Source organism: Bos mutus, chromosome 4 (genome assembly GCF_027580195.1).
Source record: "Bos mutus isolate GX-2022 chromosome 4, NWIPB_WYAK_1.1, whole genome shotgun sequence".
Classification (NCBI taxonomy): domain Eukaryota; kingdom Metazoa; phylum Chordata; class Mammalia; order Artiodactyla; family Bovidae; genus Bos; species Bos mutus.
The window spans coordinates 93,226,546-93,287,493 of record NC_091620.1 but is presented as its reverse complement, the minus strand read 5'-3'; the positions used below and the strand labels follow the sequence as shown (position 1 = coordinate 93,287,493).

The 60,948-nt window shown below is 40.3% G+C and overlaps 2 protein-coding genes across 4 annotated transcripts in view; one reads left to right on the top strand and one right to left on the bottom strand.

The window, feature by feature from the left end:
* The first annotated feature begins 14,187 nt into the window (after positions 1-14,187).
* On the top strand, positions 14,188-51,522 carry TSPAN13 (tetraspanin 13). Its single transcript, XM_005897373.3, has 6 exons — positions 14,188-14,449; positions 39,652-39,819; positions 40,790-40,870; positions 41,664-41,777; positions 43,358-43,471; positions 50,473-51,522. Exons 1-6 carry the CDS (start codon positions 14,387-14,389, stop codon positions 50,545-50,547), a joined length of 615 nt encoding a protein of 204 aa, XP_005897435.1. The 5' UTR covers positions 14,188-14,386; the 3' UTR covers positions 50,548-51,522.
* A 7,571-nt stretch (positions 51,523-59,093) lies between these two features.
* Positions 59,094-60,948, bottom strand: part of AGR2 (anterior gradient 2, protein disulphide isomerase family member) — a 13,486-nt gene continuing 11,631 nt past the window's right edge. For 2 of the 3 annotated variants that reach the window (XM_005897374.3, XM_005897375.3), the window contains exon 8: positions 59,095-59,441. In XM_005897374.3, coding sequence (XP_005897436.2) covers positions 59,392-59,441 — 50 coding nt within the window. In that variant the 3' untranslated portion in view covers positions 59,095-59,391. Of the gene's footprint in view, positions 59,442-60,948 lie in introns of all 3 variants that reach the window. The other variant, XM_014478694.2, reaches the window with a different exon arrangement.

The following is a 60,948-nucleotide window of genomic DNA, read 5'->3' as shown; positions in this document are numbered from 1 at the left end:
ATTCAAGCAGTTTGATTTATTCTGGCCCAGGGACTGTGAGCAGAAGGTGTCTGGACCCTTTATGACTGACAGAAGGTGTCTGGACCCCTTATGATGTTTTAAAATCAGGTGTTTACTCTGCTTTTAAATAGCGCAAATAGCTGTGAAAATAGAAGTGAAAAGCAAAGGGGAAAAGGAAAGATATTCCCATCTGAATGCAGAGTTCCAAAGAATAGCAAGGAGAGATAAAAACAGCCTTCCTCAGCAATCAATGCAAAGAAATAGAGGAAAATAACAGAATGGGAAAGACTAGAGATCGCTTCAAGAAAATTAGAGATACCAAGGGAACATTTCATGCAAAGATGGGCTCGATAAAGGATAGAAATGGTATAGACCTAACAAAGCAGAAGATATTAAGAAGAGGTGGTAAGAATACACAGAAGAACTGTACAAAAAAGATCTTCATGACCCAGATAATCACGATGGTGTGATCACTCACCTAGAGCCAGACATCCTGGAATGTGAAGTCAAGTGGGCCTTAGAAAGCATCACTGTGAACAAAGCTAGTGAAGGTGATAGAATTCCAGTTGAGCTATTTTAAATCCTGAAAGATGATGCTGTAAAAGTGCTGCACTCAACATGCCAGCAAATTTGGAAAACTCAGCAGTGGCCACAGGACTGGAAAAGGTCAGTTTTCATTCCAATCCCAAAGAAAGGCAATACCAAAGAATGCTCAAACTACTGTACAATTACACTTATCTCACACGCTAATAAAGTAATGCTCAAAATTCTCCAAGCCAGGCTTCAGCAATATGTGAACTGTGAACTTCCTGATGTTCAAGCTGGTTTTAGAAAAGGCAGAGGAACCAGAAATCAAATTGCCAACATCTGCTGGATCATCGAAAAAGAAAGAGAGTTCCAGAAAAACATCTATTTTTGCTTTATTGACTATGCCAAAGCCTTTGACTGTGTGGATCACAATAAACTGTGGAAAATTCTTCAAGAGATGGGAATACCAGACCACCTGACCTGCCTCTTGAGAAACCTATATGCAGGTCAGGAAGCAACAGTTAGAACTGGACATGGAACAACAGACTGGTTCCAAATAGGAAAAGGAGTACGTCAAGGCTGTATATTGTCACCCTGCTTATTTAACTTCTATACAGAGTACCTCATGAGAAACACAGGGCTGGAAGAAGCACAAGCTGAAATCAAGATTGCTGGGAGAAATATCAATAACCTCAGATATGCAGATGACACCACCCTTATGGCAGAAAGTGAAGAACTAAAGAGCCTCTTGATGAAAGTGAAGGAGGAGAGTGAAAAAGTTGGCTTAAAGCTCAACATTCAGAAAACGAAGATCATGGCATCTGGTCCCATTACTTCATGGCAAATAGATGGGGAAACAGTGGAAACAACGTCAGACTTTCTTTTTTTGGGCTCCAAAATCACTGCAGATGGTGACTGCAGCCATGAAATTAAAAGACGCTTACTCCTTGGAAGGAAAGTTATGACTAACCTAGATAGCGTATTCAAAAGCAGAGACATTACTTTGCCAACAAAGGTCCGTCTAGTCAAGGCTATGGTTTTTCCTGTGGTCATGTATGGATGTGAGAGTTGGACTGTGAAGAAAGCTGAGCGCTGAAGAATTGATGCTTTTGAACTGTGGTGTTGGAGAAGACTCTTGAGAGTCCCTTGGACTGCAAGAAGATCCAACCAGTCCATCCTAAAGGAGACCAGTCCTGGGTGTTCATTGGAAGTACTGATGTTGAAGCTGAAATTCCAATACTTTGGCCACCTCATGCGAAGAGTTGACTCATTGGAAAAGACCCTGATGCTGGGAGGATTGAGGCAGGAGGAAAAGGGGACGACAGAGGATGAGATGGTTGGATGGCATCACCAACACGATGGGCATGGGTTTGGGTAGACTCCGGGAGTTGGTGATGGACAGGGAGGCCTGGCGTGCTGCGATTCACAGGGTCGCAAAGAGTCGGAAACGACTGAGCGACTGAACTGAACTGAACTGTACCCTGCAGGTGGTCACCCTGAGGTGATTTGATAGAAGCTGCTTGTGTTACTGGGTCACCACATGAAAGATAGGTGTTTTGACTTTCAATTTTGCATATATGAGGCATACACTTTTGTTAGAATTATGAAATTTCAGGGTCAAATTTTCATCTACCATATCTAATACAGTACCTAACCCTAGGAATTAGGAAGGCCCAGAGTGAAAAGAATACCAGGAAATAAAAATAGTTCAGCGTGACTGGATTAAAGAATTTTGGAAAGGCCAATGAGAAGAATTAGGATGAAAGGTAGAGGTACAGTCCGGTCTTTGAAAAGCCTTGTAAACCTTATTAAGGAATCTGAAAAATGGTAAAGAGACAGTAAATCAGGCTTCCCTGGTGGCTCAGTGGTAAAGAATTGGCCTACAATGCAGGAGATGGCAGGTTCGATCCCTGAGTCGGAAGATCCCCTGGCAAGGAAATGGCAACTTGGAAATCCCATGGACAGAGGAACCTGGTGGGCTACAGTACAGGGCATTGCAAATGAGTTGGACATGAATCAGTGTCCACTAAACCACCACCACCAAAGAGTCACTGAGGATTTTAAGCTAGAATTACAAGCAGGTCGAATTTATGTTTCAGAGTGATGACTCTTGTTGCCGCATAGGCGGTAGATTGAAGCAGGCCAAAATCTGAGCAAAGGCGGCGTGTGACAGCTGCTATAACAGCAGATCCGAGGAAGGTGGCCCTCAGGTGATGAGGAGGCTGGAGGTAAAGGGCAGGAGGGCAAAGTAAGGTTATCAGGAAGCCTTTCAAAGGCTTAGTGGAGGGGTTCTAGCAATGTACTCAAGTAGTCCAATGTTTCTGTAAAATATGTAAACATAAGATGTTTTAACCCTGATCAGCTGACTCTCTATTCTAACTTTTCCTCTGTCATATTCTCCCTCATGTCAGGTGGCTTTGTGGAGGCCATCCACATAACTGAATTCAGTTAGGGACACATTTAGTTTGGGTTTATACAGTTATGTACCCTGCAGTCACTTCCCTATATAGCTATTTCATATGTATTACATATATGGTTTAGCTAGTCATGGGACTAGGAATGACTTCCAGGAAAACTCATTGCCACTGTGCTAATCTACCCCATGAAACAGAGAGATGCAGTGCCAGAAGCAAAAAGGGTTATGAATTTATCCTGTGGAACCCAGCGCAAGAGGAATGTTGGGGGAAAATGTTGTGATTTACAGAGACAGAAGGAAGTCTGTGAAAAAATTCTTTCAAGCATTGGATATGTAAAATTGTAAATGGAAGATTCTGTCTCAACCATATCTCATCAAAATGGAAGTTTTCTCTTATCAATAGAATTGCATAAAACTTGTAAAATATTTCACTATATATGGCTATCAATGCAAATTTTTTTGAGTTGTCGATTCAAAAGCATTTAAGGTTATGAAATGCCTTGAAATGAAGAGCATATATATGTAAGAAATTTGTTAGGGTGTGGCTGCTAATGTGAAAGCTACCCTCAATGCCTGCTGGTATTCATGGCCTTTATAGTCTCCTCCCTTAAGTCTGGGTTGGCTGTATTGCTTGGTTTTGACCAACGTGGTAAAAGTGATGTAGGTGAGTTCTGAGGATAAGTCCTAAGAAATCTTGCAGCTTCTGCCTGGATGTCTTGAAACATACTCTAGGAATACAATACATTGCATAAAAAGTCCAATTACCGTGATATTGCCATGCTGTGAGGAAGCTCAAGCTGGTCATGTGAGAGGCCTGGATCCCCCACAGATTTTAGCCATGCCAACTGAGGCCCCAGGCATTTGGCGAGGTCCCATGTTTTATATCCATGGCACCCCACTCCAGTACTCTTGCCTGGAAAATCCCATGGATGGAGGAGCCTGGTAGGCTGCAGTCCATGGGGTCGTGAAGAGTCGGACACGACTAAGCGACTTCACTTTCACTTTTCACTTTCATGCATTGGAGAAAGAAATGGGAACCCACTCCAGTGTTCTTGCCTGGAGAATCCCAGGGACGGCGGAGCCTGGTGGGCTGCCATCTATGGGGTCGCACAGAGTCGGACACGACTGAAGCGACTTAGCAGCAGTAGCAGCATGTTTTATATCCAGTCAATTTGAGCCTCCATCTGATTGCAACAGAATGAGAAACCTCAAGTGAGAAAGGCCAAACTGAGTTCAGAAAACCATGAGAGATAACAATAAGTTACTGTTTTAAGTCTCTATTTTGGGGGAGGCAGCTTGTTAGACAGCAAGAGACAACTGAAATAGAACCACTGTGGTATAATAAAGACCACCCCACAAAATCTTTTCTAGACTCATATCAAGAGATTGGGTCTGTTTCCTCTCCCCTTGAATCTGGCCTGGCAAGTTACTGCTCTGCCCAGTGTATAAGAAGTGTTACTGTGCCAGCTCTGAGGCCTGTCTTTAAGAGGATTGATTGTAAGCTTCCACTCCATCTCTTAGAGCACAAAGTCGTCATGTAGTAAATGCACACAGAGCCTACATGAATAGTCCCTCAGACTACATGGGGAGAGAGCATCTCACCTGAAGTCCAGCATGTGAAAATAGACTGTCCAGACTAGCCTGCTATCACCAAATAACCCTGTCAACATTACGTGGAGCAGAAGAATTAGCCAACCAAGTCCTGCTCAACTTCTTGACCTAGGAAATTATGAGGTATACTAAACTGATTATTTTTTTAAGCTACTAAATGTAGGGGGTAATGGAATGTGTCATGCAAAAATAGATAATATGTATCAGATTCTTCAAATTTAAATAGTATTCTCACTAATGAATTGTGACTATAAGTTGCAGAGTAGAAAAAAGTTAATCTAAATTACTGATAATAAAAATTAAAATTTCAGTTAACTGTGTTAGAGAAAGCCTGCATAACTTTTCTATTTTCTCTGTGGAATATATTACAAAACATTTACCATTAAAAAAAGAGATCAAAAGTGGGCAACCAATGGGAGGGGGTTCAAGAGGGAGGGGACATACGTATACCTATGGTTGATTCATGCTTATATATGGCAGAAACTAACACAATATTGTAATTATCTACCAATTAAAAATAAATTTAAAAAAATAGCCAAAGCATAGAAAATATATAGTTACATAAGACAGTAGATTAATAAAAGCTCTATTTTTTTTTTAGGATTTTGTGAGGTTTTAGAACTGATCATTTATTTTTAAAATGTATAATTTATTGTGTTTTCTTTATCCATTTTAGACAATTTAATTTTGTGCCAAATTTTTTTTGTACTTTGATAATCTTTTTCTCAAAGTGTTCCTCCAATTTCAGAACACTGAGGTCAAAGAGAAGGTCTACAAACTTTCAAAGAGAGGAACAAAAAAATGCAAAGGGTCATAAATGAAGTATCAGGAATCAGAATGGCTTTGGACTTTTTAACAGCACTGCAAGATAAAATTTAATAATAATAATTTAATAAGAAAAAACTTCAAACTTCTAAGAAGAAATAATATCCAAACTAGAATTCAACACACTGGACAATTTCAATAAAATGAGAGAGAAGAATAGAAATATTTTCTGAGGAATTCCCTGGCAGTCTAGTGGTTAGGACTCAGAGATTTTAGTGCTGTGGCCCAGGTTCGATCCCTAGTCAAGGAACTAAGATCCCTGCAAGATGCATGGCCCAAAAAGTAGAAACACTTTTTTCTGAATGATGTTTAAAGTCCCCAAAAATTTACCATGTTCCTTTATTTTAGGAAAGTGCTTAACAATGTGTTCCAGTGTACTCGAACTTATAAACAGGATATGACTTAACTGAGACATGCTTTTAGTTCTAAAAATTGTCTCTTTGCCCTAAATTGTACCTGGTGGATTGCCCAAAATATCATGAAGAAAAAGAAAGAAAAAAAATATATATTATGAAGATACCAACAGCTAATATACAAAACCCCCTGAATTGAAATGATGAAAGTTACCTTATGAACTACACTCTCTAATATACAGTTACTGTTTTAAAGAAAAATTTGTGCAAGGAAATAAGTTTGAAAAATACACAGATCAGGTAGTCACGCATTTGGGAGGGTGTGTATTTTTTCCCAGAATAACATTGTTTACATAATATAAAATATGAGATTACTGCTACTTTAGGTTATTAATATTTCTCTCCTCTCTCTCAACTCTCATAGTTAATTACGAAGTGATCATTCAGGAACACTGTCAGCATCTCAGGAGTTCCCTGTCACCTTTTTGCAATCACTATTTCCACACTGCTGCTGCTGCTGCTAAGTCACATCAGTCGGTCCGACTCTGTGTGACCCCATAGATGGCAGCCCACCAGGCTCCCCCGTCCCTGGGATTCTCCAGGCAAGAACATTGGAGTGGGTTGCCATTTCCTTCTCCAATGCATGAAAGTGAAAAGTGAAAGTGAAGTCGCTCAGTCATGTCCGACTCTCAGCGACCCCATGGACTGCAGCCCACCAGGCTCCTCCATCCATGGGAGTTTCCAGGCAAGAGTACTGGAGTGGGTCACCAGTGCCTTCTCCGCTATTTCCACACACACCCTTCCAAATACGTGACTACCTGATCTTTATGGTCATCAATCCCTCAATTTTATTTGTAATTTTTATCAGTCATCTCTAAATGCAATCATCTCTAAATACTGTCATTGAATTTATGTTTTTGGATTTTATATAAATGAAATGATAAAATCTGCCTTCTTGCATTTGGGTTTCTCTTACTCAAGTCCATGTTGGGTAGGACACATCCATATGGTCGAGGTAGCTGGATATTTTTCATTTCTGGTTTGGGATTGGGTTCCACTAATGGGCATACCATGACTTAGTCATCCATTTCTAGTATGGATGGATGCCTGAGTTATTTCCAGCTTGGATGATTTCCAGTGTACCAGAAGCTGCATTAAACTGTATTGATCTCACTTTTAGAAGTCAGAAAGATGTATTTTTTTACAAGTCAAAAATAGTTACTCCTATAAATGCTGGGTTTCCTTGTTTTTCTCAAAGACAATGATAGCTTATTTAAATAAATATTTATTTATTTAAATAAAATGGTTGACCACTTTAATTGCACCTTTTCCTATTCATTCTGATGTATTTGTATTAATTAAGGCAGTATTATTAGCTTTCAAATGAAAAATAATACATTTACTTAATTAGCCATTGGACTAAATAAATATTAATGGAACACATAATGATCTATACTACTCAAAATGAAACATGTTCAGGCCTCAGAATTGAAATAGGGTAGATTTCCAGAAAGTTTTGTCTTAGATGTGATGGAACATTGTAAATGTCATCAATTCCTTCTAAATTGTTATCTTCCTGGCACATTCTTAGCATAGTGAGTAAAGAAAAATTGGAAGGGAGGATGTGGAGACGAAAGAGGCAAAGGTTAAGTGGATTACCCCATCCCTGAAGCTGACTGTCCCGCCTCTTTTAAGTCAGCTGATCGGAAGTCAAGCTGGATTTGTCTGACCATTAAGCTGGATTTGCCCATTAATGGCTGAATATGCCACCCAAAATAATCCCAGAAATTTAGAATTGAGATTTTGGGGTGCTGTATATGACAAGATAATCATACATAGCCAAATGTTTTCATCCTCTTAGCATCACATGGACAGGAAAATGAAACAAGTAAAAGCAAAAAAAAAAAAAAAAAACTTCAAATTTAATTTGTAGTTAGAAGAAAAACATTTTCTGAAAATGAAATATGATTTAAGGTCCTTTAGCATGAATTGTGAAACATTCTGCGAAGCAGAAGGGAGTCTGAATATTATTGTAGGCAGGATGAATGTGCTGCATTTAATTGCTAAATTTTGGCAAAACATCAAAAAGGATAATAGAGAAAACAGAGCAAGAGATAGACTTGGAAAGAGACAGGCAGCTATTGATCAGCTCCTTTGTCTCATTCTTAGCCAAGAAACTCCCATCTTGAGCTTCATTCAATCCAAAAAGCTGCAAATCATTCCAGAAGAAAGTTTCTACAGTTCTTTCCTTTATTTCCCCTGGAGATACAAGAATGTCAAAGAAAGAGTGAACAAAAAAATTTGTAATAAAAAAGCTGTCATTGTAAATAATTTAACTAGATCAATTCTAGTAAAATCACTGACAGATATTTTAAAAATTGGCACTTAATTTATATAATAATATTTTATTGACTAAGGAAAATAACCTGGGGTTGAGATATAGTATAGCAAAGTGTACTGTAGTTTAGGGCTTCCCTGACAGCTCAGCTGGTAAAAAATCCGCCGGCAATGCAGAAGACCTCAGTTCGATTCTTGGCTTGGGAAGATCCCCTGGGGAAGGGATAGGCTACCCACTCTGGTATTCTGGCCTGGAGAATGCTATGGACTGTATAGTCCATGGGGTCACAAAGAGTCAGACACGACTGAGTGATTTTCACTTTCAGTGCAGTTAAAGCAGTTTAACACTTGCTGTATTACTGATGTTTTACGTGACTATAAGTTGTGCATGAGCAATTTTATGTTCATATTTCTGAGAAGTTTAGGAAGACTTTTGTTAAGAGAGTTAAACATTCTGTGCAACAGCTTATAAATAATTTCGCTTAGGATTTGTTGAACAAAATCAAGTCTTGGTGTTGAATTATTAAAAAAAGAAATGTTGACTGAACTGATAGGAAAAAAAATCGAAAATTTAAAAAATAAAGGTGGTGTCAAGCTAAACCCAAGTCCCAGTGGCTCATTGGAGTAAAGAATCTATCTGCCTGTAATGCAGGTGACACAGAAGACACGCGCTCGATCCCTAGATTGGGAAGATCCCCTGGAGGAGGAAATGGCAACCCACTCCAGTATTCTTGCCTCAGAAATCATGCTACAGTCCATGGCATTGCAAAGAGTCAGATAGGACTTAACAACCGAACAACAACAAAAAAAACCTAAGCCACAAAGAAAGAATTTTAAAATATGGATTGTTAAAACCTAAAAAGGATTACCCAGATGAAGTTAGAGAATTCCTTCATGGTAAAATGATGAAGACTGAAAAATTGCAAGATGTGACCAGAAAAATATTTTTAAGACAGAAGGGGGAAATATAGTCAGAATTATTACAAGAAAACACCCTTCCTCTTGTGGGCAGCATAGTTAAGCCAGCCCCCAGGCTATCCTCTGAAATCCATCAGAGCGTTTGTGACTGGCAGTACTTAAGGCAGGCTCATTGCTGGAGGGTGTGCTGGATGTCTCTGACGTTTGGCTTTGGCTTGAAGACTCCTTTCCTTGCTGGCCTGGCCAAAGCTTTTAAAAACTGCACTGCAGTCCAAGACCTTCCTTCTTTCCTTTCTTCCTTTCTTCTTCCCTCCTCCCTTCCTTTCATCCATCCTTCTTCCCTCTTCCTTCCTCCCTCTCCTTTATCCTTTCTTCCATCTCTCCTCCATAGAGGTGAGACCTATATTGCATTCCCTTAACTATCCTTTGTTGTTGTTCTTCAGCTGCTCAGTCATGTCTGAGTCTTTGCGACCCCATGGACTGCAGCATGCCAGGCTTCCCTGCCCCTCACTATCTCACCAAGTTTGCTCAAACTCATGTCCACTGAGTCAGTGATGCCATCCAGCCATCTCGTCCTCTGTTGCCCACTTCTCCTCTTGCTGTCAATCTTTCCCAGGATCAAGGTCTTTTCCAAAAAGTTGCCTCTTTGCATCAGGTGGCCAAAGTATTGGAGCTTCAGCCTCAGCAACACTCCTTCCAGTAAATATTCAGGGTTGATTTTCTTTAGGATTGACTGGTTTGATTTCCTTGCTGTCCAAGGGGCTCTCAGGAGTCTTCTCCAGCACCACAGTTCGAAAGCATCAATTCTTCAGCGCTCAGCCTTCTTTATGGTCTAACTGTCACATCTGTACATGACCACTGGAAAAACCATAGCTTTGACTATATGGTCATCTGTCAGCAAAGTGATGTCTCTTAACTCTGCTAGTCTCCTATAGTCATGTTCCCATTTATCCTAACAGATGTTTCTCCCAATAAACCTTTTGCACATCTAATCCAGTCCTGGTTGAGTTTTGAGGACCTGTCTGATAACTGTAACATCTGGATCTTCTTTGGTTTTGCTTCCATTTCTTCTTTTGACCATAGTCAAATTTTTTTTTATTATCCAATCTTTCATGATTTTGATTTTGTGTCAGGTAGTGTATATAAAAGAACACTGAGAGTGAAGCAAGTTGTATTTCCCAACAGAAAACAGTACATCCTTTATTCTGCCAGGGTACTACTATGGATACCTAAGTAGTGCACACTGTCATTGAGATGGGTCAGGACTTGTTACAGGCTTAGTTGGATTCTTCAGCACTGGCTTCAATTATTTTTGAGGTTACAATCAAGGTTTTCCTTCTATATGAAGGAGCCCTCATACAGATCTCTTTGTACTTTACAGCCCAGCGACCAGCACTCTAAGCCTCAGGAGACATGCTTACAACCTGGCTGTTATTTATTTATTTTTTTGCCGTGGAGCATTCTTCATTCTTCAGTCATGTCCTTGGATTTCACTCACATCCTTGTGAGTTCTTTCCCTTTCTTGCTGTTCTATCCCAGTCCTGGAGGGCTCTTGCAGCCCACGGGAAAGAGATTTTCCTCTTCGGCTAATTCCTTAGCCTTTGGCAGCCACTGCTTTGGATTGGGTAAAGACCCAGATTGCTCTGTCTTTCCTGTCCTATTCTCAGCTTTTAGCCACCGTCACATTCGAGGATGTTTGTGCATCCTGAGATATTGTGGAGGGAGCACTTTTGTCTGACAACAGACTACGAACAGGGAAGGGAGTCAGCCACACATGTACATGAATCCATTCTCCCTCAAACTCTCTTCCCATCCAGGCTGTGTGGAAGTCTTCTTTCCATGGTGGTTTAGTAGCTAAGTTGTGTCCAACTCTTGGAATCCCATGGACTGTAGCCTGCCAGGCTCCTCTGTCCATGGGATTCTCCAGGCAAGAATACTGGAGTGGGATGCCACTTCCTTCTCCAGGGGATCTTACTGATGCAGGAATGGAACCCGTGTTTCCTGCATTGCAGGCAGTCTCCTGATTGCAGGGAGATTCTTTACAGACTGAGCCACCAGGGAAGCCCCTAATAGCTAATCCCTAAGAGTGAAAGCTTGGGCTTCCATGGTGGCTCAGATGGTAAAGCGTCTGCCTGCAATGCGGGAGACCCAGGTTTGATCCCTGGGTTGGGAAGGTCCCCTGGAGAAGGAAATGGCAACCCACTCCAGTACTCTTGCCTGAAAAATTCCATGGACAGAGGAGCCTGGTGGGCTATATAGTCCATGGGTCACAAAGAGTCGGACATGACTGAGTGACTTTACACTCAAGAGTGAAAGCACTGTGGGATTTTTCCTTCCTAAGAATGTCATTACTTCTTGGGTTTAGTTCCCTTTAGATATCTTTATTTCTTCAGTTCTATGAGAATTTTTTTTAATCGAGGTAAAATTGGTATTTAACTTTATGTATGTTTCTGGTGTATAGCATTATAATTCTACAACCATATACACTACAAAGTGATCATCACTGAAATTCTAATTACCATCCATCATCATACAATTAATACTGGTCACCCTCTTTGCCCACCTTCCCACTCCGTTCCTCTCTGGTAATCACCAATTGTCCTCTGTGAGTTTTTGTTGTTTTTGTCTATTCATTTGCTTTGTTTCCTGGTAGGTTTTTTCTTTTAAAAAACAAACTATTTTGTAGCTTTTCTAGCTCATTCTTGTTAGGGTGGGATCATCTGAAATTTCTACACCCAAATTCTAAGAAATCCCACCACAGTCATTTGTTTTCTTTTCCAATTTGCAGTATTTTCTTTGTTTTCTCTCTTAAAGGCCACAGCTCTATCAGCCCTCCTACTCTTGCAGCTCCTCCCTGGTTTCTGTAACTGTTCCCTTAGATTGCCCCTCAGACTTAAGGGGAATTGTGACTGCTTGCTCTTTCTAGCTCTGAGCTGTTTCACCATCCTGTTTTGGCTTCCTTTAACTTTGTCCATATTTTTCAAAACAGTCTCTTTATTAAACTCTTCTCAGTCATTGAAATGAGCCATCTCCTTCCTATTGGACTCCTGATTGAAAGGGGACATTCCTAAAAAAAAAGATTGAACCCACAGGGAGACAATAAAGAGTAATATGGAGAAGGAAATGGCAATCCGCTCCAGTACTATTGCCTGGAAAATCCCATGGACAGAGGAGCCTGGTAGGCTACAGTCCATGGGGTCGCAAAGAGTCGGACACGACTGAGCGACTTCACGTTCACGTTGACGTATGAAGAAAGCATAGAGCTGTCAAAGTTGGTTGAGTGATGTTCAAATGGTAGCAATCTTGTCACTAATGAGAAGAGGAAGAATAGATATCCCCACTAATTCTTTTTCTTAAATAAGCGTCTAAAATGGAAAGTTGAGCTACCAAGTTTTACTTGGGTTTGAGAGTCATTTTCCAGATTAAAATTTTTAAAAAGCTGGAACTCTTTTGGGGCATGTACAAAAGGTTAATATGGAATAATACCAGGGCTAAAGAATTAATGTGGCTTTCTTGGTGAAGTGAGGTCTGGGGAGGTTAAGAGAGGTTAGAAGAGGAAGCAGATAATTCCAAGAAGACAAATTATCTTTTTATCAGCTGCTAAGTCGCTTCAGTCGTGTCCAACTCTGTGCGATCCCATAGACGGCGGCCCACCAGGCTCCCCCGTCCCTGGGATTCTCCAGGCAAGAACACTGGAGTGGGTTGCCATTTCCTTCTCCAATGCAGGAAAGTGAAAAGTGAAAGTGAAGTCGCTCAGTCGTGTCTGACTCTTTGCGATCCCATGGACTGCAGCCTACCAGGCTCCTCCGTCCACGGGATTTTCCAGGCAAGAGTACTGGAGTGGGGTGCCATTGCCTTCTCTGATATAAACAGTATTATTTGCTATCACATCATTTACTCAGCATGAACTCTTAGGTTTAGATATTTTATAAATATCTGATTATTTCTCTGTAAGATCATTTTTTGGTAGAACACACCATGAAATATGGGCTTCCCTGGTAGCTCAGACGGTAAAGGCGGCTGCCTACAATGCGGGAGACCTGGGTTCAATCCCTGGGTCAGGAAGATTCTCTGGAGAAGGAAATGGCAACCCGCTCCAGTATTCATGCCTGGAAAGTCCCATGGACCAAGAAGCCTGGTGGGCTACAGTCCATGGGGTCGCAAAGAGCAGGACACGACTGACCAACTTCACTTCACCATGAAATAACCAAACCTTTCCTAGTGCCTGAAATGCAGTAGGTATTCAAAAACTGTTAGATATACTAATACTAGCTGGCATTTATTGAGTCCTTACTTACAGTGCCAGAAACTGTGCAAAAAGTGTTTGACATACTGTTAATATCCCAATTTACATGCGAGGCATTTGAAGATCCATTATGCATTTCTATAGCAGAGGATCAAAGTGATAATGAATTGACAGAAGTGGAGACTGTCATTTAAAATTTTTCAATTTTTTGTGGAGGAAACCCCGCCCCCCCACACCCCAGCTTATTGAAAGGCAGGATTGGAAGACAAAAACAAACAAACAAACAAACCAAAAAACAAAAAACAACCCACCTCTTGATTTTCTGTTTTTTATACATGTATTCATAAAGTTCATTAGCATTTTTGCAAATCCCTGTAGGATACATCTAAACCTGACAAGAGTCACAATTATGGGTCATATATCTAACCTATTTTCTAAGAAAAGCAGATATTTCATTTTTCCTTTTATTCTTTTATTTCCTTCCTTTCATTTTCCCCACTTCATTTTTCTCGTTTAAGTCGTTTACATTTATTCATTTATTGCTTCATTCCTTCCTTTCTTTCTTCATTCAAACAAGGCCAGGTGCTTAATTTTAAAATCTCATTTATAATGGCGCCACGTCACCCGCTGGGGCCAAGAACCGGGAGGTGCTGTCATCTTCCTCCCTGCCAGCGTGGATCTCCGCGGAGCCCCGCCCTCTCCTCCTCACCTGCTCCCCAGGAACCGAGGCGAGGTCGTTGTCACACTCTGGCCTCCGGCACCCTCCCCCACGGCCTCCGCCCCTTGCCCAACTCTCCCAGGGGCCGCCTCGCCCCTCCCCTTCTGGATCCCAGCTAGCTGAGCGCATTTATTTGCATATTTCTACCTTTGTTCCCCGCCGGCGGCCAATCAGGGCGTAGGGCGAGGCGGTGGACGGGGGTGCTGGGCGGGGCTCGGGCTCAGGCTCCCAGTGCTGCGGCCGCAGGTTCCAGAGCGGGTTGGAGCCGCCGCGGGCGCGCCGCGCACTGCAGCCCCAGCCCAAGCCTTGGGCTCCACACTCGCAGCCCGGCTGCGGCCTCGCCTTGGCTAGGCCCTGAAGGCAAGGACAAAGAGGCTGTCTGGAGGCTCCGCCGGAGCCAGATTTTACCTGCAGTTGGAACCACAGGCTTCAAGATGGTTTGCGGGGGCTTCGCGTGTTCCAAGAACTGCCTGTGCGCGCTCAACCTACTCTACACAGTGAGTATCCCGAGCCCGTTTCTCTTCGCCTGGGGGCTTTGCACCTGCTCGGGTGCTCCGTGGCCGCTTCCTCCGGCCCCCTCTTCCCGTCTTCCCACGCTCTGCTGTGCGCCCGTGGCCTCGCCATCGGTATCCGCCGGGGACCAGGAGCCGGCGACTGTCGCAGTCTCTTCCTTTCATTGTGAAGCCGCCGTCTTTCTGGCTCGGTGGCCACGCGTCCCTGCCCCACTGCTCTACCCCACCCCCTCATCCACCGCCCTGTTTTTCAGTCATTTGACCAGATATCTCCACTTTGCCATCCTCATTATCCGTTCCGCCACTCGCTCTTGGCTCCCAGCCGCCTCTGGAGCGAATTTGGAGGCGAGAGAGCAGCCTCGGATTTGAGGACAGTTTTGCAAAAATAGCGTGATCAGAAACTGACAAGGCGGCTTATGGATGGTGTACGTCGTGTTCAGCTCTACGTGTGCCTGTGATTTTCACTGAGGCCACCGAGTAGGTTCACAGGATATCCGCAGCTTCCGAAGTTTGTTTCGTGCTTACTTAAAGGAATGTCTTTGGGGGAGGTGTGGGGCGGGGAGGGGGTAGTTCTGCTTATACCTGATGCTTTTTCCATGTGTCCCCCTGTTAGCAATATCCTAACTCCATTTTAAACGAAAGCCTCCGGTAAATAAGCGAGCCTCCACCCAAATTGTTCTTTCCCTGCCAACCAGCTTTTTAGTTTTAACCCCGCCGTCCGTATCTTTGTAATTTTTGAGGGCAATTCTGGGTGAACAGGAGGATGGGAGAGGAGGAGGTTGCCATTTATCGAGTGACTCCCACGTCCCAGATGTTACATACCCGATTTCGTTCCTTTTTCTGACAATCATCCGAGGCAAGGGGCCTTGTGTAAATTTTGTACATAAGGTGATAGACCAGAAAGGGCTTTAATTAAGTTTACAGAGATGGTAGTTGGAAAGTCAGGAGTGGAAACCGGGCTATGGGATCCAGATCTTTCTGCAGGCTTCTTTACCAGGTGAGAGAAACAGACTTCTGTCGTCATGCCTCTATCATAGTCTTGCTCCTTTCTATAAATACACCTGGCGTTTTTTGCAGCACCCACCCTGAAAACAAACCCAGCTCCTCTTAGTTAGTTGAGAGCTAGGCCATCTGTGTAAGCTTAGGTTACATCCTCAGAGTGGGGAGACTGCCTTGTGGTCACCAACAGGAGAGAGAGCTGGGTCATTTGACTATTACTGTTCCTGTGTATGTGAATGTAATTGCAAAGCTTTGAAAACAAGACATAAAGAAGCATATGTTAAAGAAACATAAATGGTGTAAAGTATGTTTTTCTGGCTAGTTTGTGTGTGTCTTAGTAGGAATTTAATCAACATGTCACTAATGATACACTTGGGAAAATTCTGAACACCTGGCGATTCAGCTCCTTGTAATTGGAGGTCCATGTCAAATTTCAGATCAGAATTCACCTTTGTGTTCCCTGAAGCATGCCTATCACTTTGATTGTTTATTAAGTAAATAAATTCTGACCAGTTCTCCAGGTATTTTCTTTTATTAGCCTGAATGGCCTGCTTAGAACTTCATATTCCCCACTTTATGCTCGGACTTCTACCCCTCCCCCTCATGATTTAGTCACCTGTTTACCAGACATTTAACCTTATAGTATCTGCTTACTTACAGTAGAATAGCTACATACTTAATTGATTGAGGGGTCTATATAGATTAATGTGCCATATATATATGCTTCTCCAAAGGCAAATTATTATTAAATCTAGTTCTCTTGCTTTCCAGATACGTCATTTCTAGCTGTATCTACTGTGGTATCAGGAGAGCAAGGAGAAAGGTGATTCTGAAGGAACATGCTAAGACTTTTATGTGTATGTGTGCTTAGTCTCTCAGTCACGTCTGACTCTTTGCGACCCCATGGGCTGCAGCCTGCCAGTCTCCATGGGGACTCTCTAGGCAAGAATACTGGAGTGGGTTTCCATGCCCTCCTCCAGGGGATCTTCCCAACCCAGGGATCGAACCCAAGTCTCCCACATTGCAGGTGGATTCTTCACCGACTGAGCCACGAGGGAAGCTGTAAGACTTTTGTTATCTGTCCAACCTTCAAAGTGGATTGACCTTCAAAGGGCATTCTACTGTTTTTTAATAGCTATATGGTAAAACATAATTAATTGGGAATTCACAGGACTGTACAAATGGTTAGCTTTTTAAATCTAAGGCTTTTTAGAGAAAGGATATTTCTTGAATTAATGTCTACTGCTTATAAACTGTGAACAAGTTTAGATGAGTTCAGCAATTTAAATTGGAAACAAATGAAAGGTTAACCTTGAACAAAGTCTTAAATAGATGCTGAAAATGTACCGCTGCTATTATTTAGGTTCTGTATCTTTCTTGGTCTCTCCTCATCATTTTAAGATGGGGCATGTGAAGTGGTTGGGGACAGGGTAAAGGCTGAAGACTTGGGAGACATTTCTTTTTAAGACATAAAGAGGAGGACCCTTTATAGGTTTCAGTTCCACCTGGATTACTGCTTCTGGAATAAACTCAAAGTTGTGGGATTAGATCTGAGATCATTTCTAAAAGTGTTGTTGAAGCCTACATTGAATGTGGAAGTGGCAAGTGTAAAGGCCACAGCCTGCTTTGAGAGTTATCACTCTATTTCTTGAAGTATTTTCTTCAGGAACTTAGGACTCAATCAGCCTATTTACGAAGAAGGCAATGGCGACCCACTCCAGTACTCTTGCATGGAGAATCCCATGGATGGAGGAGCCTGGTAGGCTGCAGTCCATGGAGTCGCTAAGAGTTGGGCATGACTGAGCGACTTCAGTTTCACTTTTCACTTTCCTGCATTGGAGAAGGAAATGGCAACCCACTCCAGTGTTCTTGCCTAGAGAATCCCAGGGATGCGGGAGCCAGGTGGGCCGCCGTCTATGGGATCGCACAGAGTTGGACACGACTGAAGCGACTTAGCAGCAGCAGCCTGTTTACTTTCCCAGTGCAGTTTACATGTGCAGGTGGCCTGCTAATGGCTTTGAGACTAGAGCAGAACTGGTGATCAGTCTGAAAAGCCTGTCATTAAATTGGTTGGATGGAACATCCTCCTAACTTGTCATGGACTTTTGATCACTAGCCAAAGGTGTGGTTGATTTTTGTTGTTGTTTATGGTTTGGTTGTTTCAATTAATAGAATCCCTTGTACTGCACTTCCCAGGTGGCTCCAGTGGTAAAGAATCTGCCTGCCAACGCAGGAGACACAAGAGACTCAGGATCGACCCCTGGGTCGGGAAGATCCCCTGGAGAAGGGAATGGCAATCCACTCCAGTATTCTTGCCTGGGAAATCCCTTGGATAGAGGAGCCTGGCTGGCTACAGTCCATGCGGTGGCAAAAGTTATGACTACTACTTACGACTAAGTGCATCTACACACATGCTTGTACTGAACAATTTTATATTAGTACAGTGAATAAAAGTGTCAGACTATTTTTTGGGCTCCAAAATCACTGCAGCTGGTGATTGCAGCCATGAAATTAAAAGACGCTTACTCCTTGGAAGGAAAGTTATGACCAACCTAGACAGCATATTAAAAAGCAGAGACATTACTTTGCCAACAAAGGTCTGTCTAGTCAAGGCTATGGTTTTTCCAGTAGTCATGTATGGATGTGAGAATTGGACTGTGAAGAAAGCTGAGCACCGAAGAATTGATGCTTTTGAACTGTGGTGTTGGAGAAGACTCTTGCGAGTCCCTTGGACTGCAAGGATATCCAACCAGTCCATCTTAAAGGAGATCAGTCCTGGGTGTTCATTGGAAGGACTGATGCTGAAGCTGAAACTCCAATACTTTGGCCACCTGATGCGAAGAGCTGACTCACTGGAAAAAACCCTGATGCTGGGAGGGATTGGGGGCAGGAGGAGAAGGGGACGACAGAGGATGAGATGGCTGGATGGCGTCACCGACTCGATGGATGTGAGTTTGAGTGAACTCCGGGAGTTGGTGATGGACAGGGAGGCCTGGTGTGCTGTAGTTCATGGGGTTGCAAAGAGTCGGACACAACTGAGCGGCTGAACTGAACTGAACTGAGTGTATATCAAGTTTATAGATACAGGAGGAAAGGCAGAAGCTATGGTTTCTTCATGTGCCTTCATGATGTCATATGAGTGACTTGCTCTAGAACTTTCTCCATTTGAAGAAGCAATGTTTCTTCACTCACCAGATACTTATTGAGTGTCTACTGTGTGCAGGGCATTGTTCTCAATCTGGGAATACAGCAGTGAGCTGAATGGCTTTGAAATAAGCATGCCTTATAAAGCCTCTTTTTCATTCACTATCTTCTCTACGTATGATCTCAAGAGTTTTCTTCAGTCAGTAAACGTTTTCCCATTGTGTGTATTCTGCTGAGAACTGTAGGAAATAATAAACACACACAAAGGCAAATACCTACTCAGTGAAGACAAGATCTAGTTAGGATTTATGAGGTGGGAAAATGAATGCTATGTAAAGGAAGGACTGACTTTAGGAGCCATAAAATTTAGGACTAAGGGAGATCCTTGTTGGGTAGAGAAAGTATGATGAATTGGGGAAGTGTGGAGATAGCTCAGGTCTTTTTAATACTGTTCAGGATATAGATAAAGTGAAAACTGCTTCAGGAAAATGGTCTATTTTATTTTTAATAGTTTATTTTAAAATAATTTTGATTGAAAATATTTTGATAAAAAAGTGAAAAACAGCTTTTAAAAATTATTCCTAGTTTTTTGATGGGGAATTTTAGGAAGTGTGAGGTAAGCGTTATCTTAAAATATGTAACATTTTGAAGATTTATATCTCCTGCTTCTCAAGCAAAAAAGAAAAAACTTCTAGGAACTGGACTGCTGGTTATAATGTGTGTATGTGTGTGTGAATAGTTTTAATTAAGAATGTAAGAACAGAAAATAACTTGTAGTCTTTAAACGAGAAGGGTCATTTCAGAAGTTTCAGTTTTGTTTCTTATTCTAAATTTGTTCTCCTAAAATCTTTCTAAGTTTGTTTCTACTGATATTTTTTGCAGTATTTTTTTTTTTTCCCCTAATACCTTGGGTTGCTTTGGGGAAAAAAAACCTCTGTGCAGTCAAAAATTATACCTGTTTACATCCATCCCAAGATATATGTTTATTTGCATTTTAAGTGTCTCTGAAATTGAAATTGTCTTGAAACAGATAAAACATAGCAGATAAAATACATATATTTGGACAGTCTATGGAGAGAAGAACTAGATTCAGGAAGAGAACCTAAGTTTGAATTTCACCTTTACAGCTTGCTTGGAATTTAACTTCAGGCAAATGTCTCCATGAGTTTTTCATTTATAGACTGGTGGATGATATTTTTCGTTTTTCCTTCAAGGAGTTTTTAGGATAAAAGGAGAGATGTGGAGAAATGCTTTGGATGCACTATAGGAAAAAAAAAAGTTGTTACAGCTTCATGTAAAAAGTTGAATTATTTTAAATTTCAGAATTTCAAATCTATATGTTATAATGAAAAGGTTTTCAAGCTTTTGGGGTTTCTAACACTTACAGGCTGATATTAACTCAAGCAGGCCTACAGAGACAAGAGTTCCTACCCTCAAAATAGTAATACTAATCCTTCAGTTGTAAGAAAAAAAATGGCTGAGGTATGGTGAGTATAAACATGGAATGACTTACCTGGACATTATTTTGAGTCCTATTCTGGTCAATGGAGGGCTGGAAAAGTATAATTTTTTTCAGTCTGTGCTCTAAAATAAATGAAAACAGACTAGTACTTCATCCAAAGAAAAAAAATCTACTTACTGTAATTGCCTTCAAATTACTGTATTTGCTATTTTTCAAAATTCTCATTATTTTTCAAATTATTCTTATTTAATATTTTAACATGTAGTTAGATTTATGTTATTTCCCGGCACTTGTTCAAACTACTGAGTGAATTTAAAATATGTAAGTGGTTGCTGAATATTTACTTGGATTTTGAATTTAAAATGATTAATTGTTTACAGAACCTGAAATTTTCACATGATGCTGTTGAGCTGGCATTTATAATTGGCCTTTGTGCCAAATATGTCTATGAAATTTCCCAACTTTTGATTTTAAAATAGAGTGACCAGAAGGTGCCATGTATGTCCTTTCTCACTTGAAATGAGGTTATTTTCTTTCACCAAGTTTAACAAGGTAATTAAGAGGCTTTTACAAACAAAGAAAATTTATTTAGGGAATAGTTGTATTTCAGCCTACTTTTGAAAAGTGAGTTTTCAACATCTCAGTGGTTTAATTTTCATACAGTTTTAGGTAGTTTAAAAGTGGGCCATCAACACCTCAAACACATTTGAATTACTGGTGAAGACAGGCTAGGGCTAGTTCACCTTCCTTCATATCCCATTTCATCTGAATTGATCCTCCATATTCTCTTGTCACTGAACAATGAATAATCCAAACCTACTTGTAATAATGGATGAAAACTCTTAGATAATAAACCCACATTCCTTAGCATGTTGTTCAGCATCTTTCACCATGTGCGTCTCTTCATGTGTTTCAGCCACAGAGGTTTTCCCAGACGTTTCGTGCTTTGTTGCCTGTCATAGCTGATCCTCTGCTCTTGGCCGAGCATACCTTGCTCTGTCTTTGTAAAGTTCCCCAAAGCCTCCTGTTTCTTTAGTCTGAAGGAACTGTTTCCTTAAATTTTCACTTGGGAGTTGTAACACTTGAGTACTACCCCAGACTGATTCAATCAGGATTTAGAGCGAGGGAGGAGGCATGTCATTTTTTTGGTTAGAAAACCCTGTTTTAAAGCTTTCTAGCTAATTCTAAATTACAGTGAGGGCTGAGAGTTAGTGTTGTAAGGTTTTATTTTACTTTGTCCTTTCTGCTGAACCATACTAATGCTCCATATTGTAGACAATTTGTGTTTGTTTTTTCCCACCTGTAGTTGGCGGAGATCACAGCGTTCTCTATATTGCATCCTGCAGTTCCTGACATTGTTTTCTTGTAACAGAGAGCTTATACTCTAAATAACTTCTTGAATTGAATTTGCAGAACTGGCTGCTCCCTATTCACCAGAGGTAAAACATACCTAATGAAAACTTGCATAAACATGGCAATTTGATCAAAATCAAATCTAGAAGACAAGCAAATATTTTAAGACATGAAAATTAGCATTAAAATATAGTTAAAAATAATAAATATGAATATTTCTCGTGTATGCAAGGGACAGAGAAGAGTCTACTAGGGCTGGGACAGAGCGAGCAAGGGGCGGGTAGAGTGGTTAAAGTTGAGTCAGAGAGTTTGAAGGATTTGAGCTTTTACACCAAGGGAAATGGGGAGCCATTGGTGGCTTCAGGCCTGGTTTTCATTTAAAAGTTTGTCTGGCTCCTGAATCGAGAACAGATTATAGATGATAAATGTGGAAGCTGTGAGACCACATGTGAGGCTATTGCAGTAATTTAAGCAAAGATGACGGAGGTTTGGACCAATAAGACAGCAATGGAAGTAAGAGAGAGAGTCAGATTTTGAAGGCGGTGCCAATATAATTTCCTGATGGATGAGCTTGAGGTGAGAGAGAGGCCAGTCAAGCAACTGGCTGGCTGAATCTGCTATTAACAGGAATGGGGAGACTGCGGTTGGATGGGCTTTGGAAGGCAAGTAAGGGGTTCAGTATTGGATGTGATGCCAATTAGATACCCAGGTAGAGATATCAGATAGCAGGTAGACTAATAATGATGGAGTTCAGGGGAGAGGAATAGCTGGAGGTTTATATTCAGCAAGTCATCATTGTAGAGAGTAGTATTTAGCATTGCTTCTAGATGAAATCAACCAGTTAGGGAGGAGAGGTAAAGAAGGGTAGTGATTCATGAATTGAACCAAGGACTCTGTTATGGTAACAGTTTTGGGAGATGAGCAGCCAGCAAAGGAGCCTAAGAAGGAATGGTTGGTCAGGTAGGAAGAAAACCTTGTTGAGGCAGGTGTCTTAGAAGCCAAGTGCATGCTGTTTTAAAGAGGCAGAGTTGAGCATCTGTGTCAGATGCTGCTCAGACATGATTCTTAAGTTGATCAATGAAGAAGTCATTGAAAAAAGCAATTGCCCTTTTATTTTGTCTTTTTAGACTGTATGCCCCTCAACAATAAGGACCATGTCCCAATCACTTCTGCCTTCCTGAATGCACAGCACCACCTTGGCATATGGTTGGTATCTAGTATATTGAATGGAGGAGTCAGTACAGGGCTGTTTCGCCCAAAACTCTGCTTCTTGTCTCCCAGAACCATTCTGAAGAAGGAGGATATAAGTTGTGGTGGAAATTTGTTGGTGGCTGTGAGAGCTACTTTAAACTAGTTATCCTTGGAAGATGGCAAGTCAGGATCCCGTACTTTAGAATTCTTTATGTAATTTCTCCCCAGCAGATAACATATATGCTATCCGTTTTGTGCCCTGTAAGTATAAAGCAGTGTGCTCAGCACCAAGGAGAACATAGAGAAGAAAAACGTTACAAAAAGCACGTCAGCCTTCGTTGTGTCATTTGAGGAATGAAAATGAAACAAAGAATTGAGGTCTTGGCTTCAGCACTAAGTGTCTGGATATTGCAAAATACTTAACATTTAGCTAAGCGTTTTGCAATATGCAGACTTTTTATAGAATTTTCAAATCTGTGTCCAGATGTTTGGCATCAGAGAAATACATGCTCAGTCATCACAAAATTGTTCTTCAGTTGTCCACGTTAGGCAGAAGTTCAGAGGGAGAGTTCAGTGTCAAGTGTAATTCCTCATTCTGACTGTTGGAGCATGGAGAGGGAGGGTTCTGGGGCCTTAGTTTCCATGTATCTGTGGATGCCATGTTGCATTTTGGTGGTATAGTCCCTTTAAATCTTATTAGCACTTTAAGTTTCTTACCCTCCACTATCATCACAGCCTCTCTCTTGCTCTAGTGCTGACAGGACATTTTTGAATAATTTAACTACAGAGTTACATCCAGTTTTTTCAAAGGTCCTACATTGCTCCTTCATCCTCAGAGCAGTTCGCTTACCCTGATAGAATTTGGAAGCTCAAAAAGATGTAGGGGCTCTAGAAATGATTCAGGTCTCTCTTTGCATCTTGTTTCTACAATGTGGTGGATATTTGATGAAAGAATGAAACTCTTTTATAGATTGTATAGAGATAGAATAATCTGGAAGACCACTAAGCTGGATTTCTTCCTCTCAACTGTTGATTAGATTTGGCAATAAGCATCTCTAATGTATAATAAGTGAGATCATGAGCTCTTTAGGACCGCAGGATATTTTGAGTACCTCTTCTGTACCAGGCGCTTAGCCAGGTGCTAGGAGTATCAGGGCACCATGCGCTATGCCTGTGTGGCACTCAAAGTGGAGAGGACTCATTAGAAGAATGCAAAGTATGGCTGGAGGTGGGGAGTGGTTGCTAATGCATTACCTCTAGACATCCAGACCCTTCACACCCTTGTATTTGTCAGTCTGGGTGTGTGTGCTCAGTTGCTTCAGTCGTGTCTGACTCTTTGTGACCCCATGGACTGTAGCCTGCCAGGCTTCTTTGTCCATGGGATTCTCCAGGCAAGAATACTGGAGTGGGTTGCCATGTCTGACTCCAGGGGTTCTTCTCAACCCAGGAATTGAACCCCCGTCTCCTGTGTCTCCTGCATTGCAGGCAGATTCTCTATCTCTGAGCCCCTGAGGAAGCCCCCAGGTAGCTGGGATTTGGACTTTATTTTGAAATTAGAAACAAAAAATAGTTAGCATGAGAATGACCTGATCTTATTGGCTTTAAAGACCACCATATTAGGAGTAGAGTTCAGAGGCAGCTAACAGAAACCCAGCTGCTCTGCTTCATATAATAATTAAGCTTTATTGTCTTCACGGAGCAAGATCTCTAGGAGGAGGTAGTCTGGAGCCAGTGTACAGTGTGAGCATGTTATCAACATCCCAGTCTTCCTCTGTCATCCTGCTCTACCATCCTTGGTGTGTGGCTTTCTTCCTTGTCACCCAATTACATTTGCAGCTTTCGGTATAAGGTTTTGTTCCATGCTGGAAAAAGGATGATGCTGTAAAATGCTTTTCCTTATAAAGCTGTGTGTGTGAGAGAGAGAACAGTTCTATTGCGGTATTAATGGAATACAATAAGCTGCATGTATTTAAAGTACAAATGAGATAAAGTTGTGACACACACGTGACCTGTCAACCCTTCATCATATTCAAAACTTTGCACATAGCCCCTCAGATTTCTTTATCCTCCTTTGTGATCCCTCTTTTCTGTCACATAGCCTTTGGTCCCAGTTTATAGGCAACCACTGACCTGCTCAGCAGTAAAGTTGAGGCTGGAGTTCAGGCCTGGGGAGGGTGTGAGCAGGAGGATGATGGCCTAGGACATTTCTCTGGCTCACTGATTCCCTTCTTGTTTGGTCCCAAGAGGACCAGTTTCAGAGAGGTCTTTTAGGCTTAAAGGGAGTACTTTTTTTTTTTTTAAAGCCTATTGACAAAGTGAAGGATTTAGAGTTAGTTTAGGTGGGGAAGGTGGTCATAGTAGGGAAGGTAGACAGTCATTGCAAGTTTGCAAGTATTAAAAAGTTATGATAAACACTTGCAAGATGAAGCTTGTATTAGGCTGAATTCTCTATAAGTTATAAATGAACTTAATGTGTTTCTGACTCTTGAGAGTCCCTTGGACTGCAAGGAGATCCAACCAGTCCATTCTAAAGGAGATCAGCCCTGGGTGTTCTTTGGAAGGAATGATGCTAAAGCTAAAACTCCAGTACTTTGGCCACCTCATGCAAAGAGTTGACCCATTGGAAAAGACTCTGATACTGGGAAGGATTGGGAGCAGGAGGAGAAGGGGACGACAGAGGATGAGATGGCTGGATGGCATCACTGACTCGATGGACGTGAGTCTGAGTGAACTCCGGGAGTTGGTGATGGACAGGGAGGCCTGACATGCTGCGATTCATGGGGTCGCAAAGAGTCGAACACGACTGAGCAACTGAACTGAACTGAACTGAAGATAGCACAAACTCCTAAAAGATATAATTGGGAGATTCAGTGATTATATCATCAAGTATGGCTGGATCAAGGGGCTCAAAAAAGGTCAGAACTCTTGCTCCTTCTGTCCACTTCTCAGCCCAGCTTGCCTCTGCATAGGTTCTTTTTAAGGCTGGAACTTTCCATGTATAAGACAAGCCATTGGCAGAATCAATTTTAATTGTCCTTATTTTGCTCTTTCAATATCCCTGTATCATCATATGGGACATACTAGTTAACCATGTGGGTTTATGGGCCCAATCCATGGACCAACTACTGTGAGCAGGAGGCTGAGTAACCATGACTACTACTAGAATTGGCTGGAGAGGGCCAGTGAGACGCCAGGATTAAGAGTTTCATAAGAAATATATGTGCTGGTTGTAAAAACCCCATATGTCCCCTACCGAGATCCTTTGTCCTCTGAGCAGAAATTTGCCTGAATCTTCTTAATTCTAGAATGTTCTAGCAACTTCTTCGTCATTTGAAAAGCTTACTCTAGAAGGAAATGGTAACCCACTGCAGTATTCTTGCCTGGAGAATCCCATCGACAGAGGAGCCTAGTGGGCCACGGTCCATAGTATTGCAAGGAGTCGGATGCGGCTGAGCGACTAACAGTTTCAGTTTCAGTGGTTTAATGCCTCAACACCTACTTAAACTAGATTATAAAGAACATTATGCATGACGTTTCTACTGGAGTGGCATTGTATGTTATCGATCCAAAAAAGTGCATAAATGCATGTTTATTAGTTTTAAGCAATTTTATTTGCTAGAATGATCTCAGAGATGAGAACTGTTTATCCTGGGTAGAATTTTTTGCTCCCCTACTCCAGGCAACGCACTGTGAACTTGTATATGAATGTCAGCATACGTGACAAATTCTCCAGGTGGGGTAAAAGAAAAATAATCACAAAATTAGTAAGCCGGGATTTGGTAGTTAACTAACAGCAAAGCTGTATGAGTGAGGACCTTACTATTGGTTTATAACTGTGCAACCAGGTCTGCTAGGGAGTAAGTTAAGGACATGCTAATCAAACCCATATTGATCTGGCTGTGAAGCCAGACCTACAATTCCTTATGCATTATAGTATTGTCTTTGCCATTGTATCTCAGAGTTAAAAATGACCTGTGTTGCTATGATGACCTAGGCACTGTATCATAATGCCTACTATGTCCAGTGGGCACTATGATATAGTCTTACCGGGATAAAAAAATGCACCAAACAGAAGTGTGCCTCAGTTCTGCCTCTGTCCCGGAGCCTGTCATTTTGCTACTCGGATTATTCAGCTGTAAAATGAACAGACTTGGTTAAGGTCACTGGCCAGATAACTTTGTGCCACTGACACCCTCCTTCATCAAAATCTGTCCATGTGTGCGCTAGAAGTTTTGCCACGACCTCCTCTTTTAAGCATTTGCTTCAGAAAGCAATGCCAGTTGTAGACACTTTTATAATCTTGCCTTGGTATGGCCTTTCATTTTAGCCTTTGCACTCTCTTAAAAGCTTTTCTTGTGTATTCACTTTTCTTTGTTTTAAAGAGAAAACAGGAAAGGCTGACGCTTCCTGCTCATAAAAAAAATCATTATCAACAAGTTAACAGATCTGTAATTTGTTTTTATCAGCTTTCTGTCTCCCAAAGGAAGGAAACTATTTGTCATAGGTCTAAATTTACTTTCTATTACAATTGATCTCATAAGGAAACTGTTGCTGTTGTTAAACAAAAAATTCTTGCAGTTCCTTTGTCTACCAGGTTCTAGTGACAAATAGGCTTTTTAATTATACACTTAGAAGTAGTTTTATGGGAATCAATAATTTTTATATCACTCATTCGGTAGACTTTTACATAATCCCATTCTCTTCAAAATTACAAACCAACCATAACATGCAATTACTACTACTCAGAAATAAATTGCTTCTTTATTATCTTTAAAAGTTAAAGACACACTGGTAATCAAATCTAATTAGAAGCATATCATAACTTTTAGATGTTATTTCTAATTTAAACAATTAATTATGAGGACTTGAGGGATTTTTGCTATAATGTATTGGAAACTGCAGTCACACACACAAGAAAACATTTATGTTGTTCTCAATTTTTTAATTAAAAAAACACATACTTTGGGGATTTATCAGAAAATTGAGTCACTTAAATAAGTTTATGTTTGGACAGTTTTACCTTTGTAGTAATAAATCCCAGACTTGTTTTAGGTTGAATAGTTAAATCTAAGTGCTCTTCCATGTTACAAATGGGAGCGTATATTTGTGTGTGTGTGTGTGTGCATGTGTGTGCGTTTAGGATATGGGTACCTAAGGGAAATGATAGGTGGTATCAAGTTTCACATGTGCGTCTACCAAAGTGTGATAGACAAGTAAAGATTCAACAAGCGGCTGCCTGCTGCCTTGACTTCTGTACCACCTTCACTTGCAAGGCTTCCATTTTCCTAAATGGCAGCACTTTGTAGGGGAGGATGTGGACAGTACCTGGAGATGCGCAGATGGGAACTGATGTGAAATATTTGAGACAAATGAGACTACCTTGATATAAGTAGCTGTGTTTGGGGAATAGTGTGAATGAAGGCTGCATGAGGCAAATTGGACCAATTGACAGAAGAAAGCAAAGCAGAAGAATTTAGTTTTAGTGTCACAGTAAGAAGGGGGCCGGAGAAGGCAACGGCACCCACTCCAGTACTCTTGCCTGGAAAATCCCATGGACGGAGGAGCCTGGTGGGCTGCAGTCCATGGGGTCGCTAAGAGTCGGGCACGACTGAGCGACTTCACTTTCACTTTTCACTTTCATGCACTGGAGAAGGAAATGGCAACCCACTCCAGTGTTCTTGCCTGGAGAATCTCGGGGACAGAGGAGCCTGGTGGGCTGCCATCTGTGGGGTCACACAGAGTCGGACACGACTGAAGTGACTTAGCAGCAGTAGCAGCAGCAAGAAGGGGGCTGTTACATCTTCAAGCTACTTTTAATTAGGAAATGTTTCATATGCACAGAAAATAATATGGTATACTCTCCTGAGCCCAACAGACTGATTTTACAAACTTAGTATTTTGCTCTTTCTCTCTCCTTTTTAAAGTCTTCTTTGAATTTGTTGCAATATTGCTTCCACTTTATGTTTTGGGTTTTTGGCCATGAGGCATGTGTGAGCTGAGCTCCCTGACCACCAAGATTAAACCTGTACTCGCTGCCTTGGAAAATGAAGTCTTAACCACTGGAGCACCAAGGAATTCCCTCTCTCTTTTTAAAAGGCTAAAAGCTATAGTACAGTTAAAGGCCCACTGTCCATTCCCTTTCCCAGCCCTCACCAAAAGTACTTACTACCCTAAAATCTACATATGTCATTTCTACGCACGTTTATATAACTATATGACCATTTGATCTGTTAATCAACCACAAAGACTATATAGTGTTGTTTCTGTGTTTGAAAATTTTTATAAATGGTCTGTCTGTTTTATCTATATTCAATTTGTTCCATTTTTATGTTTGGCATTTCTAGATTTACTAGAAATAGATTAACACTTGTATTCTACTGTGTGATCACACTAGAGTTTGTGAAATCCTTAGTTATGGTGTTTGAGATTTTTTAAATTTTTTACTATTTCAAACAAGGCTGCAGCAAAATCCTGACACATATATGTATGGCTGGGGACAGGGGCATTTTTCTTGGATATTAGCCTAAAAGCAGAATTGCTAGTTTAGTAAGAGACACATCAGTTCAGTTTAGTTACTCAGTCGTGTCCGACTCTTTCTGACCCCATGAATCACAGCACGCCATGCCTCCCTGTCCATCACCAACTCCCGGAGTTCACTCAGACTCACATCCATCGAGTCAGTGATGCCATCCAGCCATCTCAACCTCTGTTGTCCCCTTCTCCTCCTGCCCCCAATCCCTCCCAGCATCAGAGTCTTTTCCAATGAAACAACTCTTCGCATGAGGTGGCCAAAGTACTGGAGTTTCAGCTTTAGCATCATTCCTTCCAAAGAACACCCAGGGCTGATCTCCTTCAGAATGGACTGGTTGGATCTCCTTTGCAGTCCAAGGGACTCTCAAGAGTCTTCTCCAACACCACAGTTCAAAAGCATCAATTCTTCGGTGCTCAGCCTTCTTCACAGTCCAACTCTCACATCCATACATGACCACTGGAAAAACCATAGCCTTGACTAGACAGACCTTTGTTGGCAAAGTAACGTCTCTGCTTTTGAACATGCTATCTAGGTTGGTCATAACTTTCCTTCCAAGGAGTAAGTGTCTTTGAATTTCATGGCTGCAGTCACCATCTGCAGTGATTTTGGAGCCCAAAAAAATGAAGTCTGACACTGTTTCCACTGTTTCCCCATCTATTTGCCATGAAGTGATGGAACCGGATGCCATGATCTTCGTTTTCTGAATGTTGAGCTTTAAGCCAACTTTTTCACTCTCCTCTTTCACTTTCATCAAGAGGCTTTTTAGTTCCTCTTCATTTTCTGCCATAAGGGTGGTATCATCTGCATATCTGAGGTTATTGATATTTCTCTCGGCAATCTTGATTCCAGCTTGTGTTTCTTCCAGTCCAGCGTTTCTTTCTCATGATGTACTCTGCATATAAGTTAAGTAACCAGGGTGACAATATACAGCCTTGATGTACTCCTTTTCCTATTTGGAACCAGTCTGTTGTTCCATGCCACAGGACTGGAAAAGGTCAGTTTTCATTCCGATCTCAAAGAAAGGCAATGCCAAAGAATGCTCAAACTACCACACAATTGCACTCATCTCACATGCTAGTAAAGTAATGCTCAAAATTCTCCAAGCCAGGTTTCAGCAATACGTGAACTGTGAACTTCCTGATGTTCAAGCTGGTTTTAGAAAAGGCAGAGGAACCAGAGATCAAATTGCCAACATCCGCTGGATCATGGAAAAAGCAAGAGAGTTCCAGAAAAACATCTATTTCTGCTTTATTGACTATGCCAAAGCCTTTGACTGTGTGGATCAGAATAAACTGTGGAAAATTCTGAAAGAGATGAGAATACCAGACCACCTGATCTGCCTCTTGGGAAATCTGTATGCAGGTCAGGAAGCCACAGTTAGAACTGGACATGGAGCAACAGACTGGTTCCAAATAGGAAAAGGAGTATGTCAAGGCTGTGTAACCTTTTGAGGTACCACAAAGTTGTTCTGTAAAGTGACTGCAATAATTTACACTTCTTTTTTTTTTTTTTTCACTTCTGCTTGAATGTAAGTTCTAGGGTCTCTGCATTGTGATGTCATCAGGCTTAATTTTTACCAACCTAGTGAATGTGAGATCTGCTATGAAGTTCACTAGTGAGTACCTCATTGTTCTAATTTTTGTTTTCCTGATATATAATGAGATTTAACATCTTTCATTTGTTGATTGGCCTTTTGGATTCTTCTACACTGAACTGCCTCTTATTATCTTTGACCACTTTTCAATGTGTTTCTTGTTTTTTTTTAAATTGATTTGTAGGTGTTCTTTAATATATATGTGTGTGCTGGAAATATCCTCTAGTCCTAGGCATATCCTACATTTGTCTGGTGTTTTTTTATTATATAGAATTTACAATTTTAATGTGATTTCTAGTTTGGTAGGTAAGAACAAGGATTCATATCCTAGTTCTGTGTCTTCCTTGCTGTGTAACCTTGGGCTACTTTCTTAACATCTCTGTGCACAACTTTCCCCACTTGGAAAAGCGAGGCAGTAGTACTGCATACCTCTTAGTGTTGTTGTGAAGATTGTGTGTGTGTGTGTGTTAGTCACCCACTCATATCTGACTCTTGGCAACGCCATGGACTATGGCCCATCAGGCTCCTCTGTCCATGGGATTCTCCAGGCAAGAATACTGGAATGGGTTGCCATTCCCTTCTCCAGGAGATCTTCCAAACCCAGGGATTGAATTCAGGTCTCCTGCATTCCAGGCAGATTCTTTACCATCTGAGCCACCAGGGAAGCCCATTAGTTAGTAAATGTAAAACATTTTGAATACTTCTTGTATATAGTAAATGCATATTTGTATTATATGTGCTTTTGGGCAGTCTTGTTTAAGAATTGTCTTTAACCACAAAGGCAAAACATTATTCTGTACTTTCCCCCACAAAGTTTAAGTTTTGCTTTTTAGATTTGGGCTTTAAAGCTATGGTGTGAGGTAGGGATTCCTCCTACTATTTTTCAAAATGGGAAAGTAATTGTGAAAAAGCTGTTAATTAACGACTATTTCCATATTGATTTAGAATTCCATATCTCTTCAAGTCTGCATTGTTGTTTGTTTAGTTACTTGATTTTGATTACCAAACTACTATAATAAATTCTGATATTTGTTTGGATTATTTTTAACTTCTTTAGTCCTTTTAGTTTTGTTTATATATTTAAATTTACTAATTAAAATAGATCCAAAAACTGTAGAGCCAGGCTCAGGTTTTGCAGAGCATGGTAAAAGCAATAACAAAGGTAAAATTTGGGACAGTTAAATGTAGCCATTGACAAAGGTTGGTTTGCCACTAGAAGCATTTCTTATGCACTGTGCTAGTGATACTGTAGCTGGGCTGAGAAAAAATGCAACAGCCACAGGCTTGGTCCTTAATCTTAAAAATGTTCCTAGCTCTTTGATGACATTTATTCTTCCATGTAACTTGATGGATCATGGTATAAATGATCTAAAACCTAGTGAGACTTTGACTAGAAATACATGAAATTTGTAGGCTAAATAGGAGGTGAATTGATGCCTTATTATAATGAGTGTTCCCAGCCGTGAACATACATCTCTTCATTTAATTTAGGTCTTTTTCATGTTCTTCATTTCACGGTTTTCTCCATGGACATCTTTTAATACTTCTGTTAGATTTGTTTATGTTGTTGTTGTTGTTCTTTAGTCACCAGATCATGTCTGACTCTTTGTGACCCCATGAATTGCAACACCCTCGGTTTCCCTGTTTGTTTGTATGCACCTTATATTTTGGGAACCTATTAGAAATTGCATTTAAAGAAATACATTAAAAGATTTGGAGGTGCATCAGCATGCTGTTGATTTTTGTGATGGTGATCCTAGTTCTAGCAGCTTTTCTGGTTCTTACTAATTTTAATAGTATTTACAGTCTTTTGGATTTCCTGTATAGATAGATATTCTCATTAATTTTAATAACCACAGCTGTGTTTATCCTTCATCTTTGTGCCATTTTCACTCTTTTTTTTTTTCTGTTTAGCTCTGTTTTCTTTTTTTTTTCTTTTTAATTTTATTTTATTTTTAAACTTTACAATATTGTATTAGTTTTGCCAAACATCGAAATGAATCCTCCTAAGACCTCTACCCCAGTGCTTAATAGAAGTGGCGATGGCTGGCACCCTTGTCTCCTGAATTTTGAAAGAAATGTTTCTCAGGTTTTTCCATTGAGTATGATTTTTACTTTGCTTTCTTGATAGCTGTTCTTTTCAGTTAAGGAAATTTGGAGGAACTTACTCTTGTTCTTTTTCTTAAAAAACAATTTGTTGAAGGCATGTCAACAAATGAAGTTTTACTTATCCTTTGTATGGTATGTTTCACTTCTTTCTGCTTTCTTTAGATTGGCTCTGTCTGGCTCTTTTTTAAGTCTGCATTTTTAAATAGAGCTTTGCTTTTCCCATATTGTTTTTATTCCTTCTTTTATTTATTTATTTATGTAATTTAGCCATTATTTAAACATATGAATTTTAATCTCATTCAGTTGGTCCTATTACCCCAAGTTCTTTGGAGCTCTAATTCTTTGCCTTTTGCTGTGTTTGTTGCATCTCTCGTGATAGATTTTTTTTTCCTTACATGTTTTGTGAGTTTTAGATTGACAACAAAGTTTTCATTTATTTATTTTTTGGGGAATGGTGTGAGGGCTGAGATTCAAAAGTGTCCCTCCTGAGTCATTTTGAATTTGCTTTCTTGATTTTCCTCCTCTAAATGCCATCACTGCCTGTGATCTGCTTTCATGTGAATGGCTGGGCTTGAAGATTCCTGCCTTCCTAGAGAATGTACATTTAGCCTTGGAGTTTCTCTTTCTTGCAGATTTTGAAGAGGTTCAAAAATTTTTACTGTCTTCCTGAGGGTGGTGGTGTAATTTTTCTGTGACCTTTTATACTGAAAATACAGCGCTCTGGAGGTCTAGACAAACCTGGGTCTTGGTTCCACTTCTCATGTCTGCCTGGTTTAAAACCCAGGTCCTTCCCCTTCAGTGATGTTCTGATCTGAGAATTCCTTTCCACTTTCTCATGGCCCCATGGTGCCAGTTGTATGCTTGCTATTCTGCTTTTCAGTTCTCCTTTTCTTTCTGGCCTGTGGGAATTTCCCATAGTTTCTCAGCAGTCAGCTATATATTTAAATAAAATGTGACATCTCTTTTTGATATTTTAAATTATGTGTAGCAGGAAGGATTCAGTTATGTGGGTGACTCAGTTGCCCCTGTTCCCAGAACCCTCTGTGGAAGGCTGATACTCCTCTCCCCTGAAGATACACATCCTCATCCTTAGAAGCTGTGACTGTGTGACCTTGTATAACAAAAGAGGCTTTGAAGATGTGATTAAATTAAGCATATTGAGATGGAGTGATTATTCTAGATTACCTGGGGGAGCCCTATGTAATCACAAAGGTCTGTATAAGAGGGATATAGGTGGCTTATACTCAAAGAAGGTGATATACTTAGAGAAGCAAGTTGCAGTCTGAGAAATTTGAAGATACAGCACAGCTGGCTTTGAAGATGGAGGAAGAGAATATATAGGCCAGGAAGTTCAGGTGGCTTCTAGAATCCCTGTCTCTTCAGCTTCTCTGATGCTTGAACTCTCACCTTTGACCTTGTGTTGACCTTTGATGCTAATGTGTGTTTTTCTGTTTTGTTTCTTTCTTTGTTTTTTCTTTTTTCTCTCTTTTTCTTCTTTTGTGCTGCCACATTGGTTTTGCTAGAACGACAGCTGAAGAGGAAATATTTAAACTTGCATTTGAATATAGAATAATCTTTTTTTCTTAGAACTCCGTAAGATAGCTACTTGATCTTGTGACTTCCATTCTTTGTCTTCCGAGCAAACCTACTAGCACATACCGTGCGGTGTTTTTATTTCTGTGAACACACAGCCCATTCATTTCTAGGCTTTGTTTCTCTGTGTGCTTAGTTTTAAAGACAATTTTGAAGCAACAGTGAAATAAAAGATGTCACTGAAAAAAAATCTGAAAAAGGCAAAGAAACAGGTTCTTCCCTAGAGATTTCAGAAGGCATGAAGTGTTACTGACACCAGTATTTTAGCTTAGTAAGACCCATGTTGGACTTCTGACCTCTAGAATTATAAGAGTGTGCTTTTGTGGTGTTTTAAGCCACTAAGCTTGTGCTAATTTGTTAAAGCAATAATAGGAAACTGATATACCCTCTCAAATGTTTTTGAAGGAGAGGTGCCTAGTGTCAGTGATGAAGATAGACTAAAACTATATTAAAGATACAGCAGAGTGAACTTGGTGAGGATTATTCTTGACAGAGAGGTTCATAGAAGGCTTCTGAGGTGGTGCAGTGGTAAAGAATCCACCTGCCAATGCAGGAGACGTAGGAGACACAGGTTCGATCCCTGGGTTAGAAAGATACCCTGGAGAAGGGAATGGTTACCCACTCCAGTATTCTTGCCTGGAGAAAGCCATAGACAGAGGAGCTTGACGGGCTACAGTCCATAGGGTTGCAAAGAGTCAGACATGACTGAGCACACATCTAGAGGAAAAAAACCAGAGCAGAGATGCTTGTGAATGTTCTAGATAATATATTCAGTAACCACATAATGCCTAGTCTGGGAGTTAGAACTTCTTATGGAAGTGATAAAGTGCTCTACCCACCCCACCCCCACCCCCTTTTAGTTGCAGGTTTTATTTTCCAAAGGGCAAAAGATTCTCATTGTTAATGAGCTTGTAAGTTGGCTAGCTGAGAGAGCAGAGAACAGTTTTCTCCTATTGCTAAAATGCTGGTGTTTTAAATAAAGGATTTGGTTTGTTGGGAGGGTCCTGACAGGAATAGCTAAATACTTCACTCCAGCTCTATGGTGGGGATTATGTTAGTGATAAAATATCAGGCAGATTTCTTTAACAGATGTTCCTGACTTATTGTTTCCAAATGTGTGAATTGTTTTGTGTGTGCTGTGTGGGTTGCTGTGACAAACGACCACAAACATGGTGGCTTAAAAACAAAAGATTTATTCTAACAGTTCGAGAGGCCAGATATTTAAAGTCAACAGGATTGCACGCCCTCTGAAGCCCCAGGGGAGAATCCATTACTTGCCTTCTTGCCTCTTCTATTTTCTGGTGGAGGCCAGCATTCCTTGGCTTGTGGGCTCATCACCCTTTGCCTCTTTGTATTGCTGTCTCCTTTCTGTGTCTCTGTAATCTCCCTCTGCAACTCTTTTTTTTTTTTTGGGGGCGTTATTTTTTAATTGGAGGAATATTGCTTTGCAGTGCTGTGCTGGTTTCTGCCATACAACAGTGTGAATCAGCCATAATTATACATATATGCCTCTCTCTTACAAAGACGCTTGTTATGACGTTTAGACACCACCTGATAATCCAAGATAAGGTTCTCCTTTTTAGACCCTTAACTTAGTGACATCTTTTGCCATACAATATAATATTCATTCTTTTGCTTCATATGGTAGTATTCAGTTGGGGTCATTTTTTTTGGCCTACTATCTGCTGCCTTACTCTTTCTTTGCAATCTTTGGCTTATTCTATCTATCTGGATTTTTTTGTTGTTTGTTGATTATTCTATATTCTGGCCCACCTTGTAAACTATCTCTGACATAGCAATGGTCTGTACCACTGTGATTTTTTTCATTCTCTCCTATGTTGAATTCTAGAATGAAAGTCAGGAAACTGCAGCCCGTGAGTCACATCCATTACAGTGCTTGTAATTGTGCAATCTGCCAAATAAGAATGATTGTACATTTTTATTTTATTAAAACAATTTTTTTCTTCTTTCTTTTTATTTTTTAAATTATGAAAGTATGATAACACATTTACAGGAGACTTGGAAAATACAGAACAATGTAACATATAGTTCCATTATATATTACAGTTTAAGTAGATAAATTAAGATTGTTTTAGTTGGAGTTTCAATATCAAACTCTCAAAAACTAAGAGTGAATAGACAGAAACATAGAAGGATATAGTAGACTTGAAAAGCTCTATGACCCAATTCAACATAATTAAGATTTTTCACACAACAGCAGGATACAGATTCTATTTTAAGTTCCCATAGACTATAAGCCAAGAGACACTGGAACATATCCAGGGCCATAAAACAAGGTGCAAAGACTTCATGGCCTAAAGGTTTTGAACTCATACAGAGTCTATTCTCTTATCACTGTGTAATTATGTTAGAAATCAATATCAAAAGATGTTTGAAAATAACCCACATATTTTCAAGTGCTATGTGACATTTACCAAGAGACATCTTTGACTTAGACCTTGAAAGCCTCAATAAAGTTAAGTTTTTACATTTTTAAATGGTTGAGAAAAATCAAGAGAAGAATATTTTGTTCCACATGAAAATAATATGAATTTAAGTCTCAGTATCTGTAAATGAAGTGTCATTGGAACATAACCCTGCTGTTTCATTTATGTATTATCAGTTGCTGCTTTTGTGTTATGATTGAATAATTATGGCAGAGCCTGTGTGTTCCATAAAGCCAGATGGCAATTCTCTGGCTCTTTACAGGTAAGCTTGCCAACCTTTGTTTTTGTAGGGGCATCTTGTCTCTGGCTTCCGGTATATAGTGGGCACCAAGCATTTGTTGATGAATATTTAACTTGTGGCAAGAATTTCATTAATATCATTAAGGATTTGGGATGATTCCCAAAAGGATTCTTCAAAACTATGGATTAGAAGAATTTTATGTATCATATTATTCATGATTCCGATCTTTTTGGCCCTAAAACTCGAAGAAATACAGAGTAAATGTCCTGCCCCTGAATTTAATTGAATAAACAGGCATCACACACAGGACTTGAAGCTGGCGAGTGCTGGTTAATTTTACAGAAAACTTGGCTGTGCTGTGATTGCAAGGTGTTTTTTTCAGACATCCGTCTAGATGTTGCTCTGAAGGTATTTTTTAGAGGTGATTAACATTTACACTCAGTTGACTTTCAGTAATTGTGGGCCTCATGTATGATATGAAATATGAAAGCATTAAGAACAAGAACTGGGTTTCCTAAAGGAGAAGGGATTTTGTCTCAAAATGGCATCATAGAAATCCTGCCAGAATTTCCAACCTGTCATCCTGCTCTGCACATTGCGGACTTTCTAGCCCCTACAGTTACATAAGCCCGTTCCTTGTAATAAATCTCCTCTGTTTCTCTCTCGATATGTATCTTCTTGGTTCTGTTTCTCTGGAGAACCCCGACCGATGCAGCAGGTCAGTCTGATGTGTTGAGCATGTGGACCATCTTCAGTGTTTCTTCCCACCATGCGATGTGGATGCTAAGCGTCGCCCTCTCCCCTCATGGAGGCGAGGCCCCTCCAGCAGCATCGCCCTCTCCTTCCTTGACACCTCCTCCAGGCTTCTGCCTTTCACACCTCGTGAAAGGAAATGTGTTATATTTGGATACAACAAAGTCAGAAATAAGCTCACTTGTGATGGGGCCGAGGACTTTTTGTCCATCCAAGAGAGTCTGAAGTTTGAGAAGGCTGCGAATGAGGTGATAAGAGAGTCAGATGCAGATGGATCTGCTGAGAAGCAGCAGTTGAGAAAATGAGTGTTTGTGAGAAGTTTTTCCTCTTTTTCTCCTTCTGAAAACAAAGCTTCCTGTGTGTACATGATGGAGACCACCAGGTCCATGTAACTCCGTAACTCAGTCCTGTCGTACTACAGATGGTTGCTTTTGTTCCCAAGTTTTGCTGCTTTATCATAAGTGGATAAAAATACAAACAGCTGCTGTTATTTAGCCATTTTACTCATATGTCTACACATGTTAAGAATTTTTATGTACCAAGACATTTAAAATGTGTGTCTGATAAACGACTACATGTATAAAAAATTATACGTTTCAGTAAAGAATCATTTGAATGAGTATTGACTTATTTTGTATTTCAAGACAAAGTTTATTAGGCCTCAAAGTGGTGCTAGAAAGTTTATTTTACACACTTCTATTTCTCCCAGCAAGGTATTAAAAACTGTCAAGTTGCTCCAGGAAATGGTTAGCACTTGAGTGACTTGAAGATCCTCTCTCTTTCCTGCTCCACCCCCATCCCCACCCTTCCCACATACCTACTGAAGCTGTGTCTTCTATCAATTGATTATAATCTTAATATGACATGCTATTTAAGTGTTATTTTAAAGAAGTAGCTGTAACTTTGAATGGTAATGACCCGATTGAGGCATGTGTTTACCTCTTACACTTGACTTTGTTTTATAATACAAATTAAGTGGTTGGGATGTCAAATAATTTCTTCTTACTCAGAATGCCATGTTTAAGTAATGTAGCTAAAATCTCTTAACACTCTTTTCGTCCTAAAAGTTTTAGAAGTTTCTTTCTATATTTGAATGCTAATGATATCTAAAGCAGTTCATTTCAGCGACAGTTCTGCAAGATATTTTTGACTGTTCCAAGGGTCAAGTTCTGTGATAGGTGTGGGCAATACAGAGAGGTGAAAAGATGGGGTCTCTAAGTTGTTCACAGACCCCTATGAGAGACAAGCTTGGAATCAGAGTGTTACTGTGATGAAGAGAGTAGAACCACATTGGAAGAACAGAGATTGCTCAGAGAATTGAGAAATGAATTTGGTTTGTTGGGGACTTAGGAAGACACCCCAGAGAAGTTCACTTGTTCTGGGCTTTGAAGGAAAGACATGTGATTTCCACATGAGGAAACAAGTGTGTCAGACGCAGATATATTGGTGTCTAGCAGTTTTAAATATGCTATTAGTTCAAAAGCTTAAGTAGAAATCATTTAGGTTTAGTAAACCAGATGGCCTCTGAGGCTCCACACTATATAGATGATTGTTTTTAAAAGCATGTCTGAAGATTAATACTTGTTAAAACAGCACTATAATGAGATCACATGTGTATTCCAGTATCGAGTGTTAGCAGTCATTCGTAAGATACTAAGCAGATGCCTGAAGGATGTCCTTGATGTTAATATATAAGTTGGCACTTCTCCTCTTTCTTTTTCCTGCCCCTTCCTCTCCCTCCTCACTGCCCTTTGTGGTGATTTTTGCAGTTGGTTAGCCTGCTTCTGATTGGAATTGCTGCATGGGGCATCGGCTTCGGGTTGATTTCCAGTCTCCGTGTGGTCGGCGTGGTCATCGCAGTTGGCATCTTCTTGTTCCTGATCGCGTTAGTGGGGCTGATTGGAGCTGTGAAACACCATCAGGTGTTGCTTTTTTTTGTATCCTTTTTTACAACTGGGAGTTTTACCCCCACTGGGTTTGTTCTTACCTTGTCGATTACTCTTTTTGTAACCCTAACTTAAAATTACCATCAGGAGACGAATTGTCAGACAGCGGCTCCTGGCCAGCATTATGTGTATTTGCTCAACCAATATTAGGAACGTTTCTTAGTTAAGTTACTGTATGTTTACATATGCTCTCTTCTTTTCACATCGTGAAGAATGTATCCTGCAAGTTCAGTATCGTCCTACGTGTATGTTGCAAATTCAGCATTACATTTAACTGATTCAGGGGCCTCTAGATCCTTTCCAAGTCTTTAATATTAGGTTGAGAATTTCTCAGTGATTTTTTTAAGACTCGATATTCAGAAAGCTTGCATACATTTATCTATACTTACTTCCTGCTTTTTCTATGTAACAATTTTTATTTTAATCTAAATGAAATTACAATGGATCAGCTATTATTTATTTTTAATGTTATTGAAGTATAGTTGATTTAAATGTTGTGTTTAATTTCTGCTGTACAGCAAAGTGACTCACTTATACACATATCATACGTATTTTTTTTCACATTCTTTTCCATTATGGCTTATCACAAGATATCGAATATAACTCCCTGTACTATACAATAGGACCTTGTTGTTTATTCATTCTTATGTAGGTAACAGCTTGCATCTGCTAATCCCAAACTCCAAAGCCATCCCTTTGTACTCCCCTTCCCCTTGGCAGCACAAGTCTGTTCTCTATGACAGAAAGCATTTAAGTAATTATTGAAGTTAGTCTTTTTCTAGGTAATTATACCTGCAGTGTTTTATCAAAATAAAAATTACATGTTTTCTTTTTGAAGTTTCTCCAAGTGCCCTTATTCTGTGTTCTAGGTGGCTTCCTTTTGGTGCATGTGAAGTTGTCAGTACCTCTGTTTGATGTTATTCTAAATATTTCCAGAAATATACTTAACTTTGATTCTCAGTACATGATTATTCTCTTGCTTGTATTCATTGTCCAGTTTTCAGTATCATGTGCTTGTTTAGCCCTGAACCAGGAGCAACAGGTAAGCAAGGTTTTTTTTTTTTTTTTCTTTCTGCTTTATTATACCACATAGTATGGGAAAAAGAGGGAGGCGGGAGGAATGATTGGAATATAAAGTAATTTCTTCTTATTCAGAATGCCATTTCCCTCTATATAGCCAAAGTCTCTTGTGCCTGATTGCTTTCTTGGGGCTGATTTGAGCCCTACAACATCAGATGTTGCTATTTTTTGCATCTTTGGAGTAGAATTTTGCCCTCGCAGGGTCAAAAAGTACTCTTGCTAATGGGTGTTCACCCAGTCTTCCCCTGCCAATATGCAATGAAACATGCACTCCAGAATGTTTGCAGTTTCATTCTGGCAATTATTCTTTTTAAGGTTTAATTTGTTTGAAGAATATGGGTCTCAGTTTTGGGGCAATGGAAAATTTGTCTTGCTACATTCTGGGAACTAAGCACTTTGAACCAAGTGCTTCTTTGAAACTGCATGTGAACATCAATTTTTATTCTTGAGATAGAAATGGTGCCTTCTTTTTGTTGCAGATTGAGGTATAACCCTTTGAAAAGTTTTGATGGTCTTATAAAGAGTATTTGTTTTAGGTACACACAGTATTAAGAGTTGCAGGCCCCAGCTTTATACACTTTATGCAGGGGTAACACATTTTATTTATTTATTGATGGCCACACTGTGTGGCATGTGGGATCTTCCCCAGCCAGGGATTAAACATGTACCCCTTGCAGTGGAAGCACAGAGTCTTAACCACTGGTCCACCAGGGAAGTCCCATATTTTGATGTATATGTTAAATGCATTTTTCTAGGCTCAGCTCCTGGAAGTTGGTTGGAACAATACAGCAAGTGCTCGGGATGACATCCAGAGAAATTTAAACTGCTGTGGGTTCCGAAGTTTTAACCCGAATGATACCTGTCTGGCAGTAAGTACAAAGTATAAAATATTTTTGGAGACATATTGCATACAGATGGGCTTCCCTGGTAGCTCACCTGGTAAAGAATCTGTCTGCAATGCAAGAGACCCCGGTTCGATTCCTAGGTCAGGAAGATCCCCTGAAGAAGGGATAGACTACCCACTCCAATATTCTTGGGCTTCCCTGATGGCTCAGCTGGTGAAGAATCTGCCTGCAATGTGGGAGACCTGGGTTCGATCCCTGGGTTGGGAGGATCCCCTGGAGAAGGGAACCATTACTCACTCCAATATTCTGGCCTGGAGAATTCCATAGACTATCCATGGGGTCTCAAAGAGTCGGACATTACTGAGCGACTTTCACACTAGCACATACAGATAAATAATGGTTAATGTGGAAGACATGGACTTCTGATGCTGAATTGTACTTAAAAAAACTTTTTTAATATACCAGTGTTCCATTCTATGTACACTATTGTATCGATTGTCTGTTCTCAAGTATCCATTCCTGAGGGTCCTGAATATCCCAGGGCCCAGACAGACACCAAAGATGATTTGGGTTCTTTGCCTCTAATTCCTTCCCATTCAGCTCCTCCCAGAACAAGCTGTGAAAGGGAAGTAATAGTAGGTTAGCGAGTAAATATCTTCATTTGGAAGCCTATCGGGGTGGGAAGAAGAGAGTGGTCTGTATTAAATTGGGCTTGTCAACCAGCTATACATCCCCAGGGTGGAGGACACCTATAACCATCCTCTTTCCTCTCTCCCTTCCTCCCCATCACAGCTTCATGCCCTTTCTGTCTAAAGCTAAGCTAGCAATGGACCAATTAGAGCCATCCTGTTGATCATGCCTTACTCCTGACCTTGCAGGTCCAACCCAGTCCCTTATGGGGATAGACTTGGAGCTTGGCTCTCCTGGTAGTTCAGATGTGTTTATGTTTTGGGGAAACTTCTGTTACTTCCTTGCTGAGCCCTGAGCTGGATATCCCCTCATTGAGGCCTCCTTTGTGGGATTCTTAGTTTTCTACTGCTGTGTATTACATTATCACAATTTTAGTGGTTAAAACAACATCCATTTATTACTTTACTTTTCCTAAGTCAGGAGTCTGGGCTTGGCTTGACTGGGTCCTGTGCTCAGGATCTCACCGGAATGAAGTGTCAGCCAGGGCTACAGTCTCATCTGAGGTTTGGGGTCTCCTACGAAGCTATCGTGGGTCAAATTCAGCTTCTAATGGTTGTAGGACTGAAGTTCCATTTTCTTGCTGGTGTCTCCCAGCTCCTGGAAGCTGTGGTCAGGTCTTAACTATACAGCCATCTCACAACACAGCTTCATTTTATGAAGACAGTGACTTATGTAATGCCACATAAACATGGGAGAGAGGACCCATCCAGCCTCCAAGGGGTGATTATTCAGGGATGGGGATCTTGGGAGCCAGCTTAGGATTTTGGACACTGCTAAAGAAGAGTGGTCCCCAGTTGGATATGATATTCCAGATACTAATTTTTATGTGGGTGTTTTTTTTTTTTTTTAAACTTGCTCATTATAAATGTACTTTTCAATACAAGTTCTTTTTTTTTTTTTTTTAATTGATACAGAGCTGTGTGAAAAGCAGCCACCCATGCTCACCCTGTGCTCCGATAATAGGAAGATATGCGGGAGAGGTTTTGAGATTTGTCGGTGGCATTGGCCTCTTCTTCAGTTTTACAGAGGTATGCGCACTTAACTCAGTATCTTCACACCTTTGTCACAGGGACAAACAGGGGTTCTGTTTTCTAGGGCACGAGGGCATGGCATTTTGCCTTAGCATGGCATTGAACTTTTGGAACGTATTGATGGATGTTTTCCCTGAGAACTAATATTGCAATAGGAGGACCCCTGGCTTGAAATCAGAATTTAGAGCTTCCTTTGTAAGGAAATGCTTGATCATTAAATTATGTAAAATAAAATAAACAGATGAAATGAAGAGACTAGACTGAGTCAGCTCTAGGGTCTCTTCTATTTCTAGAGTTGTATGATACATTATAATTTTAAATATAATTTCGGCATAGGTAGCACCTTCACATTGTTTAATATATCTGTTAATGTGTAGTATATACACATGCGTTTACATAAAAGTTTACTTTGGAAAATTACCTTCCAACTCCATCCCTCACTCCCCTTTGTTCCTAGCCTTCTAAAATCTGTAAGTAACCACTGTTATTAATTTCTTATCTATATAATATTTATATTATGTTAGTATATTATTATATTGACATACGTTTAAGCAAAACCACATACATATTATTTTGGTAATTTTTGAGGAATGCAGAATTCCTCATTATCTTTGTTGAATGCTTGATAACCGTGGACATTTTTGATGCATCTGAACTGTCAATATGTATTAAAATTAAATTTTTTCTTTAATTCATAAATTCTGCCTGTAGTGCTTTATTTCATGGAGACGTTAATATAACTCTCTAAAATGGATACACAAAAATGTTTATTGTTTCTAACAGTGGACCTTTGGGCCAGCTTGTGTTTTCCAATAAGGAGCTGGTTAAATTTGAGTTTACTAGACAAGAGCCAATAGTTAAAAAATGCACTGTGTGGTTAGAAACCCACTTACCCTGCTTACTAACTATTTGACCTTGGGCAAGTTACTTTCTCTTTCTGTGCTTCTGTTTCTTCATCTTTTCAAACAGGCATAATAACGGAAAGCCTCTATTTCATAGAGTTGTTGTGATACTTAAAGGAGCTAGTATATATATTAATAAAGCTTGCAATATTTAGAATAATGCCTGATATATGGCAGGTGCTGTGTGTTTAGCTACTGGTTTGTAGACATGAGTAAATTATACATGTTATGCCCGCTTAAAAAAAGATGCTGGGACCCCTATGACTGTTGTGTTAATTGCTCATGTAACTCCCCTATTTTAGACATATAATAGAGTGGCATGTGTAGTCATGCTATTAGGTGAGATTGTGCACATAACTATAGAAACATATGATAGGCTATTGTAGGAATAAGCATTTATCTTTAAAAGAAAATCAGAAAAATATTAAATGTTTTGTATGTTTGAAGTTCACTCTGTCATTTAATTTCTTGGATATTCAATTTCCCCTTCAGTATGTCCCTATAATAAGTAATTCCATGGTTAACTTCCTTGTATGTAATTTTTTATCTATATTCTCTAGCTTTTTTCTTTGAGTACACCTCCAAAAGTAAACTATGACACATTCAGTATGTGGGTATTTTAAAAGAGTTTGATAAATATTGCCAAATGGCCATTTGGGGGAGATTCTACCAACTTTTGATTCAAGCACTAATTCTTGATATTTTTATCTTAAAAGATGCTTGCCAGTTTAATAGGTATAAATAGTATTACAGTTCTGTTTGCTCTTTTGGAAATGTGACTAGTGAATCTGAAAATAAGTTCATGTGTTTTGGGACCACTGGCATTTCTTCTTTTGTCAGTTCCCCACCTAAATTCTGTCTTGGTCAAGGCCCTTTGGATCCCCTGTGACCCAGTCTATGCCAAAAAGGGGAAATTTTTTTAAAAGATGAGGAGAGTGGGCCACAGGGCCCAGAAAGTGTCTAGAAAGGAGCGCCCAGGGCTGGGGGCTCAGCAGCCACACAGAAGGTGGTGGTTCTGCTTTTCTTTCCTCCCTTCCCTCCCATCCCCTCTTCCTCTTGTCTGTCACTCTGCTTGGCTTCTTGTTCTGCTTGCCGTTTCTTGGGCATTGACTTCACTTTTTTATGACTGTTAAATAAAATTTATAGATGTTACTTTTATGTAGTTAGGTTTATTGCTTTTACCTCTATGGTTTACCCAGTCGACTTGTATGTTTAGAAAGGCCTTTCTCATTTTGATTATATATGTTAAAAATGATTAAAGTAGATACTATGGGTGATATGAACAAGCTTCAGCACTTCGTGGAAAGTCTCCTTTTGAAGAACTGCAGAATCAGGCAGAAGGCAAGGGGCTTTTATAGGATAAGGAATAAGGAAGAGATTAATAAAAAATGTCTGGTTAGCTGGGGTCACAGAGTCAGTCTTGTTTGGGAGGGGAAGGTCTAGAGCTCACTTGGCCTTTGGGGACTGGCTGGCCGAATATACTGCACTTCTGGTGAAGCGGAGCATTTACAGGGACACAGAAGTTCCCCAAGTACTTTTACTCGCTGATGTGGCACCCTGGATAATATTATAGCAGCTTCATCTTGGGCCTAGAAGTTTATTTCTCTCTGTACAACTAAATATAAAAATACATATATCTCAGTTTTATTGAGGTATAATTGACAAAATTGTAAGGTATTTAAAGTGTACATCACGGTGATTTGACGTATGTGTACATGTGGAAGGTTTTCCTTGTAGCTCAGCTGGTAAAAGAATCTGCCTGCAATGCAGGAGACCCGAGTTTGATCCCTGGGACAGAGGAACCTGGTGGGCTACAATCCGTGGAATCACAGAGTCGGACACAACTGAGCGACTTAATGTTACTACGCTACACTATAGATGTGAAAAGATTCCCCCATCAATTTAATTAACACACCCATTACCTTCCATATTTACCTATTTTTTTTGGTGAGAACATTTAAATTCTACTGTATCAGCAAATTTCAATTGTACAATATGGTGCTTTCAACTACAGTCGCCATGTTACATATTAGGTTTCATTTTAATTGTGTGTGACATGTATTGCATTTATGTATATGATGTATACATACATATGTATAAAATGTATAATTAATATAGATAGCACATTATATACATGTATGTGTGTATTTTACATATTTTATTCTAATTCAATTTTTGTTTCCTTCAAGAATGAAAAGTCCACTCAGCTATAATGATCAAAGTGGAGATAAAGACCAAGCTGATTATTCACTTCTTTAAGAAAGTTTCCCCTGACATCCCTTTCTAATCTAAGCATTTTTTCGTTTTACTTTTTCTGAGGAAAGAGCCATCTTACTTCTGGGTTGGTCATGGCATTGATCCAAGAAAATTCATATGCTACTTGAAAACAATTCTGTTTCCTCTTTCCTTTAAAAGAAAATTGGATTTTTGTCATAAAAACTTGAAAATATAGATGGGAAAAAAATCAAAATGACCAATCTGAATATGCTTCATTAGCCAGAGTCAACGATTATGAGAATATTGCCACATGATTTCTTTTTTATATCTGGGATATATTTTGAGAATTTAGTCCTTTTGAGCAGCTCCATTTTCTTCTCATCAGATCACACTGCCTTCAGCTATGCATATTTTTTTAAAGAGGATTGTATTTTTAGAGCGGTTTTAAGTTCACAATGATACTGAGAGGACGGAACAAAGATTTCCAGGATCCCCCTGCCCTCTCCCGCCCATGCACAGCCTCCCCCACTATCACGACTGCTCACCAGATGGTGCATTTGTCACACTTCACCCACACTGGCACACCATAGGCACACAGAGTCCATAACCTCCGTCAGGGTTCACTTTTGGCGTTGTACAATCTATGAGTTCAGACAAATATATCCGTCATTGTGGTATTATACAGAGTATGTTCACTGCCCTAAAAGTCCTCTGTGCTCTGTTCATTCCTGCCAGCCCCAACTGTTTTTTAAAATACTAATTATTTAACAGTATAAACTCATGTGTCTTAGATTTCACAAGTATTCTTTCATGGAGTCCTTCTTTATATTTTATACACCAATTCCTTTTGAAACCTAACTAGAGAGTTTAATAACATTTTATCCAATCTGATATTTTTTGGATGTATCCACTGTCTCACATTTTAAATTTTTATTCAGTATTTCACAGAATCAGCAATTCTCAGAACTTGAAGGGATGAGTCTAACTAGCTGCTGATTTCTTGTCGTAGAAGAAATAGAATTCATTTGAACTATTTGTAACACATGAAAATAAATTTAAGCCATCAAAGAAACATTGATTTAAAATTAAAAAAAAGAAGTTTTAAAAGTTAGTGCATATCCTTTTAGAAACTTGTGGAAAATACAGAAAATTGTGAAGCTGAAAGACTGGATCTACTAACTGAAGTTACCTACTCAAATCATCAACATTAATAATTTGGCATATTATGTTACATCTTTCTACATTTAATAAATATAAAAATAAATAGAAAAGGACACACTTGTTGCACACTCTACATAGACATTTTATAAAACTGTACTTTGGAGACCTACCATGTCCTGGGTATAGGTTCTAGAATCAGCAGAGTTCATGATCAGGTCTAGTCAAAGTTGCCATTGAAAATCTTTAAATCATGAGCACCTTTGTAGTCTAAAAATCCAGTATACATAATTATCCAACTTGGATCTTTCTGTATTTTGGACATGACCTCCCTGTCACGCCCTCCCTGGTTGCAAGGAGATGGTGGTTTGGCAGTGGGACACAGAGGTCTTGTTTTGTCACAGTTGAATTGGAGGAATTAAACTTTGATAGAATATGGCTCCAGGTTACAAGTATTTAATTTACTCGATGGCCCTGTTTCCCCTAAGGACTGTAACTTGCACTATCAGCTTGTATCCTGGGTTGATAATAAAAGTATTTAGCAATCTCAAAACTTCTAACCAGAAGTTCCCTGTGTGCCCGTGTTTCTGAGGCACGGGCAGGGAAATGATGGTCCGGCAGGTTGAGGGGTGGTAGAGAAGTTAACTCCGTGTGAAAGCATTTCAGTCCTGTAATATGAATGCGGCTGAAATGGCAGATGGAATGTTGTTAGCCTGAGAATGGCACATCAGATTCTTCTCCCAAGCAACAAAATAATTAGACGCATGGACCCCAGATTTGAACCCTGGGTCTAGCGCTCATGACCTGGGTGACTGTTATCCAGTTGTTTAACCTCTCCATGCCTCAGTTCCCTCATTGGTAAAATGAGGATAATGGCAATTCCTATCATATAGAGTTTTTGATCAAATGGTATGAATTTGTGAAGTGTGAAGAACAGAGCTAGACACAAAGTACTCTTTGTATGTTTAAGTAAATTCCCCCCATCCCAGCCTCATTATACAGACTGCAAACCAGACTTTCCACTTCCTTAAATTAGACTTATCTTTCCTTGATTCAACTCACAAACCAGCAGCCCCTATATCCTTAGATGTTGTAACAACTATATAAACATTGCCAGTCATGAACTTCCTTTTTGTTCTCGGCCATGCTTACAGCTTGTGGGATCTCAGTTCTCTGACCAAGTATTGAACCCAGGCCGTGACAGTGAAAGCCCAGAATCCTCACCACTAGGCCACCAGGGAACTCCTCCGCCAGTCATGAGTTTTACAGTAACTTGAGAATTATTACTGTGGTAAATGGAGAAAATTTTGGATTTACCACTGTTGTCTAGAGATAGTTTCAACAGCTGCTGCTGCTAAGTCGCTTCAGTCGTGTCTGACTCTGTGCGACCCCATAGACGGCAGCCTACCAGGCTCCGCCGTCCCTGGGATTCTCCAGGCAAGAACACTGGAGTGGGTTGCCATTTCCTTCTCCAATGTATGAAAGTGAAAAGTGAAAGTGAAGTCGCTCAGTCGTGTCCAACTCTTCATGACCCCATGGACTGCAGCCCACTAGGCTCCTCTGTCCATGGGACTTTTCCAGCCGAGAGTACTGGAGTGCGTTGCCATTGCCTTCTCTGAGTTTCAACAGCTAATGAGTAGTTATGAAGTCGAACGAACAAAATTTAGATTAAAAGTTGGCCTAGGTCTGAAATATGGAAATATAATTTGAATTTCATTTTGTCCCATTAAATTTTGTCTAAGAATTTTTGAGTATTTTAAATAAATCAGCTTTGAGGTAGCAGGACCACCAGAATGAACACATTTCTTAATTTAAAAAATAATAGGTTCTATTGGTTATCTCATTAGTGAACATAGTGTGGGAAATGTGACAATCACTATTTAATTACTTTTCTGAAAGTATACATCCCTCCACCTTTGGAGAGGTAGGAATTACATTTTTTATGATCTGTATTGGAAAATGTATTTATTGCAGGGTTTTTGTTATTGCTTAATTTTCACTGAACTCTGTTTGAATTAGGAAAACATAGAATATATTAGCTGTTAAGACAAGTTAGTGTTTGTATTTGTTTCCTTTTGCGCTCTAATAAGTAGTCACACTTGTAGTAGCTTAAAGCAACACAGATTTACCGTCTTAAACTTCTGGAGGTCAGGAGCTTAAACTGGAGACTGTTTCTGGAAGCTCTAGGAGAGACCTGTTTCCTTGCCTTTTCTGCCTTCTAGAGGCTGCCTGCGCTCCTTGGCTCGATTCCAACTTGACATTTTTCCGTCTTCAAAGCTAGCAGCATGGCCTCTTCTGACTCTCCTTGCTAATGCCTCTGTTGTCACATTGCCTTTGAGCTCTATCTCTGGTTTTTGTCCTTCCTGCTTCCCTCTTTCAAGGGCCCTTGTGATTACATCACAGAGTTCACTCTTGTGATCTCTTTATCTCACGAGCTTTAACGCAGTCCCGTCTGCAGTGTCCCTATTACCGTGTAAGAGAACATGTTCACAGGTTCTGAGGATTATGGTGTGGACGAGCGTCATTAGTAGGCCTGCCCTAATGTTCGGTTTTTCTTAGGGCATCTAATTTGGGTTACTTACTACATTTTAAAAAGAAATCTCTTCCTCTTTGAACACACAATACCAAGTGCTTCAGAGAGTTCAGATTATTTTATGGATCAACTGAGTAAACACGCACAACTGTTACTTTCTCTTTCTTCTTTCTTCCTTCCCGTTCTAGATCCTGGGTGTTTGGCTGACCTACAGATACAGGAACCAGAAAGACCCTCGTGCTAATCCCAGCGCATTCCTTTGATGAGAAAACAAGGAACATCTTTCCTATGCTGATCTTGTACATTTCCTCTAAGTTAAGCTCATTTGCCTGTTTAAGGAAACAGTACCTGAAAAATTACATTATTGACAGTGGAATTATATATTTTTATGTTTCTCTAAATGTTTTTCTTTTTCCATTGCTGAAACAAATCTGAAACTTGTGGTCTCCTCTGAACCTCAGTGGTAGCTGTAATCTACTGGTTTTCACAGTGTCTGGCACTGTCTACTGTGGCCTTTCTTAGCATTTTTACCTGCAGAAAAACTTTGTAAGGCACTGTTGTGTTGATCATATTGTGACTCTTAATGTACATCTCACTGGAATAATTGTTATGTGGCACTGTGCTGTATAGCTAGTTCTCACTGGAAAAAAGAGTTGAAGTTTATTAAAGCCAGAAAGTATGAGATTATTATAAGTCCAACAAGGGAAATCTAAACTCCCCAGTTTTTTGTCCTTTTAGGAAAGAAGTGATGTGGTGAATATTGTTAATATAAAAGTGATGTTAGTTCTAGTAGTCTTTCTGATCACACTAATGTAGTCTAGAAATAGTCGTGTCTTTAGGAAAGTATGGTTTAGGTTTTGATTTTTACAGGTAAGTGCAAAGGAGAAATGATTTCCTGAATGTCCTAATGTGTAACATTTACCTTCAGCCTTCGAAATGAAATGAGTTTGAGAAATTCAGAAAGCGTATCTATATATAATCTTGGTATTGTTTTATAATAATTTGAAGTCCCAAAGATTGCCTTTTTAAAGAAGTTACTATTAATGCATTGGCCCATGTAGTAAAATGATATTTGATTGTCTTACAAATTCTAAATACCCTTCTTATGAAATTTCTCAGTATTGTCACAGCAGCTTGTCAAATCCAAGCATATTTAAATGTGATCTCCTATAATTTGAAATTTAAATAGTATTGTGGTTCTGTATATTATGTTAAAAAATTAAAGTATGGAAACCTTTCTTCGTCTTTGGATGTTTGAATTAAAAGAAAGTAATGGAAGGGTTGATAAATGAATTAAGTGAAGTGGAATTCTCTTTTTTGCTTTGGGTTCGTAGAACTGAGTTGCTATTTCAGTCTGTAATCCAACCATGGAATTAACTTCCCGCACCAGTAGTCATGCCAGAATCTTTTCTTGAAATGTTTCAGTGTCTAATATTTTCTCCACATGAAAATTGTTTTTTAAAAGAGAAGTTGCTTATCTTGGTGGGGGGAAATATAGAAGTTCTTTCCTGTCACTAAAAATTACTAATTTTCTGTCATATTTTATGTAGTATATGATATTTCATTAGTAATTGTTCTGATGCTTTTAGACCAAGAAAGAGGAGAAATGGCTGACCTATATATAGAATTTTAAAGCATTTTGTTGGTGGGTACTTACATGCCTCTGACAGACTGGCTCATCTTTTAAGAAAGCTAAATTCTCTTGGTGCAATTCCCATGCTATTGTAGATGAAGAAAAACCATTTTCCCTCTATTCTCCTGAGTTCTCAACTGAGACCCTACTTAACAAATGACAGATAACAAGAGAAACAACAGACGTTTATTAACATGTATACCTCATGTACATATAGGAAATATCCAGAAAAACGATTAACTCTTTGAGATGGCTCCAGACATTGTCTTAATACCATCTTTAGCTAAGGGCAAAAGAAAGGTGTGTGTGTGAGTGAGAGGGGGTGGTGGTGGTCAGGAAGCACGCGCGTGTGTGTATGTGTGTGTGTGCATGTGTGTGGTGGTGGTGGTCAGGAAGCCTGTGTGTGTGTGTGTGTGTTGGTCAGGAAGCCAGTTATGGGAAGTTACCAAGTGTGTGTGTGTGTGTGTGTGTCTGTGTGTGTGTGTGGTGGTGGTGGTCAGGAAGCCTGTGTTTGTGTGTGTGTGTGTGTGTGTTGGTCAGGAAGCCAGTTATGGGAAGTTACCAAGTGTGTGTGTGTGTGTGTGTGTGTGTGTGTGGTGGTGGTGGTGGTGGTCAGGAAGCCTGTGTTTGTGTGTGTGTGTGTGTTGGTCAGGAAGCCAGTTATGGGAAGTTACCAAGTGTGTGTGTGTGTGTGTGTGTGTGTGTGTGGTGGTGGTGGTGGTGGTGGTCAGAAAGCCTGTGTTTGTGTGTGTATGTGTGTGTGTTGGTCAGGAAGCCAGTTATGGGAAGTTACGAGGTGTGTGTGTGTGTGTGTGTGTGGGGTGGTGGTGGTGGTGGTGGTCAGGAAGCCTGTGTGTGTGTGTTGTGTGTGTGTGTTGGTCAGGAAGCCAGTTATGGGAAGTTACCAGGTATGTGTGTGTGTGTGTGTGTGTGTGTGCGTGTCAGGAAGCTAGTTATGGGAAGTTACCAGGAAAGGCACCGTAAACAAGGATGAGGTTTGACAGCAGTTTTAAGCCAGCGCCATTGATACGAGTTTTGGTGATTTGGAATCATGCTTCTCATCCTGGTACAGAGAAGGAGATGTATTTACAGATGGAGATTTAAATGTAAGTTTATCTTACAGAAGAGTAAGTTTCTACTCTTTTTTTCAGAGCTTCCCCTGTCTATTGTTTCTCCAAAATAATTGTTGCAAGAAAGGGGACCCCTTCCAGGTCCCGAGAGTTGGACGGTTGTCTAACACTCAGAAGTGAATTGTCCAAAGAGACACGCTGACAAAGCAAGAGATTTTGTTGAGAAGGGCCACCTGGGTGGAGAGCAGCAGGGTAAGGGAGCCCAAGAGGACTCTTCTGCCATGCGGCTCACTGTCTTGGGTTTTGTGGTGATGCGATTAGTTTCCGGGCTGTCTCTGGCCGATCTTTCTGACTCAAGGTCCTTCCCAGTGGCTGACACGTCGCTCAGTCAAGATGGATTCCAGCGAGGAGGATTCTGGGACGACATATGGACTTGCATCTCCTGTCGCCTTCCAGCCTTTCGACCCGAATTCTTCTGGTTGGTGGTGACCTGTTAGTTCCATGTTCCTTACCAGGATCTCCTGTTATAAAATAACTCATGCAGATGGTTTCTGTGATTGCCTGAGCAGGGTGGGCGGTTTCAGTCAGTGATTCCCCTCACATAATCAGCTCACAATGATCTTTATGCCAAAGAGGCACTTTCTGGGGTGACCTGTTCTGTTCTCCCTCAATGTCATACAGGGCTCAGGGCAACCCTAAAAATGTTCCCACTTGTACCATGATATTGTGACACATGAAGGAAGTGAGATTTTTTGGACGCTGTCTTCCTTTAGAGCATTTTGTATTTTCCCCATTTGCTTTGTTGCATCTTGAAGTTTCCATGAGGTTCTGGAATCTCCTAATAGAATACTTTTTCTTGGTACAAATGATTCTTTGTGGAAAGGGGCTATTCCAGAGGAAAGCAACCCATAGCTTTGGTTTGTGCTCTAATTGCAACAGCATTATTTAGGTCAACTCAGTTACAGCCCGGGGATTGAGAAGCATGACTCTTTAGGGCCACTAACCTCTGAGTCCCAGATGGCTGTTGCTGAACCTGCTGAGGTCTGGCTGATCCTAGGATGACAGGAGGGCCGCTGCCTGTGTGCAGAGAAATTTTGCCACAAAAACATTTTGTGAATTCAGAGGAAGGTGCGAGTCAGATCAGGGTCTGTCTTGACCGACAACAGACTGAAGACTAAAGACTCTAGAGCTTCTTTCTTCAAAAACCTAGCACTTATTAAAAAAGACAAACAAAAACTCGGCTTTAAAAAATTCTCTCGTTCTCTGTATATGTATTTCATGTAGAGAAATGTTTTAGAAAAATGTAATGCAACTACAAATGGAAAATTTTGAGGCTATACATTCTAGAAATCTCAGCTCATATAGCTTAAATTCCTCTCAGCTCCTGTGTCTGAGCCACCGTGATTTTGGTGTGAAAACCAGTTATACATTTTCAACCTCAGGAATATGTTGCTGAATGGAACTTTTCAGAGGAAAAAGAAACCAGAAGAGAGGCTTTTAGTTCTTCATTTCCTTCAGCCGGAAACAACCTCACGCTGTTTTTCTAAATATTTGTTTAGCCCTGTTTAAGTTTATTCATCCTTCTGAAAATGCACTGTGTGAATATATGAAACTGTTTCACCATTTACCGTAGAAGGCAATGGTGACCCACTCCAATACTCTTGCCTGGAAAATCCCATGGATGGAGGAGCCTGGAAGGCTGAAGTCCATGGGGTCACTGAGTCGGACACGACTGAACAACTTCACTTTCACTTTTCACTTTCATGCACTGGAGAAGGAAATGGCAACCCACTCCAGTGTTCTTGCCTGGAGAATCCCAGGGACAGGGGGAGCCTGGTGGGCTGCCGTCAATGGGGTTGCACAGAGTCGGACACGACTGAAGCGACTCAGCAGCAGCAGCAGCATGTACCTGGTAGTGAGAAAGGTAGAATCATGTTTCTACATAGTATTTTCTAGGGGAAAAACACTTTCAGACGTCATGGTTATGCAGATAGGGGCATTCACACGTCAGTTGTTTTATTGGAGACGACAGTAAGGTGGAAGACCAAGTTGTCCAGGTGTCTGGATCAGAAAAGGGGTTTGTCTAAAGCTGTTGTGCCCTCAGTATGTTTGAGGCTAGCAGTTGATTTCTACACCAGGCTCTCTATGCCAGGTGCAATTAATTTTCAGAGAATGTTTTCTAGATAATTTTAAAGGGGCAGCACCCTTCGCCCCACACTTCCACCTGACCCCAGAGGGAGAGGGAGAAAGAAAAAATAGAGACCAGACAAAGCTTTTCATGTTGAAATGTTTCTGGAATGTCACTATCACAATTGTAGTCAATGACAGTTGTAGTCTTTGAAATGACTCTTGAGACAGTGGAAAAGGGGAAAAGCAGACCCTCTTTCCCCCTGCAAGTGCCAGCTGCTTCTCCCCTGCCCTCCCCTCTCCTCCCCACTCCCTGCTCCTCCCCTCCTCTCTCTTTTCTCTCCCCTCCCCTCAGGAAACTCAGCTTTTGGAGTTCTTTTGCAGAGGAGGGCTTCAGGGAGCTGCCTGTGAGTTGAAATATATGTGGAAGAATGGGCTTTGCCACCACCTGGAGGGTGAACCGCTCTGCTTACTTTGGGGATCTTGCTTTTGACAGGTCGGTGAGGTCACAGCTTGACAAGCGGCCTTTTACTCAGTCGGCTGAATTCATCTGGCCTTTGAAGTCTGCTCGTCGGTGGGGCCCTGGGAAGTTCCGTTCTTGCCTTTGAGCTCTCTTTCTTCTCCCCCTCAGCTTCTATCTAAATATGGGACCTCGGTAGCTACCTAGGATTACTGAAGGCATAAGACAAGCAGAAAACCAGAGCAGAGTTAGCTGGTCCTAGATGGTCCTTTGAAGACCACAGTTCTAAAACGGGTGTAGTCAGGTATGTTGATCGTCTACATAAATGACTTTTACAGATGCTTTTTGTTACTGATTTTTTTCCAGCATTTGTCCCTGCCCTCTCCCCTGCATGCTGTGGGGCCTCAGATAAAACTGATTAAAAAAACTAAAGGTGGTAAAACATACATAGCATAAAATCTATGATTTTAACCCTCAGGTGTGTAGTTCGGTGTTACTAAGTACATTCACATTGTTGCACAACCATCACCACCACTCATTTCTAGAATTTTTTTCATCTTCCCAAACTGAAACTCTGTTATATAATAACACCTCGTTCCTCCCTGCCTTCAGCAGCTGGCAACCACCATTCTACTTTGACTCTAGGGATTTAACTAATACCCGTGCCTCATATTGAAATGGGGCAGAATTTGTGGCTGGTTTATTTCACTTAGAATAATGTCCTCCATATTCATCTATGTTATAGCCTATGTCAGAATTTCCTTCCTTTAAAGGCTACATAATGCTCCATTCTATATGTATATCGCACATTTTGTTTACCCGTTTATTCATCGATGGATATTTGGTTTGCTTCCACCTCCAAGGTGTTGTGAACAGTGGTGCTATGAATGTGAGTATATAGATATCTTTGGGGTACCTACTCAGAAGTGGACTTACCGGATGTATGATAATTCTGTATTGTTTGAGGAATGGTCATATGTTTTTCCATAGTAGCTGCACCATTTTATATCCCGTCTAGCTTACCAACAGTTTTATTCAGCTCTTTGAAATAAGACTCTAGTCTTAAAGCAGTCTTCCGTTTCTCCCCCAAGGTATGTTCATGTAAATTTATTTAAACACAAAGGAAAGATTGTGAGATGACAGTAAAAGACTTGGTAGAAAGAGCAGGCACTCTTTAACATTTCCATGAGCTAAAACAACGGTTTTTATGTTTGCAACTTCTCTTTCTAACCTGTGTACAGACACATTTCCTGTACTTGCAGTTATAGCATAGAAACTCTTAAAAATTCTCTTTCACTTGTCTTTTTTGCTTCTCTATATGATGTTTATAACTTATTGATGACAATATAGTGCATTTTGTGTTAGCGAACTAAGTAATCATTAGATTTGGAGGTGGCGTTTAAATAATGTTGCCATAGGCATCTTCACAGAACAGTTTCTCTTGAATGATTTCATTGGGACAAATTCTTGGAAGTAGAGGAAACTGGGTCAAAGTTGATCAGTTTTTTTAAATGACTATTGCTCTGTCATTTTTCTATAGGAGACTTATTTTCCCTGCAACCTTAACATTAGACTTCTTAGAGATGTATTTGTATTTTATAAATTATATGGGTTGCTAAAATAACATTCAATAAATTTTAAGGACTTAATCATATTTCATATCAGCCCAACTGAAAAAAAACAACAACCACTTTATTGTACAATAAGGGAAACCTGAATAGCTTAGAAGTTGTTACTCAAAATGTTTGTTTATTCAAGTAGAAATTCTTTTTTTTCCTCCAGCTAACCTTCAGAGACATTTCTAAATGGAACGTTTTACCTTTTTAAGCACAGTAGGTTACCTACTTACAAGAAGGGCATCCAGTCCCTCTGGTGACAGTTTTGTTAAGGATTTAAATCATCAGCATAGGCTTAGAACAGATTAATGCAGAGCTCTTTGACAGTACTGTGTGAGAGAAAGTATTTTAGAAAGTACTAACTGGGAAAGTTACTAATGCCGAAGGACCTACTCAGAAGGAGGGCTCTATCCAAACAAACAAAAAGTTAATTAAGACAAGCAATAGATAACCAATATACAAAGCATGGCACAGACCACCACAACCATTTCGGGGCTAAGGAAGGCAGTGGAGGTTGGATGATAAAGGAACTTTGTATAATAATGAATGTGAGATTAAATATGTATTGAAGTCATTAATGGGCTTTCCAGATGGCTCAGTGGTAAAGAATATGCCTGCCAATGCAGGGCATGCGGGTTCGATCCCTGGATCCCTGGGTCAGGAAGATTCCCAGGAGAAGGAAATGGCAACCGACTCCAGTGTTCTTGCCTGGGAATCCCATGGACAGAGGAGCCTGGCAGGCTGCAGTCCATGGGGTTGCAAAGAGTTGCATATAACTGAGCACACATATACTAAGTACATTAGTGATACTTAGTATTAATTAGTAAGTACATAGGAATACACACTGCTAATTTTTGTCTTTTCATTGTGTTCATTGGAAAAGGCCCTAATGCTGGGAAAGATTGAGGGCAGAAGGAGAAGAGGGCGACAGGATGAGATGGTTGGATGGCATCTCTGACTTAATGGACGTGAAGTTTGAGCAAACTCTGGGAGATGGTGAAGGACAGGGAAGCCTGGCATGCTGCAGTCCATGGGGTTGCAAAGAGTCGGACACAACTGAGCGACTGAACAACACAACAACAGTTTTTGTCAGGCAGAATACAGAGTTAAAAATAGGTAAAGCTGCTCTCCTATTTCTGATGCACCTTCCCCCTTAACCATCCAAAGAGAGATAGTGACCTCTGATCTTTACCCCATAGAGGTGATGTCACTGCCCTTTGCTCTTACTGAATTTATTTCACACCAGTACTCTAAAATCTTAAGAAACCAAATATAGTATGAGGCTGAATTCTCAGGATGTGGTTGGAGTGTGTTCAAGGATACAGATGTTCTCTGAATGACCTTTTCACAAAATTAGCCTTCTGAAGGAGAAAGCTACCTGTCAGAGGTAAAAATGAATTGCTAAATTCCAGTGTGTCCATAGGAGTTTCTGGCCAGAGTGAGGCAAGGTGGTCTTCAATTAGTGTAATGCTCAGTTGCTAACTCATGTCCGAGTCTTTATGACCCATTGACGGTAGCCTGCCAGGCTCCTCTGTCCATGGGATTCTCCAGGGAAGAATACTGGCGTGGGTTGCCATTTTCTTCTCCAGGGGATCTTTCAGCCCCAGGGATCGAACTCACATCTCTTGTGTCTCCTGCATTGCAGGCAGGCTCTTTACCACTGAGCCACCAGAGAACATCTTCAGTTAGATACTGATTTGCTCGGGATGCCTTTCTAGATACTCTGTCACCCTAGAGCATATTGTTTGATACTTCTGTTGTTCAAGCTCACGTCTACTTTTGTCACCCAGTGAGAAACTATAGTGAGATGAGATGATAATTTTGCCTTTGGGCTTTGTTGCTTGAACTGGGTTTGTCTTGTCCCCTTTTTGAACATTTTGTGTTTAAAAATCCTATTTGGTGAGTAAACCAAATAGCTTTTCGTGAAAGACCAGGTTGGGAAAAAAATGAACAGTTTAAACACCCCCTAAAAGGATTTATTTTTTTTAAAAATCACAGCTCACTATGGAAGCATATGATATTATTTTCATACATGTATATGTAAAACCAATTTTAAAAAAAAGCTGTTGTAACATGAAACCATCATCTAATCAGTAGGTTCACCAGTGCTTCAGCCTTCTCCAAAGTTTTTCAAAACCTCCTCTGGTTCTCAGTCTCGAGGCCCAACACAAAGGGAGGATCTTGTAGATTTTGTGTTTTCTCTAGAGTTCAGTCTTGAGCAACTTGAGAGCTTTCTTCATGTTGTCAAGCACTAATAGAGAAAAAAGTTACAAGAGTCAACACATCATCAGAATTATATTAATAGTTATAGTTTATCCCTAAACTCTAGTATTCTATTTCTTATTTTAATAGGTGCTGTTTTATCATAGGGTGAATAGTTGGTAATCTTGTAAATTTTTTCTAAAAGTATGTGAAATGGCTTTCATTATAATCCAGATCTCTTCCAATGTTTATTAAATTCCTTTTCTACAAGGCATGGTGATATTACCTGTGCAGAATATCTGCCTTTAAGGAGCCCAAAGTTAAGACTTAATAGGTTAAGCTTTGGAGAAGGCGATGGCAACCCACTCCAGTACTCTTGCCTGGAAAATCCCATGGACAGAGGAGCCTGGTGGGCTGCAGTCCATGGGGTTGCTAAGAGTCGGGCACGACTGAGCGACTTTACTTTCTCTTTTCACTTTCATGCATTGGAGAAGGAAATGGCAACCCACTCCAGTATTCTTGCCTGGAGAATCCCAGGGACAGAGGAGCCTAGTGGGCTGCCGCCTATGGGGTTGCACAGGGTCGGACACGACTGAAGTGACTTAGCAGATTAAGCTTTATACTATTATCTCAAGAATGTTCAATACACTTGGGATGTGCATCCCCTGGTTCTCTCAGCACTCATTGGAGGCATTGCTAATGGACTGGGACGTCTTTCCTGCTGCTGGACATGACCTCACAATCCTTCTCAAAATAACGTTCTAGGTCGATGCCACCCAATAGAAAGTTCTGTGATGATGGAAAATATTCAGTGCTTGTTCATTAAGTACTTTAAATGTGGTCACTGTGTCTGTAGATTGAAAATTTTTTTAATTTTCATTTTTAACTGTGGGATAATTGCTTTATAATGTTGTGTTGGTTTCTGCCACACAACAGGGTGAATCAGCCATAAGTATACATGTGTCCCCTCCCTCTTGAGCCTTCTTTCAACCCCCACCCCAGCCCACCCCTCTCAGTTGTCACAGAACACCGAGTTGAGCTCCCTGTGTTATGCAGCAACTTCCCAATAGCTATCTGTTTTACGCATGGGAATGTTTATGTTTCCAGGCTGCTGTCTCCATTCATCCCGCCCTCTCCTTCACCACTGTGTCCACAAGTCTGTTCTCTGTGACAGAGTCCTCTATTCCTGCCCTGCAAATAGGTTCACCAGTACCATTCTTCTAGATTCCATATATTTGTGTTAATATGCCGTATTTGTTTTTCTCTTTCTGACGTACTTCACTGTGTGTAACAGGCTATACATTCATTCAGCTCACTAGAACTGACTCAAATTCATTCCTTTTTATGGCTGAGTAATATACCATCATATATTTGTACCACAACTTCTTTATCCATTCATCTGTTGATGGGCATGTAGGTTGCATCCAGGTCCTAGCTATTGTAAATAGTACTACGATGAACATTGTGGTACATGTGTCTTTTTGAAATACAGTTTTCTTTTGGTGAATTTTGTTTAATTTTCATTAAAGTTACTATTAAACAGCTCCATGTGGCTA

Coding starts and splice junctions, on each gene's coding strand:
- TSPAN13 (XM_005897373.3), top strand. CDS start 14,387: ATGGTTTGCGGGGGCTTCGCGTGTTCCAAGAACTGCCTGTGCGCGCTC. Junction 14,450..39,651: donor CGCTCAACCTACTCTACACA/GTGAGTATCCCG, acceptor TGATTTTTGCAG/TTGGTTAGCCTGCTTCTGAT. Junction 43,472..50,472: donor TCTTCTTCAGTTTTACAGAG/GTATGCGCACTT, acceptor TTCCCGTTCTAG/ATCCTGGGTGTTTGGCTGAC.